General features: G+C 44.1%; 3 protein-coding genes across 3 annotated transcripts in view; 2 read left to right on the top strand and 1 right to left on the bottom strand.

Moving 5' to 3' along the window:
- Positions 1-1,858: 1,858 nt before the first annotated feature.
- LOC135511166 (cysteine-rich protein 3-like) lies at positions 1,859-29,296 on the top strand. Its single transcript, XM_064932762.1, has 7 exons — positions 1,859-1,993; positions 7,289-7,383; positions 19,220-19,277; positions 22,825-22,950; positions 24,127-24,201; positions 24,713-24,807; positions 25,950-29,296. The coding sequence occupies exons 1-7, from the start codon at positions 1,951-1,953 to the stop codon at positions 26,085-26,087; spliced, it is 630 nt and encodes a 209-aa protein (XP_064788834.1). The 5' UTR covers positions 1,859-1,950; the 3' UTR covers positions 26,088-29,296.
- Positions 29,297-29,385: 89 nt separating this feature from the next.
- On the bottom strand, positions 29,386-42,434 carry LOC135511165 (solute carrier family 22 member 7-like). Its single transcript, XM_064932761.1, has 10 exons — positions 42,057-42,434; positions 41,707-41,810; positions 40,514-40,668; positions 40,201-40,369; positions 39,979-40,102; positions 39,554-39,663; positions 39,111-39,325; positions 30,927-31,035; positions 30,432-30,644; positions 29,386-29,507 (listed from the first exon to the last, which is right to left on the bottom strand). The coding sequence occupies exons 1-10, from the start codon at positions 42,432-42,434 to the stop codon at positions 29,420-29,422; spliced, it is 1,665 nt and encodes a 554-aa protein (XP_064788833.1). The 3' UTR covers positions 29,386-29,419.
- A 25,085-nt stretch (positions 42,435-67,519) lies between these two features.
- Positions 67,520-71,930, top strand: part of LOC135511167 (voltage-dependent anion-selective channel protein 2-like) — a 7,447-nt gene continuing 3,036 nt past the window's right edge. The window contains exons 1-5 of the mRNA XM_064932763.1: positions 67,520-67,626; positions 69,547-69,618; positions 69,912-69,961; positions 70,220-70,372; positions 70,573-70,625. Of these exons, the coding sequence (XP_064788835.1) occupies positions 69,552-69,618; positions 69,912-69,961; positions 70,220-70,372; positions 70,573-70,625 (323 nt within the window). The 5' untranslated portion in view covers positions 67,520-67,626; positions 69,547-69,551. The remainder of the gene's footprint in view (positions 67,627-69,546; positions 69,619-69,911; positions 69,962-70,219; positions 70,373-70,572; positions 70,626-71,930) is intronic.

The raw sequence follows: 71,930 nt of genomic DNA on the forward strand, positions 1-71,930 counted from the left end.
AGCAGTGTGCAGGTTTCTTATTTTTTTCTCATCTTGTTCAACTGCTGCCATGCACCTACAAAAAGGGATGGCTCAGATGTGCGAGTGCCCTATGCATTTTGAGAAACAGGGAATAAAAAGCCCATATCTATGTGTTTGCGTGTGCAGTGCATGAAGTTGTATTCGAAATTAGCCGATTTCAGAAGTTTAGCCTACTCGTTTGACACTGTTTATACTGTATCAAAGCCTCTATGTGCGAGTCCGACGAAGGCACGAATAGTCCTACAGCTGGTTACTGAGGCCTATTGGTTGAAACAGAGAGAAACAACCGTGCTACTCAAATGCATTATACAACAAACAAATACATTGGGCTACATCTTCTGCCTTGTCTGTACAGCGAACACCGCTACCACAGATAGATGTGACGGTTCCTTGGGAAATGGTCGGACCACTCAGGATTCAGGAAATCTCTGCCCACACGTTCCTTGGCGCTTATTCCCAAATCTTTTGATTGGCTTTGTTGTAGACTTGGACTTGGAGACAGCAATGTTGTTTCATTACAATGACCTGCATGAATGAATTCTGTGTCCAAAAAAATGCAGACCCTTTGATATTGTAGCATCCCGCACAGACAGCTGTGTGTTATGTGTTAGGCTAGTAGGTGGTTGTGTTGTACTTACCAGTACCCAGTGTTTGCTGGGTCCGACATGCCAATCAACCTGCTATCTGCCAATCACGGGAATGCCTGAAATGTTGGTGGAGTGGCATGGAGGGGGGTTGGGCAGGGGGTTGGAGCATTGGAAGTTAAGACCAGGTTTAGCCTTTGTTCTCTCTCTTACATCTGGGCTTCACAAGAGAAGGTCACGATTGGCTTGTGGGGTATCCTTCATTTATTTGGCGTGGGCTACGGCCAAACAGTAGCCTGTGTAAAGTTGGGTTAATAAACCGTCAATTCGTAAACTCAATCCTCTGTCTGGACAATTGTTCCTTTGTGATCTAGTCAGGTCATTACAATATAATTGTTATATTTTTTATATCAATATGCCTAGATATTTGTTAATGAGAGGATAACGTAAAACCACAGTCTGTAAGATTAAAAGTAATTTCAGCAAATAAATTATATACCCCATTAAAAATTCCATAGGCTTATTATTCTATACCAACGTTAAGCTACCCTTATAAATACAATTTGATGCTCCTATAACTAATTTACGAAGTCTATGATCGTATCAATCCCACACAGCCTGTGTGGTGTGGGGATAGCTTTGTCCACTGAGTGGGGACAGAGAGCCACATACACAGTTCAGAGTGTAGGCTACCTGGAGGAAGATTGGCCTGACAGTAGTATCATCTTGATTTGAGTTCGTTTGCAAGAGCTGTTGATGAGGGTAGGGCCTCTTTACACTGGGAAAAGTGGGCACAGTAAAATGTTTTTGTTTCACCGATCCATGTAGCTTATTCTGGGTTTCTGATTGTTGATGTTAGGGTGTGCCTTTACATTTTCCCTGGTGGAAACATGTTTCTCATGTAGGCCTCCAAAATACATGGACACAACAGCTCTGGTGAGTGCTGCCGCGGGCCCAGGTTCATGTCAGGGTACCACAGGTTTCCTATGACCTGTTCTTAATAGAGTGGGTGTGTAAATTTAATAGGATGGCACGGTAGGCGACACCTCCCATTGCTCTGGGGTGACATTTCCCCTATGAAGGCCGCCAGGTCTTGGATCAGCTTCCTTCCCGGAATCCTAACATCAACAATCAGTGGGGAAAATGCAAAACTGGCCCAAGATCAGCCTCTAGGGTCAACTTCACCCTACTCCACACCTCCCATTCGGAGGCGGAGCCCCGAAGTCTCTTTACTTGAAATTGAACACAGTTGAAGGTACTGCATCATTCTGCCAGCCTCACAGATAGAATTTTAAGGTCTTTCGAGTGGGAGTAGATCGTCAGCTGGACAAAGCTTTTTTGAAGAATGACGTCGAGGTGCCCCAGATGCACAAAAGATGTGTTTTTTGGTAAGGAATAATTTTTGTAAATTTATAGCCCCAGCCAATGAAAAATCATCTGAATATTGAAGATGATCAGAGAATTTGATTGCATATATTTAAGAGTGATGGTAATGATTTACAATAATTAAATGTGAATTTACTGAAAGAAAACATTCAAATGGTTATAATTAGGGATTGGGATAATTTGTGTAGATACGAACATAATATAACTGAATCCAAACCCTATATGTCTTGCAAATGCCTTTGTGAAGAGGAGAAAAATATGTTATGTGAACATTTTGGCATTGAGGCGACCCGGAGCATGTTGGGGGGCTCCCGAGGCATGAATGCCAAGTTGTCCCGGCTGATGACTTTGGGTTGCAGAACTGTCCGAATAGGCTAAACATGTAGACTTTGTTATCATAAGATAATGTATTATCAAAAGACAATAGAAAAACATAATTAAAGTTACCTTTTCAAAACCAGGCTAAGGGGATGCATGCATCCTTTCTTAACCAGATGTCTCTGAAATGTCGACTGATTATTCCAAGACATTCAACGAGGATGAGTTAATACTTTACATGTTTATTTACTTTAACGTATAGGCAAGGTTACACGGGTTATGTAAGTTAAACCACTGGAAGGAGGCTACAGGCTGCAGCTCTTGGTTGTTCCCACTCTTGTCTCTGAGCTGAAATACACTTTTGTCTATTGATTTATTGTCTGTAAGTTGAAACCTTATTTATGCTGAAGTGTGGTAACCCGTTATAGGCAGAGGGAGAGGGGTCAAAATGTCCAATAACATTTCAGGGAGAGGGTAGAGTACAAAGTCTGTGTTGGTTATAGCCTACCCTGTGAAGCAACATAAAGGAAACCCTATGTATAATGTACCAAATAGAGATATACACTACCATGTCAAACATTTTAGAACACCAACTCATTCCAGGGTAGTGAAGACATACAAACTATGAAATAACACATATGGAATCATGTAGTAACCAAAAAAGTGTTGTATTGGAGATTCTTCAAATAGCCACCCTTTGTCTTGATGACAACTTTGCACACTCTTGGCATTCTCTCAACCAGCTTCATGAGATAGTCACCTGGAATGCATTTCAATTAACAGGTGTGCCTTCTTAAAAGTTAATTTGGGGAATTTCTTTCCTTCTTAATGTGTTTGAGCCAATCAGTTGTGTTGATATACAGAAGATAGCCCAATTTGGTAAAAGAACAAGTCCATATTATGGTAAGAACAGCTCAAATAAGCAAATAGAATTGACAGTCCATTATTTAAGACATGAAGGTCAGTCAATATGGAACATTTCAAGAACTTTGAAAGTTTCTTCAAGTATGCAGTTGCAAAAATCATCAAGAGCTATGATGAAACTGCCTCTCATGTAGAAAATAGTAAAAATAAAGAGTAACCCTGAGTAGGTTAATGAATAAGTATGTGTTCGAAAACTTATGACCGGTAGATGCTACCATCGGAATAAATAAACAAATTAATGAATTAATAAATAAATGGATGAATGAATGGAGGGGTTTGTATTTCATAGTATTTTTGTGTAATTATAGGGGATTAGTACAAGCAGGTTGGCTGCTAGGTAAAGGCCTTAACAAAGCCTTCCAAACTGGCAGCGTCTACAGGGCAAAACAGACCTAATGGACATGGCAAAATGTTCAACCATTGAAGAGGCCCATTATCAGCAACCATCACTCCTGTGTTCCAATGGCACGTTGTGTTAGCTAATCCAAGTCTATCATTTTAAAAGGCTAATTGATCATTAGAATACCCTTTTGCAATTATGCTAGCACAGCTGAAAACTGTTGTGTTGATTAAACAAACAATAAAACTGGCCTTCTTTAGAGCATCAGCGTTTGTGGGTTCGATTATAGGCTCAAAATGGCCAGAAACAAAGAACTTTCTTCTGAAACTCATCAGTATATTCTTGTTCTGAGAAATGAAGGCTATTCCATGCGAGAAATTGCCAAGAAACTGAAGATCTCGTACAATGCTGTGTTCTGCTACCTTCACAGAACAGAGCAAACTGTCTCGAAATCAGAATAGAAAGAGGAGTGGGAGGCCCTGGTGCACAACTGAGCAAGAGGACAGGGTACATTAGAGTGTCTAGTTTGAGAAACAGACACCTCATAAGTCCTCAACTGGCAGCTTAAATAAATAGTACCCGCATAACACCAGTCTCAACGTCAACAGTGAAGAGGCGACTCCGGGATGCTGGACTTCTAGGCAGAGTTGCAAAGAAAAAGCCATATCTCAGACTGGTCAATAAAAATAAAAGATTAAGATGGGCAAAATAACACTGGTCTGTGGAAGATTGGACAAAAATGTTGTGGACAGACGAATCTAAGTTTGAGGTGTTCGGATCACAAAGAACATTCGTGAGATGCAGAACAAATGAAAAGATGCTTGATGCCATCTGTCAAGCATGGTGGAGGCAATGTGGTGGTCTAGGGGTGTTTTGGTGGTAGTCAAGTGGGAGATTTGTACAGGTTAAAGGGATCTTGAAGAAGGAAGGCTATCACTATATTTTGCAGACGCCATGCCCTGTGGACAGCTCTTAATTGGAGCCAATTTCCTCCTACAACAGTACAATGGTCCAAAGCACAGCTCCAAACTATGCAATAACTATTTAGGGAAGAAGCAGTCAGCTGGTATTCTGTCTATAATGGAGTGGTCAGCACAGTCACTGGATCTCATCCCTAATGAGCCGTTGTGGGAGCAGCTTGACCATATGGTACGTAAGTGTCACGAGCATGTGTCCTTGGAGCACAGGGTACTTGGGTGACTGTTGGAGCATGACCTGTACGTCAAGGCTGAGAAATGCATGCTCTTCCAGCAGGCCGTCTCCTTCCTAGGGTATCGCATTTCCACATTAGGGGTGGAGATGGAGAGTGACCACATTTCAGCTGTGCATAGTTGGCCGACTTCTACCACGGTAAAGGAAGTGCAGCAGTTTCTAGGGTTTGCCAACTACTACCAGAGGTTTATCCGGGGCTTTGGTCAGGTAGAGGCTCCTATTACCTCACTGGTGAAGGGGGACTGGTGCGTTTGCAGTGATCGGCTGAGGTGGACAGGTCTTTTGGTCACCTGAGGGCTCTGTTTACCTCGGCTCCCGTGCTGGCGCATCCGGATCCCTCTTTGGCATTCATAGTGGAGGTGGACGCGTTCTTTACCCGTTTTGTCTTCACCCTGTCCTACAGACCAGGTTCCCAGAATGCTAAGGCAGACACACTGTCCCGGATGTATGACACAGAGGAGCGGTCAATGGATCACACTCCCATACTCCCGGCCTCTTGCCTGGTGGCACCGGTAATGTGGGAGCTGGACACGGACATCAAGCAGGCAATATGTGCAGAGCCCACTCCCTTCCAGTGTCCAGCTGGAAGTCTGTACGTTCCATCTGCTGTCCACAACCGTTTGATCTATTGGGCCCACACGTCACCCTCCTCTGGTCATCCGGGCATCGGTCGGACAGTGCGCTGTCTTAGTTGGATGAACTGGTGGCCCACCTTGGCTAAGGGCATGAGGGTTTATGTTTCCTCCTGCTCAGTGTGCGCTCAGTGCAAGGCCCCGAGGCACCAGCCCAGAGGGACGTTACAACCCTTACTCGTTCCACAATGGCCGTGGTCACACCTGTCGGTGGACTTCCTGGCGGATCTTCCTCCCTCACAGGGTAACATCACGATCCTGGTCGTTGTGGATTGGTTTTCTAAGTCCTGCCGTCTCCTCCCTTTGCCCGGTCTCCCTACGGCCCTACATACTGCGGAGGCTCTGTTCACACACGTCTTCTGGCACTACGGGGTGCCTGAGGACATAGTATCTGATCGAGGTCCCCAGTTCACGTCAAGGATCTGGAGGGCATTCATGGAACGTCTAAGGGTCTAGATAAGCCTTACCTCAGGTTTTCACCCTGGTCAGAGATGGCCCAAAACTCGCTCCGCCACTCCTCCACTAACCTCTCCCCCTTCCAGTGCATACTGGGGTACCAGCCAGTTCTGGCGCCGTGGCATCAGAGCCAGATGGAGGCTCCTGCAGTGGACGACTGGTTTAGGCGCTCAGAAGAGACATGGGACGAAGCTCATGTGCACCTTCAGTGGGCCGTGAGGCATCAGAAAGCTGGCTCAGACCACCACCGCAGTGGGTCTGGCTCTCGAAACCTGCCCCTCCGCAAGCTGGGTCCGTGGTTTGTGGGGCCATTCCCAAGGAGAAGTCCTGGGGGGGGTGGTGGTACTGTTCCTCTCCTTGTTCGCCGGTCTACTAGCCATCGCCGATCCACTTTTCATTTTCCATTTGTTTTGTCTTTGTTTCTACACACCTGTTTTTAATTCCCCTAATTATTGTTCATGTATTTAACCCTCTGTTACCCCCATGGTGTTGTGCGGGATTGTTTAATGTCATGTTCTGTAATGTTGGTGACTGGTTATTTCGACGGGTGCTGTTTCTTGCCCGTGAGTAAAAGTTGATGTTCGTGTATTTGTGTTTGGGCAAGTGTATTGTTTTACCTTGCACCATTCATTATTCTGAGTGAAGTTACGTTGCTCCCAGTTCTCTGCTCTCCTGCTCCTGACTGCATACACCAGCTACACCCACCATTCTGACTGTAAGAAGTGCCCATCAAGCCAATCCAACTTGTGGGAGGTGCTTCAGGAAGCATGGGGTGAAATCTCTTCAGATTACCTCAACAAATTGACAACTAGAATGCCAAAGGTCTGCAAGGCTGCAAAGGCTGTAATTTATGTAATTGATTCTCCTGCCGGAGCGGCATCTGTTGTGAAAATGGGAAAGGTGCTTTTGACTTTGTAGCTGTGTTATCTAGTGGACATTGGGTCAAATGGTCATTCAAAAATTCTACACCATTTGCTCAATTTCAGTTTGTGTGAGAATACAAGCACGTAGTAGTGTAGGGAATCATTGTACCATCTAAATTGCTGTGAAAGGCTCAAGCTCGAGTCAATCACGGGTCTCCGCCATGTTACAGGGAAATGAGATCCGGGGTAGAGGGAGATTGATTTTGAATGCAGCTCAATGCTGTTGCAATTCACCTTACATACACATAGAGGAAATTCTAGGCGTAGCACCTTTACGACTTGCTGCCACTCCAATCTATCCTCTATACATTTTCAATTGATGGGGCACTATAATCACATTAGAGTAATATTGGTACAGCATTCTCACTCACGAGTGCAACAAATATAGCATATTACAAGGCACGACTCAAAATATGTTAATTACTGGAAACAACAAGGCCTACACCATTGTTTTTACTGTGTTGTAATTTTCTCTCTCTTTCTGTCCTGCAGCTGAGAAAGTGAGCTCGCTGGGGAAGAACTGGCACCGGTTCTGCCTGAAATGCAAACGCTGTAACAAAACCCTGTCGGCTGGCAACCACGCTGAGGTAAAGGGAAGCCCTGTGACCGTAATCAAATCAAATATCCTATCTACAGAGAGGGAGATTTATTTATTTATTTATACTTTATTTAACCAGACAAGTCAGTTAAGAGCAAATTCTTATTTACAATGATGGCCTACCCCGGCCAAACCCTCCCCTAACGCGGACGATACTTGGCCAATTGTGCGCCGCCCTCTGGGACTCCCGATCACGGCCGGTTGTAATACAGCCTTAGACCACTGCGCCACTCGGGACGAGAGAGTGAGAGAGAGAGACAGAGAGAGAGAAAGAGAGGGGTGTGCTATCTTACCCAAGAATAAAGGGAGGGAGGGAGGTAGGGGGCGAGACAAAGAGAGATACAGCGAAGGGATGTGCTCTCCTACTCAAGAGAATGGGAGAGAAGGAAGGCGTTGCATGGGGACGGAGGGAGTAGGGCAGGCCACTAACCCCCATGCAATGTAAAGCTATTTGAGCATAAACTGTATCACAACTAAGGGGTGTTGTCAGTTAAGTGAGTTGCTTTTAGGCCCATATATAAACTCAAATGAAAAGTTGCTGTGGCACATCTACATTAGAAGTCAGATAACAGTGGCTGTGAAATTCAGTGGCCTAGAAATTCCAATCATCTCAAGAATGAAACTGTTGAGCGGCTATGTTTTTGTGGGTCCCTTTGATTGTAGCTGGTCTGTGAACCAAAGCGTGGGTTTAGAATAATCTGACACTCATCCTTTGTCCACTCCGATCCCTCACCAGGCATCGTGACCCAGATCCTTTCTACTGTGTCTGTGTCCCAAATGGTACCCTGTTCCCTACACTGACCAAAGAAATCCTGTTGTTTTTACAATAACTTAGTGTATATAGGGCACTACATAGGGAATATGGTGCCATTTAGAACACAGGCAGTGTCCTGCCACCTTTCATTGTCCCGCTCAAAAGATTTTCGAGCTCACTGAGCTGAATCGTTCAAGTTCAGAATCTAGGGCTTGTATATCTGACTGCACCCCCATCTCTCTCACACACACACACACACACACACACACACACACACACACACACACACACACACACACACACACACACACACACACACACACACACACACACACACACACACACACACACACACACACACACACACACACAGTGTCCTCCCCTGAGCATGGCAGTTGGCCAGCCTAGTAGTGGAATGGAATGTTAGCTCAGGGGACGTCTCTAATTCGAGTGAATGTTTAATGGAACTCTGTCAAGAGGTCTTGTCTCTCGTTTCACCAGGGTGCTTCTTCCTCAAGACAAATATGACACTGAGGATGATGGATGGAAATAACGAAGGGGTGGTGGAATGCAAGTATTAAGACTTTAGTAAGAGTCAGGGCCAGTATTCATAAAGCGTCTTAGAGTAGGAGTGCTGATCTAGGATCAGGATCCCACTGTCCATGTAATCTTTCTAAATTAAGATCTAAAATCAAAACCGAGGCTACATCAGTACTCCTAATCTGAGAATCTTTGTGAATATGATCCCAGATATTTGAAACAAAGTAATTCCATTAGTATCTAGAAAGTGTAGGGTTATGTTATTGCTAGTGTAGTATTAACAGTGTAATCCTCTTGTATGATCTCTCAGGACCCCACATTTCTGCCTAGTCATGCACAGTACATCCTGTTAAATGTAAGAAAGGAGCTTTACTGTACATTCATAGTAACAGCAACTGTTCAAGGATGACTCATCCCCACAGTCAGAAAAATAATAAGCAAATCCCAGAAATATACATATCAAAAGAAGGATAACAGAGATTGAAAAGAAGCTCAAAATGAAGGCCGCACAGGTGGGCCTGGACAATGAAGACTCAGCTTGGTGCACGGATCCCCAGTGAGGGTTTATTGTACTAGAAATAGTAAAAGACAATTAATAAAACAATCAATAAACAATGGATAAAAACTACGCAGTGTCGAGCCAGTGGGGGACCACATATACCCCCTGGCAGGGGGGGTTTGAGTCCCGACTAGGCCTCTATCTGTGGCTGTCAAAAATTACAGAAGGGGATCAGAATTATTCTAGCCAGTGTCTGGAAAGGCTATATAACACATTAATCTAAATGTGCACTCTAAATGATATTTTTCACTTATCACAGACTCCAAGTAACTGAATTATAGTTGGAGGCCCAATATTCTGGTCAGGTATGGTTGGTCTCCTGACTAGTGTTCTCCAAGTCTCACAGAGTAGGATAAATGTCAAAGGGCTATAGTTGTTTTGAAAGCCTGTTTGATACCCTAACCCAGGGGTAAGTCATCGTCCTGGCCCAAACAAGTCTTTGAGTTGATTGATACGAGGGCTACTGAGGCCACATGTGGCAGGAGGCTCCTTATTTGGGGAGGACAGGCTCATAGTAATGGCTGGAATGGAATTAATGGAATGGTATCGAACACATCAAACATATGGCTTTCATGTGTTTGATACCATTCAATTCACTCCATTATTATGAGCTATCCTCCCCTCAGCAGCCTCCTGTGACTGAGGCTACTCATTCAGGTCATTTCAGACCAGTAAGTGACAAAATCAAGCCTTGATTCAGTGTACATTAGTTTGGAGACTGTGGGGTAGTTGGTTCAGTGGACCAGGGAACAGACAGTTGGTTCAGTCGGCCAGGGAACAGACAATTGGTTCAGTGGACCAGGGAACAGACAGTTGGTTCAGTGGACCAGGGAACAGACAGTTGGTTCAGTGGACCAGGGAACAGACAGTTGGTTCAGTGGACCAGGGAACAGACAGTTGGTTCAGTGGACCAGGGAACAGACAGTTGGTTCAGTCGGCCAGGGAACAGACAGTTGGTTCAGTGGGCCAGGGAACAGACAGTTGGTTCAGTGGACCAGGGAACAGACAGTTGGTTCAGTGGGCCAGGGAACAGACAGTTGGTTCAGTGGACCAGGGAACAGGCAGTTGGTTCAGTGGGCCAGGGAACAGACAGTTGGTTCAGTGGGCCAGGGAACAGACAGTTGGTTCAGTCGGCCAGGGAACAGACAGTTGGTTCAGTGGGCCAGGGAACAGACAGTTGGTTCAGTGGGCCAGGGAACAGACAGTTGGTTCAGTGGGCCAGGGAACAGGCAGTTGGTTCAGTGGGCCAGGGAACAGGCAGTTGGTTCAGTGGGCCAGGGAACAGGCAGTTGGTTCAGTGGGCCAGGAACAGGCAGTTGGTTCAGTGGACCAGGGAACAGGCAGTTGGTTCAGTGGGCCAGGGATCAGACAGTTGGTTCAGTGGGCCAGGGAACAGACAGTTGGTTCAGTGGTCCAGGGAACAGACAGATGGTTCAGTGGGCCAGGGAACACACAGTTGGTTCAGTGGGCCAGGGAACAGACAGTTGGTTCAGTGGGCCAGGGAACAGACAGTTGGTTCAGTGGGCCAGGGAACAGGCAGTTGGTTCAGTGGGCCAGGGAACAGGCAGTTGGTTCAGTGGGCCAGGGAACAGGCAGTTGGTTCAGTGGGCCAGGGAACAGGCAGTTAGTTCAGTGGGCCAGGGAACAGGCAGTTGGTTCAGTGGGCCAGGGAACAGGCAGTTGGTTCAGTGGGCCAGGGAACAGGCAGTTGGTTCAGTGGGCCAGGGAACAATTAATTATTTATTTTTATGTTCTGATGGTGTCGTATGTCTTTCTGAAACGCAGACTTTTGCTAGAAATTTTTTCTACAGCTTTTTCATTTAAAAAAAGACTTGCTGATAGAATTCACAAGGAGCAGAATTCATGGCATGCTGTGGTTATACTCTCTAGTCTAGTAATCTTAACCTCCATACTGTCATTGTCCTTTCATCTGAAGACTAGTTGAATTTTAAAATTGCAATATGTAACCTTTTGGGCAACCTGACCAAACTCACATAGAAATATGAGTTATGGATCTGTCATTCTCAAGAAGCAACTCTAAGAAGCGGTATATCTGTTCTATGTGCGCTATTTCTATGCGTCCTCTTCTTAAGATTCATTTTTGCGTCTTTTACTTTCGGTTTTATACACCAGCTTCAAACAGCCAAAAATACAATATTTCTAGTTAAGAAAAAAAAATCACAGCGGTTTAGATGGTACAATGATTATCTACACGATACTTGCTTGTTTTGTCACATAAACTAACATTTGATTTCTGCACAGTGCACCTTTAAGGGTTACTTGTGGTTGGAAGGGTTCACATGCTTGACTTTTGAGAGGTAATTGTTCTTACACAGGTCCTTCTGGACAGTACATGGAATAATGTACAAGCACTGCTAGTTCACTGTCACCAGCCCATATACTGTCTACTTCAGGGGTGTCGGTCTGCCAAAAGGTCCTCAACGTCAACTTTTTCTATGCTCCCTTACTGTCCAGCTTTCATTGTTTTGTGATTACTAGCGTGCTGGACACGGTCAAGAAACTGTATGAATGTGTCAGGATTTGGCCAGGGTTGTTCCGGGTTTTGGTCACTAGATGCCCCCATTGTGCTTTTTGACCTTATGTTTTTTCCCTTGTTCCCCATTATTATTTGCACCTGTGCCTCGTTTTCCCTGATTGTATTTAAACCCTTAGTTTCCCTCAGTTCTGTGCTCTGTGTTTGTATGTTAGCACCCAGCCCTAGTGTTCTGTGTATTCTTGTCGATTCCGGTGGATGCTCTTGTGGAATTCTGTTTTTGAGTATCTCTTGAGGCTTTTTTTGTGCTATTCCTACCACCTTTTGGATTTGCCGTTTTTGTATTGAAGGACTTCTCCTTTTACTTTATTAAATACACCGTCTTAAGTACTGCTGTGTCTGCCTCATCTTCTGGGTTCTGCTGACTATTCGTGGCTCAGTTGGTTAAGTGACTGTTTCTCACTCCGGAGACCCAGGTTCGTAACCGGGTCCTGACAGAAACACAGAGCCAAAAATGAACCCAGAGGCAGCCAGTTCCCAGGACCTTTTTGCCATGCTGTCCCACCACCAGGAGACTGTCCAACGCCACGAAGCCGCCCTGGTTCAGCAAGAGGCCTTAATGGCTAGACATTCTCATCTTCTGTCGGAGATGCTGACTTCCATTAAGCAAATATCTGATCGTCTTACCCCGGCAACAGTTCCGTCCCAGTACCTCAGATTCATGTACCCATGGCAGTTAACCCCCTGGCTGAACCTCGTCTTCCACCTCCCCAACGGTTCTCAGGTGATCCAAGTGCTTGTAAAGGGTTTCTCACCCAATGTTCTCTCTCCTTTGAGCTACAACCTTCGTCGTTTCCCACCGACCGGTCTAAGATCGCTTATATCATCACCCTGCTGTCGGAAAAAGCCCTGGCCTGGGCTACTGCTGTGTGGGATGCCCATAGTTCCTGCTGTGCCAGCTACTCTGCCTTTGCTGAGGAATTCAAACGAGTGTTTCAAGGCCCAAGCAGTGGTTCTGACTCAGCCAAACAGCTCCTGACCCTCCACCAAGGTTGGCGCAGCGTGACGGACTATGCCATCCAGTTCCGCACGGTGGCAGCAGCAAGTGGCTGGAACAACGAGGCGCTCACGGTGTGCTTTCTGAAAGGCCTTTCCGACACTATCCAAGATGAACTGGCCACTCGGGAACCACCGGACAATCTCGAGTCCCTGATCAAGTTGGCCTCACGCATTGACCAGCGTCTGAGAGAGAGAGAACTCAACCGTAGACCTCTAGCCCCTATCAGTCCCAGCTCCGAGTCCCCACCTTTATCCTCGCTGGCTCCATCGGAACCCATGCAGATTGGACGCATCTCCCAGGCTGAGAGAGACCGCCGGATGAGGGAGCGACGCTGTCTATATTGCGGCAAACCGGGCCATTTCCGTTCCACGTGTCCCGGGCTCCAGGGAAACGCTCTGTCCCGTACAGACCGGGGGAACTGTAACGGGAAACATAACCTCCTCCCATCCGTCCAACTCCCGTCTGCTCATTCCAGTCACCCTCTCCTGGGACAACCACAAGCTTCACCTTCAAGCCTTGGTAGACTCTGGAGCCGCAGGTAACTTCATGGATGGTGTCTGGGCGAAGGAGAATGGCGTTCCCTCTGAACCTCTAAGTGAACCCATGAGGGTCACTACATTGGATGGAAGCCCTTTGGGATCTGGACTTGTCACTCATGTCACTACCTCCTTGCGACTTTCAGTTTCACAACACCAGGAATTGATGAACTTTCATTTGATCTCCTGTTCCGAGTTCCCTCTCGTCCTTGGATACCCCTGGCTTCACAGCCATAACCCTCACATCGACTGGTCTGTGGGCACTATCAAGCAGTGGGGTCCTACGTGCCAAGCTACTTGTATTTTCCAGAATTCCCCGAGTTCTACTCCCGAGTCTTTAGAATCCATCGACCTGACCCGAGTTCCCGAGTGTTACCATGACCTCAAACTGGTGTTTAGCAAACAGAGGGCCACCATGCTACCACCCCATAGACCTTACGATTGCCCCATCGACCTGTTTCCGGGCACTTGCCCCCCAGGGGTCGGATCTTTTCCCTATCTCCACCCGAACGAGCTGCTATGGATACCTACATCAAGGACGCTCTGGAAGCAGGCCTCATGCGTCCATCCACCTCCCCGGCGGGAGCAGGGTTTTTCTTTGTGACCAAGAAAGACGGTGGATTACGTCCTTGCATCGACTACCGGGGACTCAATGCCATAACCGTCCGTAACTGTTACCCGCTACCCCTTATGGCCACAGCCTTCGAGCTGCTCCAGGAAGCAGTTGTTTTCACTAAGCTTGACCTGCGGAACGCATACCATCTTGTGCGGATCAGACCTGGTGACGAGTGGAAGACCGCTTTCAACACGCCTACTGGTCACTATGAATACTTGGTGATGCCCTTCGGCCTGACCAACGCCCCAGCGGTGTTCCAAGCGCTCATAAACGATGTGCTTAGGGATATGCTTAACATTTTTGTGTTCGTTTACTTGGATGACATCCTCATCTTTTCGAGCTCCCTTCAAGAACACACTAAGCATGTCAGACAAGTACTCAAACGCCTCCTGGACAGCCATCTGTACGTTAAGCCGGAAAAATGTGAATTCCATTCATCCCGAGTACAATTCCTGGGATTTGTAGTGGAACCCGGTCGAGTCCAAATGGACCCCAGGAAGGTAGGGGCGGTAGCGGATTGGCCCACCCCCAAATCCGTTAAGGAAGTTCAGCGTTTCCTGGGCTTCACAAACTTTTACCGCAAGTTCATCAAGAACTTCAGCTTGGTGGCAGCCCCTCTCTCAGCTTTAACCAAGGGTGGCAATGCAAGGTTTTTGTGGGGAAGAGAAGCTGAGACGGCCTTCCAAGGACTCAAGCAGCGCGTTCTCTCTGCTCCCATCCTGATACTACCGACTACGGATGAACCATTTGTGGTGGAGGTAGACGCATCAGAGGTTGGTGTTGGAGCTGTCCTGTCTCAGAGGGGTGAAGACAAGAAGCTTCATCCGTGCGCTTTCTTCTCACACCGGCTTACCCCGACTGAGAGGAACTACGATGTGGGGGATCGTGAACTCCTAGCGGTTAAGATGGCATTGAAGGAATGGAGACACTGGCTCGAGGGGCTTCTCACCCGTTTCAAGTGCTTACGGACCACAAAAATCTGGAGTATATCCAGCAGGCGAAGCGGTTGAACTCTAGACAAGCTAGATGGTCTCTTTTCTTCAATCGATTCCAGTTTATCCTCACCTATCGGCCCGGGTCGAAGAATCTCAAACCGGATGCCCTGTCCCGAGTCTACGCTCCTGCCATTCGAGATGACACGGACATGCCTGTCCTTCCTGCTGCTAAGATTGTGGCTCCAATCTCGTGGCAAGTTGAGGATACCGTGAGACGTGCTCAAGCTAGCGAACCGGACCCGAAAGGAGGTCCTGCCAATCGGTTGTTTGTCCCCAAGGCAGTGAGGACTCAGGTCCTTCTGTGGGGGCACTCCTCTCGCCTCACCTGTCATCCGGGCGTAGGTCGCACCTTGGAGTTCATCCAGCGTAAGTTCTGGTGGCCTACCATAAGAGAAGACGTTGCCACTTTCGTCAATGCCTGTCCCGTGTGCTGCCAGGGCAAATCTTCTCACCTCCGCCCTCAAGGACTCCTTCACCCTTTACCTGTTCCCCACAGACCCTGGTCCCATATCTCATTGGACTTTATTACTGGACTTCCTCCATCCCATGGCAATACTACTATCCTAGTCATAATCGACAGGTTTTCAAAGGCGGCCAGGTTCGTCCCTCTGACTAAGTTACCTTCTGCCAAGGAAACGGCTGAGTTGGTAATTAATCATGTGTTCCGAGTCTTCGGCATTCCTCAAGATGTGGTTTCTGACAGAGGTCCCCAGTTCGCCTCAAGGTTTTGGAAGGCCTTCTGCCAACTCATGGGGGCTTCTGCCAGTCTATCTTCAGGGTACCATCCGGAGTCCAACGGCCAAACAGAGAGGATGAATCAAGAGCTGGAAACCACCCTCCGATGTATGACTCGTGACAACCCGTCCACATGGTCATCCTTTATTGTTTGGGCCGAATACGCGCACAACACCTTGCGCTCCTCCTCCACTGGTATGTCCCCGCACGAGTGTCAGTTTGGCTATGCTCCTCCATTGTTCCCGGACCAGGAGGCAGAAGTCAGAGTGCCTTCAGCCTTGAAGTTCGTCAGACGCTGTCGGCTTATGTGGAGGAAGACCCGTCTTAATCTTATGCGTTCCTCACAGAGGTACCAACAACAAGCCAACAGACGTCGCCGTCCCGGGCCTACCCTGCGCCCCGGCCAGAGAGTCTGGCTCTCCACAAGAGACTTACCTCTACGGGTGGAGTCTCGCAAGCTGTCCCAAAAATACATCGGTCCCTTCAAGGTTGCCAGGAGAGTTAACCCAGTTTCTTATCGCCTACACTTACCCAGATCCCTTAAGATTAATCCCACATTTCACATTTCATTGTTAAAACCTGTTGTTTTTTCTCCCCTTGTCCCGGCAGACAGACCTCCCCCTCCGCCTCGTGTCATTGGAGGCCAGCCGGCTTATACCGTCCATCGGATACTGGATTCCCGCCGGGTGCAGCGGTCCTGGCAGTATCTGGTGGACTGGGAAGGCTACGGTCCCGAGGAGCGCTCCTGGGTTCCTGCCAAAGACATCCTGGACCCTGACCTCATTCGTCAGTTCAGGGCCTCCACCCTGAGAGAGCTGGTAGGAACGTCAGGAGCCGTTCCTAGGGGGGATTCTGTCAGGATTTGGCCAGGGTTGTTCCGGGTTTTGGTCACTAGATGCCCCCATTGTGCTTTTTGACCTTATGTTTTTTCCCTTGTTCCCCATTATTATTTGCACCTGTGCCTCGTTTTTCCCCTGATTGTATTTAAACCCTTAGTTTCCCTCAGTTCTGTGCTCTGTGTTTGTATGTTAGCACCCAGCCCTAGTGTTCTGTGTATTCTTGTCGATTCCGGTGGAATTCTGTTTTTGTTTTTGAGTATCTCTTGAGGCTTTTTTTGTGCTATTCCTACCACCTTTTGGATTTGCCGTTTTTGTATTGAAGGACTTCTCCTTTTACTTTATTAAATACACTGTCTTAAGTACTGCTGTGTCTGCCTCATCTTCTGGGTTCTGCTGACTATTCGTGGCTCAGTTGGTTAAGTGACTGTTTCTCACTCCGGAGACCCAGGTTCGTAACCGGGTCCTGACAGAATGTAGGCCCATTGTCATTTATACACAGTTTCCATTTGATTTTAGTCATTTTAAAGTATAACAAATTCTCCCCTTCTCTCTCTCAGGGGTCAAATACATTTTTTCATCAGGGAGGGACAGAGGGGACAATGGCATTTGCATTCCTGAAAGGGTTTCTCATTCGGGGAACTCTCAGTACTTCTGTCTGTTGGGACCATTGAAAATCCAGACATGCCAAAAGACATGGGTACCTGATGTTGGTCATCTTTAAAGTTAAGTAGATGTTAAAAGACTAAGTATACATTTATAATGACCTTGTCAGGGAGGCTGTAGCCTACAATGCTAACACATTCATCACATTGAAAAATGCCTGCTCCATGACATAACGCCCTCAGTGACAGTGTGGCAATGTACGGGCCAAAGTGTGACTTCACAACAGACTGTCAGGTCTGTAACGGATACTTGTGGTATCAGAGGTTGAATCCCATTTGGAACGCACGTTCACTCTCCAGAAAAAAACATGATTTCAAATGATCAGACACGGGACAACCTGAGTCACAGGCTGTCCTAGACACCATGTTCCAGACCTCAGTGTCCGTATATAGAGAGCCTGAAATAGCTATCCCGGAAGTGATGATTTAACTTTGAAGTTATCAGTGCGTATATGTGACACATTCAGTGATTCACTATGAAAAGCATGTGCGTATTTAGGAATAATACACTTTTTTTTTGCATTCTAAATTTCACGCTACGGTTAGTTTTCGTTGTATTAATGGGGCAAGCAGGACGCTAACAAATCTATGCTTGGAAAACAATAGTATAGCAAGGCCTTATCATTACAACAATTATTATGAGAAAATACATGTACAAATAATATGTATATATTTTTGTCACACAGCAAAATATTTTGTTGCATATGCGACCAAATAGATTGCAGTTTAGAGCCCTGTATCCACATCAATGCAATTGAACCGCAAACAATTGCACACTAAATGCCATTTCTTAGTATGTACCTACACGGTGTTACCATTGTTTCTGACAATGTAATAACCTTATGTCATACTGGGATGATCTGAAGCTATTTACGCAGCAAAAGGGTATTTCATTAGAGACGTCAGTGTTTTTGGAGAATCTTCTTTGGAGTTGTTGATCTTGTGGCGTAAGGGAGTTTGTCAAGTAATGAAATATTTTTCTGCTTGAGGAAACACATATATCTCACACACACATCTCGCACGTACGCACACAGATCATTCCTGTGTGTTCAGAGTGAGCTGTGTCCGACAGTGTGTGTGCATTCATATAGGTACTGTTTGAGCTGTGTCACACACAATAACCCAGTGTTGGTCCGAAAAGAGGTGTGTCACATTCATTGCGTGTTTCTAAGGTTGAGTCATAAAAGGCTCCCTATTCACTAAATAGTGCACTTCTTTTGACCCCATGGGCCCTGGTCAAAAGTAATGCAATAGGGTGCCTTTTGGGACTTACTCTCTATGGTTGGTATCATATGCAGCCATTTAGATTGAAGAGCTTGATGAGCCTGGTGAGGTCACAGCATCCTAAATCTCTGCTATCCTCCTCTCAGAATGGTGTTAGTTGTCTAAATATTGCTTTATTCCCAGTTCATGCCCCGAAATGTGAGGGAGCTAGCTAGAGCATATGGAAGCAGTTTGTTCAAATTAAAGTCTGAATTGGGGAGGTGTTTGACAGGAATTTGAGTTGGAAGGATCTCTCTGCTCTGCTCGGCCCAGTCCATTTTAGGACTGACAGAGAGAGTTCCTCCATAATTAACTTGAAGGGGTCAAGAGGAGAAGGCATTTGTATATATTTGAAAGACAATTGCTGCCCAATGGGCCCAGGTCAAATGCAGTGCACAATAAACAGAATAGGATGCGATTTGTGACAATTCCAGTGACCGGTCACATTCCTGAAATATAACCTCTGTCTGATTGGTTTCAACCCAATGCTTTACAATGACGCTGACTGGCTGTAAAGTTCAGTGAATTGTGAACCGTTTCAGTCGTTTCAACTTCAGTAAACAGTTTATTTCTGAAATAAGTAGAACTGTTTCAGTAAATAGTAACAGCTTCAGTAAACAGTTTATTTATGTAATAAGTAGAACTGTTTCAGTAAATAGTTACAGCTGAAGTTGAACTTAAATTGTATATTTGTTTTTATTAATTAACCATATTCAGCTATTTCTTGTGATTTTAGATGATTTGTTAATATTAGACATTCTCTGTCTTTCAGCATGATGGACTGCCCTACTGTCACAAACCATGCTACGGAACTCTCTTTGGACCCAAAGGTAAGAGATTACTGTTAAAAAGCCTCATCACAAATATATGACGAGGAAGAATGGCTAATAGCATACATATAGGATAATCTTTGTTGTCTCTGAGGGGGAAATTGTCTTAGATTCACAGTGCTGTTGAATAAAAAATTAACCCTATACCCGTTACACACACACTGTCACGCCCTGACCTGAGATATCTGTTTTCTTTATATTTTGGTTAGGTCAGGGTGTGACTAGGGTGGGTACGCTAGTTTTTGTATTGTCTAGGGTTTTTGTATTGTCTAGGGTTTTTGTTGGTCTAGGTGATTTGTATGTTTATGGTGGCCTGATATGGTTCCCAATCGTTGTTTCTGATTGGGGATCATATTTAGGTAGCCATTTCCCTTTGGTGTTTGTGGGATCTTGTCTATGTGTAGTTGCCTGTCAGCACTCGTTTGTATAGTGTCACGTTTCATTTTGTTATTTTGTTAGTTTGTTCAGTGTCATTCTTTAAATAAGAATGTACGCATACCATGCTGCGCCTTGGTCCGATCCTTATAACGAACGTGACAGAAGATCCCACCACAAATGGACCAAGCAGCGTGTTCAGGAGGAATGGACCTGGGAGGAGATTTTGGATGGAGCAGGACACTGGACGCAGGCGGGGGAGTATCGCCGCCCGAGGGAAGAAATTGAGGCAGCGAAAGCGGAACAGCGACGTTACGAGGATTTTTACCAACGAGGTAGGCCACAGAAACCCCAATCATTTTGGGGGAGGGGGCACACGGAGTGGTCGGCGAAGTTGAGGGGTGAGTCAGAGACTGTCGATGAGTTATTGGACAAATTGGAGGAGAGTGAACGGAGGGGAGAGTTAGAAACCTTTGAGGAGCTGTTGGACAAATTGGAGGAGAGTGAAGACAGAGAGCTGTTGGTTTGGAGTAGTATGCAAGGCATTCACCCTGAGGAGCGTTTTAGCTGTCCGATGCCACCTGAGTCAGTTCCCTGCCCTCGCCCTGATATGCATGTCATCAGCCCGGTGCCACCAGTACCGGTCCCACGCATCAGGCCTCCAGTGCGCCTTCACAGTCCAGAGCTTCCGGCGACGGGCCACAGTCCGGAGCCTCCAGCGACGGGCCACAGTCCGGAGCCTCCGGCGACGGAACCCAGTCCGGGGCCTCCGGCGACGGAACCCAGGCCGGGGCCTCCAGCGATGATCCGCAGTCCAGAGCCTCCGGCGATGATCCACGGTCCAGTTCTACAAAAGCGGAGAGATCAATGTAAAGGGGGGGCGTACAGAACCAGAGCCGCCACCGAACCCTGGGGGAGGGGGGGGGGGGGGTACTGTCACGCCCTGACCCTAAGATCTCTGTTTTCTTATATTTTGGTTAGGTCAGGGTGTGGCTAGGGTGGGTATGCCATTTTTAGTATTGTCTAGGGGTTCTGTATCGTCTAGGGTTTTTGTAGGTCTCGGTGATGTATATGTTTATGGTGGCCTGATATCAAATCAAATCAAATCAAATTTTATTTGTCACATACACATGGTTAGCAGATGTTAATGCGAGTGTAGCGAAATGATTGTGCTTCTAGTTCCGACAATGCAGTAATAACCAACAAGTAATCTAACTAACAATTCCTAATCTACTGTCTTATACACAGTGTAAGGGGATAAAGAATATGTACATAAGGATATATGAATGAGTGATGGTACAGAGCAGCATAGGCAAGATACAGTAGATGGTATCGAGTACAGTATATACATGTGAGATGAGTATGTAAACAAAGTGGCATAGTTAAAGTGGCTAGTGATACATGTATTACATAAGGATGCAGTCGATGATATAGAGTACAGTATATAGGTATGCATATGAGATGAATAATGTAGGGTAAGTAACATTAAAGAAGGTAGCATTGTTTAAAGTGGCTAGTGATATATTTACAACATTTCCCATCAATTCCCATTATTAAAGTGGCTGGAGTTGAGTCAGTGTCAGTGTGTAGGCAGCAGCCACTCAATGTTAGTGGTGGCTGTTTAACAGTCTGATGGCCTTGAGATAGAAGCTGTTTTTCAGTCTCTCGGTCCCAGCTTTGATGCACCTGTACTGACCTCGCCTTCTGGATGATAGCGGGGTGAACAGGCAGTGGCTCGGGTGGTAGCTGTCCTTGATGATCTTTATGGCCTTCCTGTAACATCTGGTGGTGTAGGTGTCCTGGAGGGCAGGTAGTTTGCCCCCGATGATGCGTTGTGCAGACCTCACTACCCTCTGGAGAGCCTTACGGTTGAGGGCGGAGCAGTTGCCGTACCAGGCGGTGATACAGCCCACCAGGATGCTCTCGATTGTGCCTCTGTAGAAGTTTGTGAGTGCTTTTGGTGACAAGCCGAATTTCTTCAGCCTCCTGAGGTTGAAGAGGCGCTGCTGCGCCTTCTTCACGATGCTGTCTGTGTGAGTGGACCAATTCAGTTTGTCTGTGATGTGTATGCCGAGGAACTTAAAACTTGCTACTCTCTCCACTACTGTTCCATCGATGTGGATAGGGGGGTGTTCCCTCTGCTGTTTCCTGAAGTCCACAATCATCTCCTTAGTTTTGTTGACGTTGAGTGTGAGGTTATTTTCCTGACACCACACTCCGAGGGCCCTCACCTCCTCCCTGTAGGCCGTCTCGTCGTTGTTGGTAATCAAGCCTACCACTGTTGTGTCGTCCGCAAACTTGATGATTGATATGATATGGTTCCCAATCAGAGGCAGCTGTTTATCATTGTCTCTGATTGGGGATCATATTTAGGTAGCCATTTCCCTTTGGTGTTTGTGGGATCTTGTCTATGTGTAGTTGCCTGTCAGCACCGTTTGTATAGCTTCATGTTTCGTTTAGTTATTTTGTTAGTTTGTTCAGTGTTCATTCTTTTAATAAATAAGAATGTACGTATACCACGCTGCACCTTGGTCCGATCCTTATAACGAATGTGACACACACACACACACACACTTAAACACCACCACACTTCATACAGTATTACAAATGCACTCCTTTCCCCACTCACACAAATAAAAGTAGTTGAATGATTAAGAAAACAGTGTTTAAAACATTAGACCATTTTATCACACAGATACTATGGTATATGGTTTTTCAAGGCATTTCCAATGCATCAAAGTTTGAAATATCCAATAAATGTCGTTCCACTTCATGATTGTGTCCCACTTGTTGTTGATTCTTCACAAAAAAATACAGTTTTATATCTTTATGTTTGAAGCCTGAAATGTGGCAAAAGGTCGCAAAGTTCAAGGGGGCCGAATACTTTCGCAAGGCACTGTACATACAGAAACAAGGAATTTGTCTGGAATGTGTGTGTCTCTGGTGGTTTGGGTTGGATGGGGGCGGGGTTTGGTTCTGGATGTTTGGATAAAGGAACCTCAGACCCAACTGAAAAACAACAGGCATTTCCCCTTGGCCTCTTCCTCCTCTGTTTTCAGTCTATCATCCAAGATGGGAGTTATGCAGTAGGACCTCTACTGGGGCTAAAAACGTTTCCTTTTTTAAATAAATCACACTGACAACCAAATTCCTCTCCTCTCTTCTCCTCCAGGTGTGAACATCGGAGGGGCAGGCTCCTACATCTACGAAACTCCTCAACCCACCTTCGACTGCCCCTCCGAGGGATCCCCCACCACACCATGGACCACCATGCAGATCACCTGGAACCAGCCTAAAGGCAAGGGACAGTAGATCCCAGATCTATTTGTCATGCTAAACAATGTCCACAGGAGCTGAGCAAGACAGCACAAACTGATTTGGGACCAGGCTAAAGCGAGGGGAGTAGTAGTATTATTAATTAAGGGAGCTTAGAGTAGCATATTGTCTTGATGAAAAACAAATACCCTCCTTAGCTCTCGCAACCTCGCGCACACACACACTGTTGGTTAAGGGCTTGTAAGTAAGCATTTCACGGTAAGGTCTACACATGTTGTATTCGGCGCATGTACCAATAAAGTTTGATTTGATTTGAACCCGTCCTTTTTATCAGGGCTGCTCAAATAAACTGGCCTTGCCAAGTGCTCCAAGTATGACCGTTAAGGGTTAAATATAGCAACATAAAGGGAATAGAGAGAGGGTTACTCACCATCAAATGGTTGTAACGACTGTCTTGTTTCACACACAAACATGCACACACTTGTAATGACCCTCTGTTTGTCACTGGGGTGGAATGAGGAATTTTCATTGGCCAGCTTTGATTGGCTCACTTCCTGAAATATTTTGCCTTAATGAGGCTTTTCCTACAGACGAGCCAATTGTGTTAGTGACACTTCATATGTGACAGGGGACGTAATTTTCCAAGTAAAATTGACACGTTACTTTGAGTTATATAAAAGGATGGCTTGTATCTAAGATACATTTCTAAGATATAAACCCTCTAAATCAGGACCAATGGTTTTGAAGTGATTTGCATCACAAGAGTTGTCTATCTCTGACTATGTCTTCAAAGAACCATCTCTGATTACAAGATTCAAGATAGACCAACAGATCTTTTTAAAAGATCTTCTCCACAATTTGTGATTAGCATTTCCTTTGAAGATTACAATTATTTTGACGGAAGGGGTGGGAGAGTTGCCGATTGCTCATTATTACGATTATAATGATTTATAATCTGTTGAAGCTTTGCCTTTTGATAAAAAACCTTTTTGCTACAGTATGTATCACAATGCGTTACTATTCAATCTGCAAACTGCATGGTTAACTTAGAATAGCTGTTCATATATTTGCTGTCTGGTTGGAGGAATACAATCTGCATGTGTCTGTGGGGTTAACTTCTGAGTTTAAGTGAGGTTAATTTATGAATTTATGTGGGGTGAACTTATGAATAACCTCCAGTCACTGTTGTTTTTCCCAGTTCTTCCCCCTCCAACCAGGACATTTGCTGGAGAGACCTCACTCTGTCCTGGCTGTGAGAAAGTGGTCTATTTTGGTATGTTTTGGTCAGACTTATTTTCAACATTTGCTTTCTTATGTTTATTTTCTATGTTGTCAACTACAATGGACTTGTACTGGTAGTTTAGCAGATGTTTATATTTTCAAAGCAACATAGGGTACAGTGAGTGCATATGTTTTTGTTGGGAATTGAACCCACGACCTTTATCCTTCATTTAACTCGGCAAGTCAGTTAAGAACAAATTCTTGTTTACAATGACAGCCTACACTGGCCAAACCCGGATGACGCTGGGTCAATTTTGCCCTATGAGACTCCCAATGATGGTCGGTTGTGATACAGCCTGGATTTGAACCAGGGTGTCTGTAGTGACGCCTAAAGCACTGAGATGCAGTGCCTTCGACCGCTGCACCACTCGGGAGACCTTAGAATTGCAATCACCACATTTTTACAAACTGAGCCACACAGAACCATGTGCACTGTTTATTAATGATCTTGACATGCCAGCTGAATGAGGTGGTAGGAGTGACGTGTTTGTCTGTGTGTGCAGCAGAGAAGGTGATGTCTCTGGGTAGGAACTGGCACAGACCGTGCCTGCGCTGTGAGAGGTGTAAGAAGACACTGACCTCTGGTGGACATGCTGAGGTATTATATCCACCTTATTACTGTAGTGGTTCCCAAACCGAGGGGCATGCAAAATGTGTACAATTGCAAGAAATTAGCTTTAAAAAGGTAGGTTGACGTTTATTGTCATGAATCTTGCCCTGGTGGCAGAACTGACTGATTTCTGCAAGATGGTGCAAAGTCAAAATTGTCTTTATCCCAAAAAATTAATGAAAACAAAAACTTTCTTTTTGGTCTTAATTTAAGGTTGGGGTTAGGCATTAGGGTTAGCAGTGTGGTTAAGTTTAGGAATACTAGATTTTGGCAAGGAGACCCTTTATCTACTTTTCCAGAGTCAGGGGAACTTGTGGATACCATTTTAATGTCTCTATGTCCAGTATGAAGGAAGTAAGAGGTAATTTTGTGTGCCAATGCTAACTAGCATTAGCACAATGTCTGGAAGTCTATGGGTATCTACTAGCATGCTAGCCTGGAAGTCTATGGGTATCTACTAGTATGTTAGCAGATACCCATAGACTTCCAGTCATTGCGCTAATGCTAGTTAGCAATTGCCCTAGCTCTCCTTCGCAACTTCCTTTAAATTGCACGCTGAGACATAAAAATGATATTCACAAGTTCATCTGACTCCCGGAAGGTAGATAAAGGGCCTCCATGCCAAAATCCCGTAGTATCCTTTTAAGGTAAGGATTAAAATCAGATTTTGAGACTTTGTGGCTGTCCCAGCTAGTGATCACTGCAGAGCTGTGAGAAGGGGGGCTTAGTGTAAAGGTTTGGAAACCACTGCTGTCGATGACAGAAGTCAGGGGTGCTTTTAGGACTCGCATCAGTATTTTTGTAATGAAATGTGCAAGTAAGGTGATTTTATTAATTTTATTATTAAAGTCTCTTGCATCTTCAGGATGCAAACATGGATTTATAACACAATCTGAAGAGGCAATGATGTTGGTAAATTAAATCAGACTGAATCAAACCAATAGAAGTGCATTCATCCCCTCAGGGAGGGGCAATTAAGAAGAGCTAAATGCCCCTTCATGTATGTCTTATTCTGACATCTGTAGTCTAGGGTCATGAGACAGGCTCATGATAAAGAATGGATGTTGAATAATAATATCTATCAGCTTCAAAACTATAATATGACATTGCTGATGTTTCCCTTGCTGCAGCATGAAGGGATACCTTACTGCCACGTCCCTTGCTACGGCATCCTGTATGGACCAAAAGGAGTGAACATTGGCAACGTGGGCTGTTACATCTACGAGAAAGAAGGCATGGCGCAAACTGAAATACCCAGCCAGTCCTAACCACACACTGAAAGTGAGATGAATGTAAATAGCCAATAGAAAACTCTGGTCCTCGGTTTGGGGTTTCAGTTTGATTTGGGTAATTTCAGTGACTGAATTGATTGAAATGACTGAATTGAGTGACTGAAGTTGTGATTGAACCAACCACGCGATCACAGGTCAACATGAGGTCATGTTTCTTTATTTGTTTTCATGATCACAGAAATGATATCACATGGAAGGGACATGTACAAAAAACGTTCTGCATTTTATTTTAATGTATTAACGTAATAATGTTTAGGAATATTTAAATCACGTTTGCAACCTAAAGTTATAAAGCATTATACCGGCACACTTGAAGTGTTTTTACACACACACACACACACACACACACATATATATATATATATATATATATGCATATACAGTACCAGTCAGAAGTTTGGATACACCTACTCATTCAACAAAAATTTCTTAATTTAACATTTTCTACATTGTAGTGGAGACATCAAAACGATGAAATGACACATATGGAATCATGTAGTAACCAAAAAAGTGTTAATCAAATCAAAATATATTTTAGATTCTTCAAAGTAGCCACCCTTTGCCTTGATGACAGCTTTTCACACTCTTGGCATTCTCTCAACCAGCTTCACCTGGAATGCTTTTCCAACAGTCTTGAAAGAGTTCCCACATATGCTGAGCACTTGTTGGCTGCTTTTCCTTCACTCTGCAGTCCAACTCATCCCAAACCATCTCAATTGGGTTGAGCTCGGGTGATTGTGGAGGCCTGGTTACCTGATGCAGCATCTGATTTGGGCTCATCAAACCAAAAGGACAGATTTCCACCGGTGCAATGTCCATTGCTCGTGTTTCTTGGCCCAAGCAAGTCTCTTCTTATAATTGGTGTCCTTTAGTAGTGGTTTCTTTGCAGCAATATTACAATGAAGGCCTGATTCACGCAGTCTGTTGAGATGTGTCTGTTACTTGAACTCAGTGAAGAATTTATTTGGGCTGAAATTTCTGAGGCTGTTAACTCTAATGAACTTATCCTTTGCAGCAGAGGTAACTCTGGGTCTTCCTTTCCTGTGGAGGTCCTCATGAGATCCAGGTTCATCATAGCGCTTGGTTTTTGTGACTGCACTTAAAAAAACTTTCAAAGTTCTTGAAATGTTCCGTATTAACTGACCTTCATGTCTTAAAGTAATGATGGACTGTTGTTTCTCTTTGCTTATTTGAGCTGTTCTTGCCATAATATTTGTATTTATTTATCTAGGCAAGTCAGTTAAGAACAAAATCTTATTTTCAATGATGGCCTAGAACAGTGGGTTAACTGCCTGTTCAGGGGCAGAACAACAGATTTGTACCTTGTCAGATTGGGGATTTGAACTTGCAACCTTTGGTTACTAGTCCAACGCACTAAACCACTAGGCTACCCTGCCACCGCCACCAATAATAAGAAGAGACTTGGTCTTTTGCCAAATTGGGCTATCTTCTGTATACCAACCCTACCTTGTCACAACATAGCTGATTGGCTCAAACACATTAAAACCTCTTGAAACTCTGGTGGCGCAATTTCATTTTTGGATGAAAAACGTTCCCGTTTTAAACAAGATATTTTGTCACAAAAAGATGCGACTATGCATATAATTGATAGCTTTGGAAAGAAAACGCTCTGAATTTTCCAGAACTGCAAAGATATTGTCTGTGAGTGCCCTAGAACAGGAGCTACAGGCAAAACCAAGATGAAACGGCAACCAGGAAATGAGCAGGATTTTTAAGGCTCTGTTTTCCATTGTCTCCTTATATGGCTGTGAATGCGACAGGAATGAGCCTGCCCTATCTATCGTTTCCCCAAGGTGTCTGCAGCATTGTGACGTATTTATAGGCATATCATTGGAAGATTGACCATAAGAGACTACATTTTCCAGGTGTCCGCCCGGTGTCCTCCGTCGAAATTGGTGCGTCATTTTCAGCTGCTGGTATTTTTCCATGGGATTCTGAGGGGAAAGCAGGCTTCCACGAACGGCATATCAATGAAGAGATATGTGACAAAACACCTTGAGGAATGATTCTAAACAACGTTTGCCATGTTTCGGTCGATATTATGGAGTTAATTCGGAAAAAGTTTGACGTTTTGGTGAAAAGCCAAATGTGATGTACAAAACGGAGCGATTTCTTCTACACAAAGATTCTTTCAGGAAAAACTGAACATTTGCTATGTAACTGAGAGTCTCCTCATTGAAAACATCCGAAGTTCTTCAAAGGTAAATTATTTAATTTATTTGGTTATCTGGTTTTTGTGAAAATGTTGTGTGCTAAATGCTACGCAAAATGCTAAGCTAGCTTGCAATACTCTTACACAAATGCTTGATTTGCTATGGTTCAAAAGCATATTTTGAAAATCTGAGATGACAGTATTGTTAAGAAAAGGCTAAGCTTGAGAGCAGGCATATTATTTTCATTTCATTTGCGATTTTCAGAAATCGTTAACGTTGCGTTATGCTAATGAGCCTGAGGCTGTATTCTCGATCCCGGACCGGGATGGGTAGTATCAAGAGGTTTTAAGAAGGAAAGAAATTCCTCAATTAACTTTTAACAAGGCACACCTGTTAACTGAAATGCATTCCAGGTGACTACCTCATGAAGCTGGTTGAGAGAATATCTAGAGTGTGCAAAGCTGTAATCAAGGCAAAGGGTGGCTACTTTGAAGAATCTCAAGTATTAAATATATATTGATTTGTTTAACACTTTTGTAGTTAATACATGATTCCATATGCATTATTTAATAGTTGTGATGTCTTAACTACTATTCTACAATGTAGAAAATAGTATAAATAAAGAAAAACCGTTGAATGAGTAGGTGTGTCCAAACTTTTGACTGGTACTGTATAAAATGTGTATACAACAATAGGCTCATATTCAATATTAAAGATTGATTGCATGCATTTGCCAATAGTTATGGTGAAGAATAATGCACAAAGAGTTATGATACATTATCAAAGATAAGTCTTTTCTAAATAAGATAATGTAATGTTGGATTAAAGTGTAAATTATAATTTGTATGTGACGAATAACACTTGAATTATGCTTCACACTTCAGGCTCTCTTTCTCTTTTCTTGTATTTCGTTTATCTTTTTTTATAAGATCAGTGAGAGGTTTGAAGGTTGTTTTTGATGTGTAACAAACACACTGAGTGTACAAAACATTAAAGAACACCTTTCTAATATTGAGTTACACCCATTTTGCCCTCAGAACAGCCTGAATTCGTCAGGCATAGACTCTACAAGTTGTCAAAAGCATTCCACAGGGTGTACATTTGGGCATATCAAAAATATATACAGGAAGAATTTTAGTATCCATTTTCCACCTCGTCATTGTCCTTTGATTTGAGAGGGATGTCTGTTGTTTCCACAACTTGGGATCCAGCCAAACCTTTCCTAGAATGGTACATTAAAAGAAAAAGATATACAAAATCATTGATAAAACATTTACTATGACATTCATAATTATCAATAATCATGTTTAGAAAGAAATTAATTCACCATTTTGACTGAAATCTATACTAAGCAACGGGTCCTGTGTGGCTCAGTCGGTAGAGCATGGAGCTTGCAACGCCAAGCGTCGTGGGTTCGATTCCCGCTGGGGCCACCCATATGTAAAAAGTAGTGGCCCCAGCCGACTTGTAAGTCGCTTTGAACAAAAGCGTCTGCTAAATGGGATATATATATTATTATTTATTGTTACCCTGAAATGATATGGAGATCAAGTCCCTTGTTCTCGGCCTAAGGCTGGGATTCAATCCAAGGTAGGCTATAACGCAACGCATAACAACAGCCTTTTAAAGGGAATTTACGCTTCCGCCGACATGCGAAGTGTTTCCCATTAATGTGATCTCCCCAAATGTTGGGGAAAATGCCTTTAAAGGCGCAATGCACTGTGTGCAACCCAGCCAAATTCACTTAAAAATGTATGTTAAAAACCTGTCATTCTCATTGAAAGCAAGTCTGATAAGTGGTAGATCCATTCTATGTGCCCAATTGTTTATGCTTCCTTTCCTTAGTTTAGTTTTTGCGTCCTTTTACTTTAGATTTTGTACACCAGCTTTAAAAAGTAGAAAATATATTTTGGGTTATTGAAAATACATTATATTTCACAGCGGTTTAGATGGTACAATGAATCTCTACATTGCTTGTTATGTCACATAAACTGAAATTATAGGACAGTTTAGAATTTTAGCAACCACGCAATGGTGGAACGATTTCTGCATATTGGGCACATTGTCAGCGATCAAGTGCGCTGCTCTATAATGCGCTCTATTGCATCCAACCTTAAGTGTCTGTATCACAGTGGCTATATCATACCCTGTCTGCCCATCCTCGACGTCCTGGATGGTCTCTGGTAGACAGCGGCCTCGTGTCTCCGGCAGCATCCTGGCCACCAGGCTAGCCAGCAGGGCTATGGAGCAGAGGAGGACCTGTGGAAGGTCCCTCCACACCTCGTCCAGCAGCAGGATCAGAGGGGCCAGAGACACTCCCAGACGACCCATGGATGAGTTGTAGCCCATGCCGTTCTGCCTGAGAGACAGAGAGAAAGACACAGAACACATGTTTTGACATGTCTTTAGTTACACTTTAAATCAGAATCCCAATCTCCTGATGTTGATCTCTTTCTGTATTTTTTCCATTCTTAATGACATTTCCACAGGAAAGTTGAAAGTAAAGGGGCCTAGATAGGAAAGTGACCAAGGTGGGAACCCCCATCGCCAGGGGCATGTGGTTCTGAGTCAGTGCAACCACTACACTAAATCCCCATCAAATATTCCTTTGTTAAAGAGAGAGTAGAGAGGAATCATTTACCTGACCACAGTAGGGAACAGCTCAGAGCTGTACAACACAACGGTTGTGAAGGATGTTGCCGAGCAACCCTTCCCCAGCACCGCCACCACCGTCCTTAAAACAGACATGTCTGAAAGAGAGGATGGGAACAACATGACCTTTAACTCAAAGTTACGCACCTCATTTAAATCTTGAGGATGAGTCCATGAATAACAAACAGACTGGAACAGATCCCAGCAGTACTAGATGTGATGACACTTGTAGTGACACTCTACTCCTGTAGAGTTGTAATCTAGTGCCAGGGTATGTTCCACCCCAGCTACACACCTGATTCAACTAAGCATGGTCTTCAATTGAGCTATTAGTTGAATCATGTAGTATGTTAGTATGTTAGTGCTGCACTGAAACGAAAGCCTGCACACTGCTGCAAACCCCAGTTTTTTATATGATAACTCCTATATTTAAGCAATAAGGCCCGAGAGGGTTGGGTATATGGCCAACATACCACGGCTAAGGTCTGTTCTGAAACACGATGCAACGCAGAGATCCTGGATACAATTGTCCATATACCACAAACAGAGGTGCTTTATTGCTATTATAAACTGGTTACCAACATAATTAGAGCAGTAAAAATAAATGGTTTTGTCATACCCACGGTATACAGTCTGATATACCATGGCTGTCAGCCAATCAGCATTCAGAGCTCAAACCACCCAGTTTATAAAAGATTATTTATTTCATTTATTTTATTTTTTACAGTACCTTGCGAAAGTATTCGCCCCCCTTGAACTTTGCGACCTTTTGCCACATTTCAGGCTTCAAACAAAGATATAAAACTGTATTTTTTTGTGAAGAATCAACAACAAGTGGGACACAATCATGAAGTGGAACGACATTTATTGGATATTTCAAACTTTTTTAACAAATCAAAAACTGGAAAATTGGGCGTGCAAAATTATTCAGCCCCCTTAAGTTAATACTTTGTAGCGCCACCTTTTGCTGCCATTACAGCTGTAAGTCGCTTGGGGTATGTCTCTATCAGTTTTGCACATCGAGAGACTGAATTTTTTTCCCATTCCTCCTTGCAAAACAGCTCGAGCTCAGTGAGGTTGGATGGAGAGCATTTGTGAACAGCAGTTTCCAGTTCTTTCCACAGATTCTCGATTGGATTCAGGTCTGGACTTTGACTTGGCCATTCTAACACCTGGATATGTTTATTTTTGAACCATTCCATTGTAGATTTTGCTTTATGTTTTGGATCATTGTCTTGTTGGAAGACAAATCTCCGTCCCAGTCTCAGGTCTTTTGCAGACTCCATCAGGTTTTCTTCCAGAATGGTCCTGTATTTGGCTACATCCATCTTCCCATCAATTTTAACCATCTTCCCTGTCCCTGCTGACGAAAAGCAGGCCCAAACCATGATGCTGCCACCACCATGTTTGACAGTGGGTATGGTGTGTTCAGGGTAATGAGCTGTGTTGCTTTTACGCCAAACATAACATTTTGCATTGTTGCCAAAAAGTTCAATTTTGGTTTCATCTGACCAGAGCACCTTCTTCCACATGTTTGGTGTGTCTCCCAGGTGGCTTGTGGCAAACTTTAAACAACAATTTTTATGGATATCTTTAAGAAATGGCTTTCTTCTTGCCACTCTTCCATAAAGGCCAGATTTGTGCAATATACGACTGATTGTTGTCCTATGGACAGAGTCTCCCACCTCAGCTGTAGATCTCTGCAGTTCATCCAGAGGGATCATGGGCCTCTTGGCTGCATCTCTGATCAATCTTCTCCTTGTATGAGCTGAAAGTTTAGAGGGACGGCCAGGTCTTGGTAGATTTGCAGTGGTCTGATACTCCTTCCATTTCAATATTATCGCTTGCACAGTGCTCCTTGGGATGTTTAAAGCTTGGGAAATCTTTTTGTATCCAAATCCGGCTTTAAACTTCTTCACAACAGTATCTCGGACCTGCCTGGTGTGTTCCTTGTTCTTCATGATGCGCTCTGCGCTTTTAACGGACCTCTGAGACTATCACAGTGCAGGTGCATTTATACGGAGACTTGATTACACACAGGTGGATTGTATTTATCATCATTAGTCATTTAGGTCAACATTGGATCATTCAGAGATCCTCACTGAACTTCTGGAGAGAGTTTGCTGCACTGAAAGTAAAGGGGCTGAATAATTTTGCACGCCCAATTTTTCCGTTTTTGATTTGTTAAAAAAGTTTGAAATATCCAATAAATGTCGTTCCACTTCATGATTGTGTCCCACTTGTTGTTGATTCTTCACAGAAAAATACAGTTTTATATCTTTATGTTTGAAGCCTGAAATGTGACAAAAGGTCGCAAAGTTCAAGGGGGCCGAATCCTTTCGCAAGGCACTGTATTTCAACTTTATTTAACCAGGTAGGCAAGTTGAGAACAAGTTCTCATTTAATGGTGGGTAGTATATGGGGCTTTGGTGACAAAACGGATTGCACTGTGATAGACTGCATCCAATTTGTTGAGTATGGTATTGGAGGCTATTTTGTAAATGACATCGCCAAAGTCGAGGATTGGTAGGATTGTCACGCCCTGGTCGAAGTATATTGTGTTTGTCTTCATTTATTTGGTCAGGCCAGGGTGTGACATGGGTTTTTTGTATGTGGTGTGTTTGTATTGGGATTGTAGCTTAGTGGGGTGTGCTAGTTAAGTCTCTGGCTGTCTGAAGTGGTTCTCAATCAGAGGCAGGTGTTTATCGTTGTCTTTGATTGGGAACCATATTTAGGCAGCCATATTCATTGAGTGTTTCGTGGGTGATTGTCCTTATGTCCTTGTTCTGTGTTAGCCTATACTTGTGTAAACTGTTTCAGTTTTCGTTACGTTCATTACGTTTATTGTTTTGTAGTGTTTGTGTTTAGTGTGTTTGTCATTAAACATGAATCGTAATCGTCACGCCGCATTTTTGGTCCGACTCTCCTTCCCACAACGAAAGCCGTAACAGAATCACCCACCACAACAGGACCAAGCGGCGTGTCAACAGGCAGGAGCCGCAGGAGAAGCAACAGCGGCAGCAACAAAATGAGGAATGGACATGGGAGGATGTTTTGGATGGCAAGGGTCGCTACACATGGGAGGAAATACTGGCTGGAAGAGATCGCCTCCCATGGGAACAGATGGAGGCACTTAGGAGAGCAGAGGCAGCAGGAGAGAGTAGCCGGCGTTAGGAGGGAACACGGTTGGCAAGGAAGCCCGGGAGTCAGCCCCCAAAATTTCTTGGGGGAGGCTCACAGGGAGTATGGCGACGCTGGGTAAGAGACCTACGCCAACTTCCTGAGGTTACTGGGGCGCTAGAGAGACCGGGCAGGCACCGTGTTATGCTGTGGTACGCACGGTGTCTCCAGTGCGGGTGCATAGCCCGGTGCGGTATACTCCAGCTCCGCGTATCGGCCGGGCTAGATTGAGCGTCGAGCCAAATGCCATGAAGCCGGCTCTACGCATCTGGTCCCCAGTGTGTCTCCTTGGGCCGGCTTACATGGCACCAGCCTTGCGCACGGTGTCCCCGGTTCGCCTACATAGCCCAGTGCAGGCTATTCCACCTCGCCGCACTGGCAGAGCGACGGGAGTATTCAACCAGGTAAGGTTGGGCAGGCTCGGTGCTCAAGAGCTCCAGTGCGCCTGCACGGTCCGGTCTACCCTGTACCACCTCCACATACCAGCCCTCCGGTGGCAGCTCCCCGCACCAGGCTTCCTGTGCGTGTCCTCGGCCCAGTACCACCAATGCCAGCACCACGCATCAGGCCTACAGTGCGCCTCGCCTCTCCAGTGCTGCCCGAGCCTTCCTCCTCTACAGTGCTGCTGGAGTCTCCTGCCTGTTCAGCGCAGCCAGAGCTGCCAGCCTGCAAGGAGCAGCCAGAGCTGCCAGAGCTGCCGGTCTGCATGGAGCAGCCAGAGCTGTCGGTCTGCATGGAGCAGCCAGAGCTGTCGGTCTGCAAGGAGCTGCCAGTCTGCAAGGAGCTGCCAGTCTGCAAGGAGCTGCCAGTCTGCATGGAGCCGCCAGAGCTGCCAGTCTGCATGGAGCCACCAGAGCTGCCAGTCTGCATGGAGCCGCCAGAGCTGCCAGTCTGCATGGAGCCGCCAGAGCTGCCAGTCTGCATGGAGCCGCCAGAGCTGCCAGTCTGCAAGGAGCTGCCAGTCTGCAAGGAGCTGCCAGTCTGCAAGGAGCTGCCAGTCTGCAAGGAGCTGCCAGTCTGCAAGGAGCCGCCAGAGCTGCCAGTCTGCATGGAGCCGCCAGAGCTGCCAGTTTGCATGGAGCCGCCAGAGCTGCCAGTCTGCATGGAGCCGCCAGAGCTGCCAGTCTGCTAGGAGCTGCCAGTCTGCAAGGAGCTGCCAGTCTGCATGGAGCCGCCAGAGCCGCCAGTCTGCATGGAGCAGCCAGAGTCGCCAGTCAGCATGGAGCAGCCAGAGTCGCCAGTCAGCATGGGGCAGCCAGAGCCGCCAGTCAGCATGGAGCAGCCAGAGCCGCCAGTCAGCCAGACTCTTCCAGATCTGCCAGTCAGCCAGATTCTTCCAGATCCGCCAGTCAGCCAGACTCTTCCAGATCCACCAGTCAGCCAGACTCTTCCAGATCCGCCAGTCAGCCAGACTCTTCCAGATCCGCCAGTCAGCCAGGATCTTCCAGATCCGCCAGTCAGCCAGGATCCGCCAGCCAGCCAGACTCTTCCAGATCTGCCAGTCAGCCAGACTCTTCCAGATCCGCCAGTCAGCCAGGATCCGCCAGCCAGCCAGACTCTTCCAGATCTGCCAGTCAGCCAGACTCTTCCAGATCCGCCAGTCAGCCAGGATCCGCCAGCCAGCCAGACTCTTCCAGATCCGCCAGTCAGACAGACTCTTCCAGATCCGCCAGACTCTTCCAGATCCGCCAGTCAGCCAGACTCTTCCAGATCCGCCAGTCAGCCAGGATCCGCCAGCCAGCCAGACTCTTCCAGATCCGCCAGCCAGCCAGACTCTTCCAGATCCGCCAGTCAGCCAGACTCTTCCAGATCCGCCAGTCAGCCAGACTCTTCCAGATCCGCCAGTCAGCCAGACTCTTCCAGATCCGCCAGTCAGCCAGACTCTTCCAGATCCGCCAGTCAGCCAGACTCTTCCAGATCCGCCAGTCAGCCAGGATCTGCCAGAACCGCCAGATCCAACCACCTGCCTGAGCTGCCCCTCAGTCCCGAGCTGCCCCTCAGTCCAGTGGGGTTCTGGGTGAGGACTACTAGGTCATGGTCGGCGGCGAGGGTGGACTATCCAAGGAAAAGAGGAGGAGTGACTAAGACTTTGATAGAGTGGGGTCCACGTCCCGCGCCGGAGCCGCCACCATGGACAGACGCCCACCCGGAACCTCCCCTATGCACCTTGAGTGTTTCGTGGGTGGGGGGGGTGGGGGGGTTCTGTCACGCCCTGGTCAAAGTATATTGTGCTTGTCTTCATTTATTTGGTCAGGCCAGGGTGTGACATGGTTTTTTTGTATGTGGTGTGTTTGTATTGGGATTGTAGCTTAGTGGGGTGTGCTAGTTAAGTCTGTGTCTGTCTGAAGATGTTCTCAGAGGCAGGTGTTTATCGTTCTCTCTGATTGTGGAGCCATATTTAGGCAGCGATATTCATTGAGTGTTTCGTGGGTGATTGTCCTTATGTCCTTGTTCTGTGTTAGTTTACACAAGTATAGGCTGTTTCAGTTTTCGTTACGTTCATTACGTTTATTGTTTTGTAGTGTTTGTGTTTAGTGTGTTTGTCATTAAACATGAATCGTAATCTACACGCCGCATTTTGGTCCGACTCTCCTTCCCACAACGAAAGCCGTAACAAGGATGGTCAGTTTTACAAGGGTATGTTTGGCAGCATGAGTGACGGATGCTTTGTTGCAAAATAGGAAGCCAATTCTAGATTTAACTTTGGATTGGAGATGTTTGATATGGGTCTGGAAGGAGAGTTTACAGTCTAACCAGACACCTAAGTATTTGTAGTTGTCCACGTATTCTAAGTCAGAGCCATCCAGAGTAGTGATGTTGGACAGGCGGGCAGGTGCAGGTAGCGATCGGTTGAAGAGCATGCATTTAGTTTTACTTGTATTTAAGAGCAATTGGAGGCCACGGAAGGAGAGTTGTATGGCATTGAAGCTTGCCTGGAGGGTTGTTAACACAGTGTCCAAAGAAGGGCCAAAAGTATACAGAATGGTGTCATCTGCGTAGAGGTGGATCAGAGACTCACTAGCAGCAAGAGCGACCTCATTGATGTATACAGAGAAGAGAGTCGGTCCAAGAATTGAACCCTGTGGCACCCCCATAGAGACTGCCAGTGGTCCGGACAGCAGACCCTCCGATTTGACACACTGAACTCTATCAGAGAAGTAGTTGGTGAACCAGGCGAGGCAGTCATTTGAGAAACCAAAGCTGTCGAGTCTGCCGATGAGGATGTGTTGATTGACAGAGTCAAAAGCCTTGGCCAGATCAATGAACACGGCTGCACAGTAATGTTTCTTATCGATGGCGGTTAAGATATCGTTTAGGACCTTGAGCGTGGCTGAGGTGCACCCATGACCAGCTCTGAAACCAGATTGCATAGCAGAGAAGGTATGGTGAGATTCGAAATGGTCGGTAATCTGTTTGTTAACTTGGCTTTCGAAGACCTTAGAAAGGCATGGTAGGATAGATAGGTCTGTAGCAGTTTGGGTCAAGAGTGTTCCCCCCTTTGAAGAGGGGGATGACCGCAGCTGCTTTCCAATCTTTGGGAATCTCAGATGACACGAAAGAGAGGTTGAACAGGCTTGTAATAGGGGTGGCAACAATTTCGGCAGATAATTTTAGAAAGAAAGGGTCCAGATTGTCTAACCTGGCTGATTTGTAGGAGTCCAGATTTTGCAGCTCTTTCAGAACATCAGCTGAACGGATTTGGGAGACGGAGAAATGGGGAAGGCTTGGGCGAGTTGCTGTGGGGGGTGCAGTGCTGTTGACCGGGTTAGGAGTAGCCAGGTGGAAAGCATGGCCAGCCGTAGAAAAATGTCTATTGAAATTCTCAATTATGGTGGATTTATCAGTGGTGACAGTGTTTCCTATCTTCAGTGCAGTGGGCAGCTGGGAGGAGGTGTTCTTATTCTCCATGGACTTTAGTGTCCCAGAACCTTTTTGAGTTAGTGTTGCAGGAAGCAAATTTCTGCTTGAAAAAGCTAGCCTTGCCTTTTCTAACTGCCTGCGTATAATGGTTTCTAGCTTCCCTGAACAGCTGCATATCACGGGGGCTGTTCGATGATAATGCAGAACGCCATAGGATGTTTTTGTGTTGGTTAAGGTCAGTCAGGTCTGGGGAGAACCAAGGGCTATATCTGTTCCTGGTTCTAAATTTCTTGAATATGGCATGTTTATTTAAGATGGTTAGGAATGCATTTAAAAAAAATATCCAGGCATCCTCTACTGACGGGATGAGATCAATATCCTTCCAGGATACCCCGGCCAGGTCGATTAGAAAGGCCTGCTCGCTGAAGTGTTTCAGGGAGCGTATTACAGTGATGAGTGGAGGTCGTGACCGCTGACCCATTACGGATGCAGGCAATGAGGCAGTGATCGCTGAGATCTTGGTTGAAGACAGCAGAGGTGTATTTAGAGGGCAAGTTGATTAGGATGATATCTATGAGGGTGCCCGTGTTTAAGGCTTTGGGGAGGTACCTGGTAGGTTCATTGATAATTTGTGTGAGATTGAGGGCATCAAGTTTAGATTGTAGGATGGCTGGGGTGTTAAGCATGTTCCAGTTTAGGTCGCCTAGCAGCACGAGCTCTGAAGATAGATGGGGGGCAATCAGTTCACATATGGTGTCCAGATCACAGCTGGGGGCAGAGGGTGGTCTATAGCAGGCGGCAACGGTGAGAGACTTGTTTTTAGATAGGTGGATTTTTAAAACATTTACATTTTACATTTAAGTCATTTAGCAGACGCTCTTATCCAGAGCGACTTACAAATTGGTGAATTCACCTTCTGACATCCAGTGGAACAGCCACTTTACAATAGTGCATCTAAATCATTTAAGGGGGGGGGTGAGAAGGATTACTTATCCTAAAAGTAGAAGTTCAAATTGTTTGGGTACAGACCTGGATAGTAGGACAGAACTTTGCAGGCTATCTTTGCAGTAGATAATACTGCCTTCTGGACCGGAGTTGCTCACCTTTCTAATCAACAAAAAAAAGCACTCACCTCGGGGTATGAAGATGTTGATAGCGAGACAGATTCCAGCTCCTAGTAAAGATCCCACTTCTGTGTTTCTCCTGCCCACCTTATCCAGAAGGTAGTACGCTGATAGTTTGGCTGGCAGCTCTATGGCACCGTACACAAACTGGGTCAGATAGATATTGAGTCCAAATCCAGTGATGTTGAAGCTAATGCCATAAAATGTTGATGCCACACCATACCTTCGGTAGGAGAAATCAGGTTGGCATTGTTGGTGTTGTTAAACTGTGTAGACTGATGTCATGTGTCGTGACAGTTTGAATTGAGCTAAAAGTTGACATTATGATATTTTCTTGAATTCATCAATAAATTCTTACATTACTCTTACATTGTTATGTATAACCAGACTTGATGAACATGCATCTACTAAAGCGACTTGTAACAGACATCATGAGAGGGGGGATACTCACCACACTATGCCTGTTAGTAGAGCCAGCCTCCTCATCTTTGGTGTCCTGACCAAGTCCAGGTAGGAGTGACTTCTGTCTTTTCTCTCTGTCACAATGATACTGGACAGAGTCTGTTGGGAAGAAAAATAGAGGCGGATCAGTTGCTGAATCCCAAATCAACCCCTAATCCTTAGACTCAACCACCTAGGCACTCGTGTACATCTGAACCTATTGGATAAGTATAAGCAATATGGCAAAAATCACACCCAGCCTTTCAGAGGGAAAGTAACCTGGTCCCAGATCGGTTTGTGCTGTCTTGCCAACTCTGACCATAGGAGTTAGCAAGACAGCACAAACAGATATGGGACTAGGCTAGAAGGAAAGGTGAAGGAATTACGATATTGCTTAAACTTCCTGGTCCTGGTCCGATCCTGATATTCGCTTACCTCTGGTGTAATTTTGGATCCAAACTCCTCCTTCTGGTTCATCTGGGCACATTGTTGCAAATAAAAGTTAGCTTTCTCAAACTTCCCATTGGCTATGAGCCACCTGGCTGACTCAGGAATCCACCTATTGGAGGAGGTAAAGATGTCATTCACAATTACATAGCAACGGTTAACTGTCCATTCCTTTTTTTGTCAGTCCATCAGTCAGACCCTCCCTCTAACCTCCAGGTGAGTATGGCTAGAGCAAGAGGTGAGGTGACCGCTATGGTCAGCTGTCTCCAGTCGGTCACACAGTAGGCTATGGCTGGAATCATGCAGTTACCAAACGTCCAGGACAGGCTGTCAATCACTCCCACCAGCTTTCTGTGCTCAATGTCCACCCACTCCACACCTGAAGAGATGGGACAACACCACAATCCCAGATGAGGAGAGGGTAGTGTCTGGGGTGCAACGTGGGTTATCTGTATTTGTCTAGTGGGTGGGCTTCATATTTGAGTGTGTGTGTGTGTGAGCCTGTGTGCATGTGTATAATCACTGAGTACTGATGAGACGATAACGATGCCGGTGATACCGAACCCAGTGAAGAACCTGAGCACAGCGAACATGATGAAAGAAGTGGAGAAAGCACTGGCAAAACCAAACAGCATGCCAGAGATATAGGACACCAGGAGCATGGGCTTCCTACCAAACCTAGAGAAAAAAAGACATGTAAAGAGAAGGTGAACAGAAACATCTACATACAGATGTAGGATCTTAATTTGATCACCATGTCGCAGAAGACCTTGAAATGCAGGAAATGTAAAACGTGTAGTATATTTGAGGTATAAAAAGGCTTCTGATATTTGTAATTTCCACTTTCAGACTTGATTTTCCCTGACAAAAAAAAAATGATCAACCCCTACAAAAATGTCCATTAATTCAAATCCACATACAGTGCCTTGCGAAAGTATTCAGCCCCCTTGAACTTTGCGACCTTTTGCCACATTTCAGACTTGAAACATAACAATTTTTCAGTTTCTGATTTGTTAAAGTTGGAAATATCCAATAAATGTCGTTCCACTTCATGATTGTGTCCCACTTGTTGATTCTTCACAAAAAAATACAGTTTTATATCTTTATGTTTGAAGCCTGAAATGTGGCAAAAGGTCGCAAAGTTCAAGGGGGCCGAATACTTTTGCAAGGCACTGTAATAATTCACATTTCCTGTTGCTGCAGGATTATTTTCTATAACAAACTGGCTCAAATTAAGATCCTACATCTGTACATTCAGTAGCCTTATCCAAGCCAGAATGGCCCATATTGCAGGAGCCTCTCCTGTTTCAGTAGCATCAGGCAGTTCCCCTTTTTCAATTAGAAAGATAAGAATCTTATTATGTAGAGAGAATACAAAAACAAAATTCCTCTTGATTGGATATATTTAAAAATATTTAAGTCCAAATGCAGCAGTTTTTATATCAATATCAAACCATTATTGGGTAACAATTAAGTACCTCAATGCAACAGTATTCGATTCAAATGGTCAAAAAGAAACAAGGCTATGGGCCAAAACATACTAACACCTGCAAAATCACGATTTGTCCAACTGATCAATGACAATCGTAGCATCCCATAGTCTGTTGACAGACACTACCATAGCAGTTCTGATACATGCATCTATACATAAGAGATTAGGTTAAAGGTGACTGTAAAATATACTGTCTGTGAATGAATACATGACTGTTAACTTACCTGTCACTCAGGCTTCCAAATGTCATAGCTCCGAACATCACTCCTATGAAGAAGATGGTTGTTGTCGCCTTATTTTGCCCTTTCTGGTCACACACCAAGTCCCACTGATGAGAGAGGTGGAATTAAGAATAAACCCCTTCATTGTATAAATGAGAATGGCCTCTACTTTCCTTTTGTGAAAGACTTTCATTGAGTAGCTAGCAATGCAACAATATTCAAACATTCTTTGAAAGTACGAATAACACTTAAATTATATGCAACATCTGTAGTGGTCAAATAATGACATTCAATGAGTACAACATGACCTTTCGACTTCTATAGTCTTGTGACAAAGAGACAGTAAGACTTACCTCTGTAGCCAGAGTGGATTTGAAGGTGCTGTTGTCATATGCCCATCCATTCTGACAGGGGACTGTAGCTAGATCACTGTTATTGGAGTTGGACAGGATGTGGAACTGGGGCTCTGGGAACATCTTACAGGAGCTTGGAGTCCCATCTTCCTGCACTGGAACGCTGACAGTCAGTCTCTGCTCCTGGGTCAGATTCCCAAAGAGGCTGCCATCATCCAGAGCGCTGAGGTCACAGTGGTGAGAGGGCACGGCTGCTATGAAGTTGTTCAGCAGGAAGTGACACGGTAGGGTGAATCGACCAATAAAGCTGATGATAATGATCATAATCTGGAACCGTCCAAATCCATTGACAACCGAGAGTAGGTGTTCGAACTTCATCTTCCACTTGGTCCACACAGACTTCTATGTCCACAGACTTCTTGTCCACAGACTCGTAATATCAACAGCAATTCCTCTCTCATTCACCAACGTTGAATCCCAAAAAATGTCCTAATCTTTCACCAAGTCTAAAGGTTTTCTGTTGGTCCCTTATTCTCATTGTTAGGTAAACCATGTGAAATTGATCAATCTTTGACAGTACAAAACCACTTAAAGCTCTTTTGTTTGTGGAAGAATGCCTTCATCTACATTAATTGGTGACACATTGACAGAAAGGAGTTTCTTGAGCAACTGAAGAAAATTTCACAATTTCAAACTTTCTAGAAGTTCAAAATGAGAATAGGACGTGATGTTTGTGCTCTTGCCAACTCCATCACTCATTGTCAAGCCAAACATCCATTGTCATGGTACAATGTGTGGGTGACAAGGACTTGATAGCATGATGGTACCAACAGGCTGGCACTCAGGCTAGTTCCCACACAAGTTTGTAGAAAAAAAAAGAAAAAAAAGCGAAAATAGAAGGCCAGATATCTTGAAACGAGACGAAGGCTAGATATACTGAAAAGAGACGAAGGCTAAACGAAACGAAGGCTAGATATACTGAAACGAGACGAAGGCTAAACGAGACGAAGGCTAGACATACTGAAACGAGACGAAGGCTAGACATACTGAAACGAGACAAAGGCTAGATATACTGAAACAAGATGAAGGCTAGATATACTGAAACGAGACGAAGGCTAAACGAGACGAAGGCTAGACATACTGAAACGAGACGAAGGCTAGATATACTGAACCGAGACGAAGGCTAGATATAGTGAAACGAGACAAAGGCTAGATATAGTGAAACGAGACAAAGGCTAAACGAGACGAAGGCTAGATATACTGAAACGAGACGAAGGCTAAACGAGACAAAGGCTAGATATACTGAAACGAGACGAAGGCTAAACTAAACGAAGGCTAGATATTCTGAAACGAGACGAAGGCTAGATATCCTGAAACGAGACGAAGGCTAAACGAAACGAAGGCTAGATATACTGAAATGCTTCTGTGTTTTACATAATATGTTCTATTGAACATGCCACCACAACAAAAGGTATTTCTCTGATGGAAAACACAAGTTCCAACTCGTGACAGCGGTTTAAGCTGAATAGAACAAAAGTACAAGCTGAATAGAACAAGCTGAATAGAACAAAGAACAAGCTGAATAGAACAAGCTGAATAGAACAAAGAACAAGCTGAATAGAACAAGCTGAATAGAACAAAGAACAAGCTGAATAGAACAAGCTGAATAGAAAAAGGTGAATAGAACAAAAGAACTAAGCTGAATAGAACAATAGAACATGCTGAATAGAACAGGCTGAATAGAACAAAGAACAAGCTGAATAGAACAAGCTGAACAGAACAAAGAACAAGCTGAATAGAACAAGCTGAATAGAACAAAAGTACAAGCTGAATAGAACAAAAGTACAAGCTGAATAGAACAAGCTGAATAGAACAATAGAACAAGCTGAACAGAACAAGCTGAATAGACCAAAAGTACAAGCTGAATAGAACAATAGAACAAGCTGAACAGAACAAGCTGAATAGACCAAAAGTACAAGCTAAATAGAACAAGCTGAATAGAAAAAGGTGAATAGAGCAAAAGAACAAGCTGAATAGAACAATAGAACAAGCTGAATAGAACAGGCTGAATAGAACAAGCTGAATAGAACAAAATAACAAGCTGAATAGAACAAGCTGAATAGAACAAGCTGAATAGAACAAGCTGAATAGAACAAAGAACAAGCTGAATAGAACAAGCTGAACAGAACAAAATACCAAGCTGAATAGAACAAGCTGAACAGAACAAAATACCAAGCTGAACAGAACAAGCTGAATAGAACAAAAGAACAAGCTGAATTAGAACAAGCTGAATAGAAAAGAACAAGCTGAATAGAACAAGCTGAATAGAAAAGAACAAGCTGAATAGAACAAGCTGAATAGAAAAGAACAAGCTGAATAGAACAAGCTGAATAGAAAAGAACAAGCTGAATAGAACAAGCTGAATAGAAAAGAACAAGCTGAATAGAACAAGCTGAATAGAACAAGCTGAATAGAATAAGCTGAATAGAACAAGCTGAATAGAACAAGCTGAATAGAACAAAAGAACAAGCTGAATAGAACAAGCTGAATAGAACAAGCTGAATAGAACAAGCTGAACAGAACAAGCTGAATAGAAAAGAACAAGCTGAATAGAACAAGCTGAATAGAACAAGCTGAATAGAACAAAAGAACAAGCTGAATAGAACAAAAGAACAAGCTGAATAGAACAAGCTGAATAGAACAAAAGAACAAGCTGAATAGAACAAGCTGAATAGAACAAGCTGAATAGAACAAAAGAACAAGCTGAATAGAACAAGCTGAATAGAACAAGCTGAATAGAACAAGCTGAATAGAACAAGCTGAATAGAAAAGAACAAGCTGAATAGAACAAGCTGAATAGAACAAGCTGAATAGAACAAAAGAACAAGCTGAATAGAACAAAAGAACAAGCTGAATAGAACAAAAGAACAAGCTGAATAGAACAAGCTGAATAGAACAAGCTGAATAGAACAAGCTGAATAGAACAAAGAACAAGCTGAATAGAACAAGCTGAATAGAACAATAGAACAAGCTGAATAGAACAATAGAACAAGCTGAATAGAACAATAGAACAAGCTGAATAGAACAAGCTGAATAGAACAAAAGAACAAGCTGAATAGAACAGGCTAAATAGAACAAGCTGAACAGAACAAAGAACAAGCTGAATAGAACAATAGAACAAGCTGAATAGAACAAGCTGAATAGAACAAAAGAACAAGCTGAACAGAACAAGCTGAACAGAACAAGCTGAATAGAACAAGCTGAACAGAACAAAGAACAAGCTGAATAGAACAAGCTGAATAGAACAAGCTGAATAGAACAAAGAACAAGCTGAATATAACAAGTTGAATAGAACAATAGAACAAGCTGAATAGAACAAGCTGAATAGAACAGGCTAAATAGAACAAGCTGAACATATCAATAGAACAAGCTGAACAGAAGAAGCTGAATAGAACAAAGAACAAGCTGAATAGAACAATAGAACAAGCTGAATAGAACAAGCTGAATAGAACAAAAGAACAAGCTGAATAGAACAAGCTGAACAGAACAAGCTGAACAGAACAAGCTGAACAGAACAAAGAACAAGCTGAATAGAACAAGCTGAATAGAACAAGCTGAATAGAACAAAGAACAAGCTGAATAGAACAAGCTGAATAGAACAAAAGAACAAGCTGAATAGTACAGGCTGAATAGAACAAGCTGAATAGAACAAAAGAACAAGCTGAATAGAACAAAAGAACAAGCTGAATAGAACAAGCTGAATAGAACAAGCTGAATAGAACAAAAGAACAAGCTGAATAGAACAAGCTGAATAGAACAAGCTGAATAGAACAAGCTGAATAGAACAATAGAACAAGCTGAATAGAACAAGCTGAATAGAACAAAAGAACAAGCTGAATAGAACAGGCTAAATAGAACAAGCTGAACAGAACAAAGAACAAGCTGAACAGATCAATAGAACAAGCTGAACAGAACAAAAGAACAAGCTGAATAGAACAATAGAACAAGCTGAATAGAACAAAAGAACAAGCTGAATAGAACAAGCTGAATAGAACAAGCTGAATAGAACAAGCTGAATAGAACAAGCTGAATAGAACAAGCTGAATAGAACAAAGAACAAGCTGAATAGAACAAGCTGAATAGAACAAAAGAACAAGCTGAATAGTACAGGCTGAATAGAACAAGCTGAATAGAACAAAAGAACAAGCTGAATAGAACAAAAGAACAAGCTGAACAGAACAAAAGAACAAGCTGAACAGAACAAAAGAACAAGCTGAACAGAACAAGCTGAACAAGCTGAACAGAACAAGCTGAATAGAACAAAAGAACAAGCTGAATAGAACAAGCTGAATAGAACAAGCTGAATAGAACAAAAGAACAAGCTGAATAGAACAAGCTGAATAGAACAAGCTGAATAGAACAAAAGAACAAGCTGAATAGAACAAGCTGAATAGAACAAGCTGAATAGAACAAAAGAACAAGCTGAATAGAACAAGCTGAATAGAACAAGCTGAATAGAACAAAAGAACAAGCTGAATAGAACAAGCTGAATAGAACAAGCTGAATAGAACAAAAGAACAAGCTGAATAGAACAAGCTGAATAGAACAAAAGAACAAGCTGAATAGAACAAGCTGAATAGAACAAGCTGAATAGAACAAGCTGAATAGAACAAGCTGAATAGAACAAAAGAACAAGCTGAATAGAACAAGCTGAATACAACAAGCTGAATAGAACAAGCTGAATAGAACAAAAGAACAAGCTGAATAGAACAAGCTGAATAGAACAAGCTGAATAGAACAATAGAACAAGCTGAATAGAACAAGCTGAATAGAACAAAAGAACAAGCTGAATTGAACAAGCTGAATAGAACAAAAGAACAAGCTGAATAGAACAAAAGAACAAGCTGAATAGAAGAACAAGCTGAATAGAACAAGCTGAATAGAAGAACAAGCTGAATAGAACAAGCTGAATAGAAGAACAAGCTGAATAGAAGAACAAGCTGAATAGAACAAGCTGAATAGAACAAAATAACAAGCTGAACAGAACAAGCTGAATAGAACAAGCTGAATAGAACAAGCTGAACAGAACAAAAGAACAAGCTGAATAGAACAAGCTGAATAGAACAAAAGAACAAGCTGAATAGAACAAGCTGAATAGAACAAGCTGAATAGAACAAAATAACAAGCTGAACAGAACAAGCTGAATAGAACAAGCTGAACAGAACAAGCTGAATAGAACAAAATAGCAAGCTGAACAGAACAAGCTGAATAGAACAAAAGAACAAGCTGAACAGAACAAGCTGAATAGAAGAAAATAACAAGCTGAACAGAACAAGCTGAATAGAACAAAATAACAAGCAGAATAGAACAAGCTGAATAGAACAAAAGAACAAGCTGAATAGAACAAGCTGAATAGAACAATAGAACAAGCTGAATAGAACAAGCTGAATAGAACAATAGAACAAGCTGAATAGAACAAGCTGAATAGAACAAAAGAACAAGCTGAATAGAACAAGCTGAATAGAACAAAAGAACAAGCTGAATAGAACAAGCTGAATAGAAGAAAATAACAAGCTGAACAGAACAAGCTGAATAGAACAAGCTGAACAGAACAAGCTGAATAGAACAAAATAACAAGCTGAACAGAACAAGCTGAATAGAACAAAAGAACAAGCTGAACAGAACAAGCTGAATAGAAGAAAATAACAAGCTGAACAGAACAAGCTGAATAGAACAAAATAACAAGCAGAATAGAACAAGCTGAATAGAACAATAGAACAAGCTGAATAGATCAAGCTGAATAGAACAAGCTGAATAGAACAAGCTGAATAGAACAAGCTGAATAGAACAAGCTGAATAGAACAAAAGAACAAGCTGAATAGAACAAGCTGAATAGAACAAGCTGAATAGAACAAAAGAACAAGCTGAATAGAACAAGCTGAATAGAACAAAAGAACAAGCTGAATAGAACAATCTGAATAGAACAAAATAACAAGCTGAATAGAACAAGCTGAATAGAACAAGCTGAATAGAACAAGCTGAACAGAACAAGCTGAATAGAACAAAAGAACAAGCTGAATAGAACAAGCTGAATAGAACAAAAGAACAAGCTGAATAGAACAAGCTGAATAGAAGAACAAGCTGAATAGAACAATCTGAATAGAACAAGCTGAATAGAAAAATATAACAAGCTGAACAGAACAAGCTGAATAGAACAAAATAACAAGCTGAACAGAACAAGCTGAATAGAACAAAAGAACAAGCTGAATAGAACAAGCTGAATAGAACAAGCTGAATAGAACAAGCTGAATAGAACAAGCTGAATAGAACAAAAGAACAAGCTGAATAGAACAAGCTGAATAGAACAAAAGAACAAGCTGAATAGAACAAGCTGAATAGAACAAGCTGAATAGAACAAAAGAACAAGCTGAATAGAACAAGCTGAATAGAAGAACAAGCTGAATAGAACAATCTGAATAGAACAAGCTGAATAGAAAAAAATAACAAGCTGAACAGAACAAGCTGAATAGAACAAAATAACAAGCTGAACAGAACAAGCTGAATAGAACAAAAGAACAAGCTGAATAGAACAAGCTGAATAGAACAAAAGAACAAGCTGAATAGAACAAGCTGAATAGAACAAAAGAACAAGCTGAACAGAACAAGCTGAATAGAACAAAAGAACAAGCTGAATAGAACAAGCTGAATAGAACAAGCTGAATAGAACAAAATAACAAGCTGAACAGAACAAGCTGAATAGAACAAAATAACAAGCTGAATAGAACAAGCTGAATAGAACAAGCTGAATAGAACAAAAGAACAAGCTGAATAGAACAAGCTGAATAGAACAAAAGAACAAGCTGAACAGAACAAGCTGAATAGAACAAAATAACAAGCTGAATAGAACAAGCTGAATAGAACAAGCTGAATAGAACAAAAGAACAAGCTGAATAGAACAAGCTGAATAGAACAAGCTGAATAGAACAAGCTGAATAGAACAAAAGAACAAGCTGAATAGAACAAAAGAACAAGCTGAATAGAACAAGCTGAATAGAACAAAAGAACAAGCTGAATAGAACAAGCTGAATAGAACAAGCTGAATAGAACAAGCTGAATAGAACAAGCTGAATAGAACAAAGAACAAGCTGAATAGAACAAGCTGAACAGAACAACAGAACAGAACAAGCTGAATAGAACAAAGAGCAAGCTGAATAGAACAAAGAGCAAGCTGAATAGAACAAAGAGCAAGCTGAATAGAACAAAGAGCAAGCTGAATAGAACAAAGAGCAAGCTGAATAGAACAAAAGAGCAAGCTGAATAGAACAAAAGAGCAAGCTGAATAGAACAAAGAGCAAGCTGAATAGAACAAAGAGCAAGCTGAATAGAACAAAGAGCAAGCTGAATAGAACAAAAGAGCAAGCTGAATAGAACAAAAGAGCAAGCTGAATAGAACAAAAGAACAAGCTGAATAGAACAAAAGTACAAGCTGAATAGAACAAAAGAACAAGCTGAATAGAACAAAGAACAAGATGATTATTCCAAGAAACTTCAGCATTAATTAACATAACAGATCCCTGAGTCATGCAATATATCACTAAATCAGTCAACCTTTTCACATGAATAATGTATGAAATCCCAGTGTATTGGAACTGACTTTAAAAAAAAAATCCTGTATATAGTAAGCTTACTTACTTTATTGTATTATTTCTTGTGTTTTTTCTAGTAATACATTGTTATTGATTATTGCATTGTTGGGTTTTGAGTTAGCAAGAAAGGCATTTCACTGTACTTGTGCATGTGACATTAAAACTTGAAACTATTTCATATAACCAAGATCAATTCCCTTGCGGTTTAATGCCCGTTTTTCGAGGGATACTATAATAATACATAAAGTATTATACGATATATAACACTATAGAAAACAAAGTACAATCAGTCACTAACTCAGTGAGTACAATAGAGATTATGCTTATTCCAGAGAATGTCCCTCCAGTGAAGAATCTCATGGTACAAAACATGATATAGGAGGTAGAGAAGGCATTGTTTAAGGCAATCACCATATTTGACAGGTACGCTTGCCACCATCAGCGTTTCCCACTGGCCAAATCGGATTAGAGAACAATAAGGCATTTTAAAGGCTCATACTGTAACGATGTTCGTCTGAGGAAGAAGTAGACCAAAGCACAGCGTTGTACGTGTTCATATTTGCTTTAATTAACTGAACACTAAATACAAAAGAACAAGCGAATAAATTAAACCCGAAACAGTCCCGTATGGTGCAAACACTGAAACGGAAAACTACTACCCACAACCCAGTGGGAAAAGAGGCTCCCTCAGTATGGTTCTCAATCAGAGACAATGATTGACAGCTGCCTCTGATTGGGAACCATACCAGGCCAAACACCTACAAATATAACACAGAACCAAAACATAGAATGCCCACCCCAACTCACGCCCTGACCAAACTAAAATAGAGACATAAAAAAGGAACTAAGGTCACTCCTAAACCTAAACCCATAGGGGAGGGTCTGGGTGGGATCTGGCATGGGACGTAGACCCCACTCAACCATAGTCTTGGCCCACTTAGGTGGCGCCTTTGGAGCGGCGACCCACACCACCGACCCTGGACTGGGGACCCTGGCAGCACCGGAGAGGCCGGAGACCCTGGCAGTGCCGGACAGGCCGGAGGCCCTGGCAGCACCGGAGAGGCCGGAGACCCTGGCAGTGCCGGACAGACGGGCGGCCCTGGCAGCTCCGGACAGACGGGCGGCCCTGGCAGCTCCGGACAGACGGGCGGCCCTGGCAGCTCCGGACAGACGGGCGGCCCTGGCAGCTCCGGACAGACGGGCGGCCCTGGCAGCTCCGGACAGACGGGCGGCCCTGGCAGCTCCGGACAGACGGGCGGCTCTGGCAGCTCCGGACAGACGGGAGAACCTGGAGGGAGGAGACGGAGAGATAGCCTGGTGCATGGGGCTGCCACAGGACCCACCAGGCTGGGGAGACCTACAGGAGGCCTGGTGTGTGGAGGAGGCACCGGATGGACCGGGCTGTGGGGGAGCACTGGAGTTCTGGTGCGCAGCCTTGGCACCACTCCTCCAGGCTGTTTGACCACTTGAGCCCGGACCATCCAGAGTGCATGCACAGGTTGAACTGAGCTGTGGGGGAGCACTGGAGATCTGGTGCATATCACACGCACCTCTCCCTTAGGCTCAACGCACACATTCGCCCGGCACGGGCGGAGCGCAGGCATAGGGCGAACTGCACACTCCCAGCGCCCCGGAGACACAGCACGCAGAGCCGGCGCAGGATACCCTGGGCCAAAACGGCGTACCGGAGACCAAACACACTGAGCTGGCACAACACGCCCTGGCTGGATGCCCACTTTCACATGGCACTTGTGGGAGGGTGGCCTATAGCGCTCCAGGCTATGAGCGCGCACTGGCGACACCATGCGCTTCTCCGCATAACACGGTGCCTGACCAGTACTACGCTTCTTCCGGTAAGCACGGGGAGTTGGCTCAGGTCTATTGTCTGACTCCACCAATCTCCCCATGTGCCCCCCAAAAACGTTTTTGGGGCTGCCTCTCGTGCCTGTTGCGCTGCCTTACCTCATATCGCCACCACTCAGCTTTAGCTGCCTCCAGTTCTCCTTTGGGGTGGCGATATTCCCCAGCCTGTGCCCAGGGTCCCTTGCCGTCCAATATCTCCTCCCATGTCCATTTCTCCAGATATTGCTGCCTCTCGTTACCATGCTGCTTGGTCCATTCTTGGTGGGTAGTTCTGTAACAATGTTTGTCTGAGGAAGAAGGAGTAGACCAAAGCACAGCGTGGTACGTGTTCATATTTGCTTTAATTAACTGAACACTAAATACAAAAGAATGAGAATAAATTAAAACCGAAACAGTCCCCGTATGGTACAAACACTGAAACGGAAAACTACCCACAACCCATAGTGGGAAAACAGGCTGCCTAAGTATGGTTCTCAATCAGAGACAACGATTGACAGCTGCCTCTGATTGGGAACCATACCAGTCTAAACACCATATAACACACAGAACCAAAACATAGAATGCCCACCCCAACTCACTGGAGACCAGGGGCGCTGAGCCGGCACCATCCTTCCTGGCTGGATGTCCATTCTAGCCCAGCCAATGCAAGGAGCTGGAATAGAGCACACCGGGCTATAATAGCGCACTGGAGACACCGTGCGCTCCACCGCATTACACGGTGCCTGACCAGTAACCCGCTCCCCACGAGGAGTTGGCTCCGGTCTCCAACCTGACTCAGCCAATCTCCTCGTGTGCCCCCAATTTTTTTTTCTTGGGGCTGCCTCTCGGGCTACCGTGCTAGCCGTGTCCCCTTGTATCATCACCGTTCCTCCTGCGCTGTTTCCACCTGCTTCCATGGCAGAGTCTTGTCCCCTGCCATTAACTCCTCCCAGGTCCAAGAAGTCCTCCACTCATCTTTCTCCCGGGCCCAGGATGTCCACTCCTCTTGAGCACGCTGCTTGGTCCTTTTATGGTGGATTCTTCAGTCACGTTCGTTGTATGGAGGAGACCAAGGCGCAGAGTTGTAAGCGTACATACTTGTTTTATTAAAGAAAGAACACTGAACAAACTAACAAAATAACAACACCACCGTGACGCTATATTAAACAAGTGCTGACAGGCAACTACACATAGACAAGAACCCACAAATACCCTAGACAAAATGGCTACCTAAATATGGTCCCCAATCAGCGACAACGATAAACAGCTGCCTCTGATTGGGAACCAATTCAGGCCACCATAGACATACAAATACCTAGACTTACAAACAACTCTAGATATACAAAAAACCTAGACATTTACATTACATTACATTTAAGTCATTTAGCAGACGCTCTTATCCAGAGCGACTTACAAATTGGTGAATTCACCTTCTGACAATAGTGCATCTAAATCATTAAGGGGGGGGGGGTGGTGAGAAGGATTACTTATCCTATCCTAGGTATTCCTTGAAGAGGTGGGGTTTCAGGTGTCTCCGGAAGGTGGTGATTGACTCCGCTGTCCTGGCGTCGTGAGGGAGTTTGTTCCACCATTGGGGGGCCAGAGCAGCGAACAGTTTTGACTGGGCTGAGCGGGAACTGTACTTCCTCAATGGTAGGGAGGCGAGCAGGCCAGAGGTGGATGAACGCAGTGCCCTTGCTTGGGTGTAGGGCCTGATCAGAGCCTGGAGGTACTGCGGTGCCGTTCCCCTCACAGCTCCGTAGGCAAGCACCATGGTCTTGTAGCGGATGCGAGCTTCAACTGGAAGCCAGTGGAGAGAGCGGAGGAGCGGGGTGACGTGAGAGAACTTGGGAAGGTTGAACACCAGACGGGCTGCGGCGTTCTGGATGAGTTGTAGGGGTTTAATGGCACAGGCAGGGAGCCCAGCCAACAGCGAGTTGCAGTAATCCAGACGGGAGATGACAAGTGCCTGGATTAGGACCTGCACCGCTTCCTGTGTGAGGCAGGGTCGTACTCTGCGGATGTTGTAGAGCATGAACCTACAGGAACGGGCCACCGCCATGATGTTGGTTGAGAACGACAGGGTGTTGTCCAGGATCACGCCAAGGTTCTTAGCGCTCTGGGAGGAGGACACAATGGAGTTGTCAACCGTGATGGCGAGATCATGGAACGGGCAGTCCTTCCCCGGGAGGAAGAGCAGCTCCGTCTTGCCGAGGTTCAGCTTGAGGTGGTGATCCGTCATCCACACTGATATGTCTGCCAGACATGCAGAGATGCGATTCGCCACCTGGTCATCAGAAGGGGGAAAGGAGAAGATTAATTGTGTGTCATCTGCATAGCAATGATAGGAGAGACCATGTGAGGTTATGACAGAGCCAAGTGACTTGGTGTATAGCGAGAATAGGAGAGGGCCTAGAACAGAGCCCTGGGGGACACCAGTGGTGAGAGCGCGTGGCGAGGAGACAGATTCTCGCCACGCCACCTGGTAGGAGCGACCTGTCAGGTAGGACGCAATCCAAGCGTGGGCCGCGCCGGAGATGCCCAACTCGGAGAGGGTGGAGAGGAGGATCTGATGGTTCACAGTATCGAAGGCAGCCGATAGGTCTAGAAGGATGAGAGCAGAGGCGAGAGAGTTAGCTTTAGCAGTGCGGAGCGCCTCCGTGATACAGAGAAGAGCAGTCTCAGTTGAATGACTAGTCTTGAAACCTGACTGATTTGGATCAAGAAGGTCATTCTGAGAGAGATAGCGGGAGAGCTGGCCAAGGACGGCACGTTCAAGAGTTTTGGAGAGAAAAGAAAGAAGGGATACTGGTCTGTAGTTGTTGACATCGGAGGGATCGAGTGTAGGTTTTTTCAGAAGGGGTGCAACTCTCGCTCTCTTGAAGACGGAAGGGACGTAGCCAGCGGTCAGGGATGAGTTGATGAGCGAGGTGAGGTAAGGGAGAAGGTCTCCGGAAATGGTCTGGAGAAGAGAGGAGGGGATAGGGTCAAGCGGGCAGGTTGTTGGGCGGCCGGCCGTCACAAGAAGCGAGATTTCATCTGGAGAGAGAGGGGAGAAAGAGGTCAGAGCACAGGGTAGGGCAGTGTGAGCAGAACCAGCGGTGTCGTTTGACTTAGCAAACGAGGATCGGATGTCGTCGACCTTCTTTTCAAAATGGTTGACGAAGTCATCTGCAGAGAGGGAGGATGGGGGGAGGGGGAGGAGGATTCAGGAGGGAGGAGAAGGTGGCAAAGAGCTTCCTAGGGTTAGAGGCAGATGCTTGGAATTTAGAGTGGTAGAAAGTGGCTTTAGCAGCAGAGACAGAGGAGGAAAATGTAGAGAGGAGGGAGTGAAAGGATGCCAGGTCCGCAGGGAGGCGAGTTTTCCTCCATTTCCGCTCGGCTGCCCGGAGCTCTGTTCTGTGAGCTCGCAATGAGTCATCGAGCCACGGAGCGGGAGGGGAGGACCGAGCCGGCCTGGAGGATAGGGGACATAGAGAGTCAAAGGATGCAGAAAGGGAAGAGAGGAGGGTTGAGGAGGCAGAATCAGGAGAAAGGTTGGAGAAGGTATGAGCAGAGGGAAGAGATGATAGGATGGAAGAGGAGAGAGTAGCGGGGGAGAGAGAGCGAAGGTTGGGACGGCGCGATACCATCCGAGTAGGGGCAGTGTGGGAAGTGTTGGATGAGAGCGAGAGGGAAAAGGATACGAGGTAGTGGTCGGAGACTTGGAGGGGAGTTGCAATGAGGTTAGTGGAAGAACAGCATCTAGTAAAGATGAGGTCGAGCGTATTGCCTGCCTTGTGAGTAGGGGGGAAGGTGAGAGGGTGAGGTCAAAAGAGGAGAGGAGTGGAAAGAAGGAGGCAGAGAGGAATGAGTCAAAGGTAGACGTGGGAGGTTAAAGTCACCCAGGACTGTGAGAGGTGAGCCGTCCTCAGGAAAGGAGCTTATCAAGGCATCAAGCTCATTGATGAACTCTCCGAGGGAACCTGGAGGGCGATAAATGATAAGGATGTTAAGCTTGAAAGGGCTGGTAACTGTGACAGCATGGAATTCAAAGGAGGCGATAGATAGATGGGTAAGGGGAGAGAGAGAATGACCACTTGGGAGAGATGAGGATCCCGGTGCCACCACCCCGCTGACCAGAAGCTCTCGGGGTGTGCGAGAACACGTGGGCGGACGAAGAGAGAGCAGTAGGAGTAGCAGTGTTATCTGTGGTGATCCATGTTTCCGTCAGTGCCAGGAAGTCGAGGGACTGGAGGGAGGCATAGGCTGAGATGAACTCTGCCTTGTTGGCCGCAGATCGGCAGTTCCAGAGGCTACCGGAGACCAGGAACTCCACGTGGGTCATGCGCGCTGGGACCACCAGATTAGGGTGGCCGCGGCCACGCGGTGTGGAGCGTTTGTATGGTCTGTGCAGAGAGGAGAGAACAGGGATAGATAGACACATAGTTGACAGGGTACAGAAGAGGCTACGCTAATGCAAAGCAGATTGGAATGACAAGTGGACTACACGTCTCGAATGTTCAGAAAGTTAAGCTTACGTAGCAAGAATCTTATTGACTAAAATGATTGAAATGATACAGTACTGCTGGAGTAGGCTAGCTGGTAGTGGCTGCGATGTTGACACTACACTAATCAAGTCGTTCCGTCGAGTGTAATAGTTTCTACAGTGCTGCTATTCGGGGCTAGCTGGCTAGCTAGCAGGTTGATTGCGTTACGTTACCTTAAAAGAACGACAATAGCTGGCTAGCTAACCTAGAAAATCGCTCTAGGCTACACAATTGTCTTAGATACAAAGACGGCTATGTAGCTAGCTAGCTACGATCAAACAAAACAAACCGTTGTACTGTAATAGTTACTACAGTGCTGCTATTCGGGGGCTAGCTGGCTAGCTACGTTAAAAGAACGACAATAGCTGGCCAGCTAACCTAGAAAATCGCTCTAGGCTACACAATTGTCTTAGATACAAAGACGGCTATGTAGCTAGCTAGCTACGATCAAACAAAACAAACCGTTGTACTGTAATAGTTACTACAGTGCTGCTATTCGGGGCTAGCTGGCTAGCTACGTTAAAAGAACGACAATAGCTGGCCAGCTAACCTAGAAAATCGCTCTAGACTACACAATTGTCTTAGATACAAAGACGGCTATGTAGCTGGCTAGCTACGATCAAACAAATCAAACCGTTGTACTGTAATGAAGTGAAATGAAAATGTGATACTACCTGTGGAGCGACGCGGAATGTTGACCGGGTAGTTGGAGTTCAATTCGGTAGAGGTTGGCTAGCTGTTGGCTAGCTAGCTAGCAGCATTTCCTACGTTAAGGACGACAAATAGCTGGCTAGCTAACCTCGGTAAATTAAGATAATCACTCTAAGTCTACACACTCTAAACTGCACAATTATCTTGGATACGAAGACAGCGAAGACAACTATGTAGCTAGCTGACACTACGCTAATCGAGTCGTTCAGTTGAGTGTAATAGTTTCTACAGTGCTGGTGGACAGTAGATGTTAGCTAGCTGCTTAGCTAGCTGCTGGGCAGATACGTTAGGACGACGAAATACGATAATTATGCAATTATCGTTGATACAAAGACGGCTATGTAGCTAGCTAAGAAGAAATTGCTAAGATTAGACAAATCAAACCGTTGTACTATAACGAAATGTAATGAAAAGTTATACTACCTGCGGACCGAAGTGTAGATGCGACCGCTCGCTCGACAATACAATAACTAACATACCCACCCTAGTCACACCCTGACCTAACCAAAATAAACAAAACAAAAATAACTAAGGTCAGGGCGTGACAGTCTTATTTATTTGGGCTGCAATCTGAGGTGCAGTTAAGTCTAATGAACTCTGGGTCTTCCTTTCCTGTGGCGGTCCTCACCGGAGCCAGTTTCATCATAGCACTTGATGGTGTTGAAGAAACTTTCAAAGTTCATGAAATTTTCCAGATCGACTGATCTTCATGTCTTACACGGACTGTCGTTTCACTTATTTGAGCTGTTCTTGCCATAATATGGACTTGGTCTTTGACCAAATAGGGCTATCTTCTGTATACCACACTTGTCACAACACAACTTATTGGCTCAAACGCAGTAAGAAGGAAAGAAATTCCACAAATGAACTTTTAACAAGGCATACCTGTTAATTGAAATGCATTCCAGGTGACTACCTCATGAAGCTGGTTGAGAGAATGCCAAGAGTGTGCAAAGCTGTCTTCAAGGCAAAGGGTGGCTACATGTAACACTTTTTTGTTTTGGTTACTATATGATTCCATATGTGTTATGTCATAGTTTTGATGTCTTCACTATTATTCTACAATGTAGAAAATAGTAAAAATAAAGAAAAACCCTGGAATGAGTAGTTGTCCAAACTTTTGACTGGTACTGTATATATAATATATATAAACAAATTATTTAACTAACCATTGTAAACCACTTATAAACCACGGAATCACTATAATCAGTATACCATAACGTAAAGTTGCAATATTTCTATACACAATGCAGCTAAGTGAAAGACAACATGCTATTAAACATACTTTTAGAAATGATCAGAGTATTTAATTTCTGCATGAAAATTAAAATCTGTACATTGAACAGATACTCTTATCCAGAGCGACTTACAGTCAAAAGTATACATTTTCATACTGGTCCCTCGTTAGAATTGTACCCAGAACCCTGGCATTAAAAGCACCATGCTCTATCAACTGAGCCACACAGGACCTGAACACCAATGGTTTAAAGCTTGCAGCTATTTTCTACAGGAAACTTGTGTTGTATCAGTAGTGTTAGTATATGTGAGTTTGTGTGAAGTAGTAAGGGTTCTGTATAGTGCATACCGGTCACTGAAGAAACCAAATAAAGGAGCCCTACACATTACTCCAATGAAGAAACTGGTGGCAGTCGCTTTGTTCATCTCTTTTCTATCGCAAACAAGGTCCCACTTTAAAGAGATCATAACAATAACACTGGTGTCACTGGTCTCTTGGGAACAGAACAGCTACAACGTGATCAAAATGTTCCATCTTTAAAGCAAAAGAGACGTAAGTGAGCCTTATCTCTGTAGCCAGAGTGGACATGAAGGTAAGGTTGTCATATGCCCATCCATTCTGACAGGGGACTGTACTGTAGCTAGGTCACTGTCATTGGAGTTGGACAGGTGGTGGAATAGTGCCTCTGGGAACATCTTACAGGATCTTGGAGTCCCATCTTCCTGTACTGGTATACTGACAGTCAGTCTCTGCTCCCGAGTCAGATTCCCAACTACACTGCTAGCATGATGTGGCAGGGTAGCCTAGTGGTTAGAGCGTTGGACTAGTGTCACGAACCGACTCAAAGCCCGTAACAAAAGGGAGACAACGTGGAGATAAGGAGTAACAAAATATATATTTATTTAAATAAAGTATCTAAGTATAATATTCAATGGTGTGTGTGTGTAATCAGTAGTGTGAGTGTTTTGCATGAATGAATGTGATAATGCAGGGTGTTGAAAGATGCCAAAGCAAACAATCAAAAAAAAAAACACCAAGAAACACAACAAAATCTATAAAGGTGTCTGCATGGAGAGAGTCTCTTCCATGAATGTGGAAGAGGTCTATTTATCCTGGGACACACCTGGCCCAGGTGTTTCCCATGTAGCTGACGACCCTCCCAACTCCGCCCACCGGCATCCTAATAAGGAAACAAGAACAAAGAGAGAATACGGCAGACAGAGTGGGAGGGTCGTCACACTAGTAACCGGAAGGTTGCAAGTTCAAACCCCAAAGCTGACAAGGTACAAATCTGTCGTTCTGCCCCTGAACAGGCAGTTAACCCACTGTTCCTAGGCAGTCATTGAAAATAAGAATTTGTTCTTAACTGACTTGCCTAGTTAAATAAAGGTTAAAAAAATACATTAAAAAAATATATTAAAAAATCCAGAGCGCTGAGGACAAAGTGGTGAGAGGTCAGTTGTTCAGTAAGAAGTGACATGGCAGGTTCAAAACTCTCTAAATAAGGTAACAACAACCACCGCTAATGCTGTCTGCATAGACAATCCTCTAGCCCTCTGCCCTTCTTACAGTTAATCATTCATTATGTGTGTTGTACAAAAGTTGGAGAGTCAGATAGGACACATGTACCAGCATCGTGTTAACCATTAGTCATTGATCATACGCAAAGATACAGTACAAGCTGATAAAGCAAAAGCTTGGTCCCAGTAAATGAGATGCTATATTAAATGTGATGTTATTCATAAGTTAATTTTATTGTAGTTTAGGCAAGTGTCACAGGTGTGACAAATGCCTTTAATTACTCTGCATGCTTTTGTCCTAATTGAGTGTTCCTAATTGATTGATTCATGGAGCAATGTGATTGCTTGTTTATAACCATTGTTACTGTTATTTGTTGTGTGGCTGCTCACAGGAACTTAATGCAGTCTGGAGGCATGGTGGATGTCCAGGTTTTGCTAGTGCATGTAGGGTGTCGTTTGTTGAGCGCATGGATAATGGAGGTTGTTTAAGATGAAATTGAAGTCTTTAGAGGATGGTCGCCTCTCTCCTGTGGTCTAAACCAAAGTGTAGTAGGATCTATGCTACTGAACTGTCTAGTCACAGCCCCTTCAAGGTGTGACATTTTGGTGTTGTCGGCAGGATTTGGGCAGTGATTGGATAACACGGAATGGCTTCAAGTAGTGTTAATGATTTGCATGTCCCTTCACTACCCTTTTCATTCTGTTGTGAGTTGACATATTCCTCCAGGTTTCTGATGTGGTTACAGGTCTGGAGAACTGGCTGCTCCCTCCCCCCTTGTGCATACTTTTTTGAGGTGGACTCTTAAAATACTCAGGTGCTATATGGGTGGATGCTGTGCTGGTGTGTGCAAACCATGCTATTTAGTAGCTGGGGATGGTGACACCAGAGGAGACTGCCCGGTTGAAAGCCTTCTCGTATCTGGCGGGACAACTGACGAGGTGTCCCACTCCTAGTAGGCGGTTGGGATTCAGGAAGCATGGCCAAGATAGGACACCTTGCAGCTAAATGGACCTGCTGGTGCCAATCAAGCCTGGTCTGGAGAAGAGCCTATGGGTGTGGTCTACAGATGTGGGCGAGCAACATAGTATGGAGGCCTCCATGGGCCCTAACCTTGAGGAGTAGATTCAGTACACAGGTGAGGGAGTGAAGCACAACCGGTCAAACTATTGAGCATTCAATATGGAACTTAGGGACAACTAAATGATTGGAGGAAGTTGTTGTGCTAAGGGTGACAGAACTTGAGCCATTTTTTTGGTGTGAACATTTATTTGCATGTTTTTGAATTACTAGCATTGCCTTTTCTATTTACTCAAATGTGTGAACATCTTTTGTCTTAGTGGGCAAGAATGTCACAGGAATGACACGCCGTTAATTTGCATGCTATTGCCCTAATGAGTGTTCCTAACTGATAGATTCACGGAGCAATGTGATTGGCTCTGTTTATAACCCTTATTGCCTCTGAGATGTGGCTTCCCAGGGGATGGTGCATGTGTCTGAGGTGATGTCTGATGCCTTGTTTTGTTTACAAAAAGAAGTATTGCCTTGATGAAATAATGATTTAAGTTAAAGATGTTAATGCTGTTCCTGCACTAATAATTTGTATGTTATCCTGCTAGTTGTGCTAAAGTAAATATAGAAACTGAACTTGGAAGATAACAACATGAACTGAATTGTGACATGCCTCTTCTCATTTCATGTTCTTCCACTCAACCACAAACTGAAAGAACCTGCAGCCAATAGTGTTATTCAGTGCTCCCTATGCTCTTGGTGTAAACCTAGGGTGGTGTAGTTGGATCGATGGTCCTGAACTGTCTAGTCACAGCCACTCTCGGTCGGGGTGTGAGGCAGGAACTATAGAATTAGGGGTGCTGAACTGAAATTGGTAACCCTTAATTTGGATAGTCCCAAATAAGTTTGTAGATGCTCAGATCAATTAACTGAACATTTCTACGATCCACTAACCCTAAACTTCACCCTCTGCCATATAGGCCTACTCTGATGTGTTTATGGGCCTGTTTGAGGTGTTTTGCTTTAGTCCTCAAGTCATGGTTATATATTGCGATTGGGCTAGTACGTTTATTTTGCAAGTTTATTCTATTCCCAACTATTTTCTGTCAACTGTAAATGCAACTTCTGGATCTTGTCTTTATCACCTGCCCTGTAAAATAAATCTCACCTGTTTTAGCACCTTAACTTCCGACTCCATCTCAACTGTTTCTGCCCCACACCAACTAAATAGGCTGCTGAATTCCTATTTCATTAGATTTTATTTGCAACATACAAATTAGTTAATGTATTGTAGTGCCTGTTACTAGTCAATGGAATGTAATGGCTGTTTCTGCTAGTGAGAGGTAGTCAGGCTAATACCAAACTCTTCAGTCTTCCTGATGTCAGTCTTGGCTCCTTGATGTAGGCATATGGCGGTAATGTTGGGGGGGGGCTGTGCTTTTTTTACTGATTGGTTCTGATCCAGCTCTTGTAGGTGAACGGGAGAAGGCTCGCATATCAGAGGAGCCGAATGTATTTATTTAAATTAAGATATCAAAATATTTAAATTAATAGAATTAACTAATTCAAAGAACAAAAAAACTGTGCACACAACTGTGAAGCTAGCTACAGCGGAGCTTCGAGAAACTAGCGGGCCTGCTAGTGATAGTGGTGGAGCCAGTACCTCCACACATGGAGATGTATCCATTCAGTCAAGTAGGCCTACTCCGTGCCCTTGCTGTCTCTGCCTGGCCGGTTCCCCTCTCTCCACTGGGATTCTCTGCCTCTAACCCTATTACAGGGGCTGAGTCGCTGGTTTACTGGTGCTCTTCCATGCCTGGGTTGGCGCCTCCCCCCTTGAGTTGTGTCGTGGCAGAGATCTTTGTAGGCTATACTCGGCCTTGTCTCAGGATGGTAAGTTGGTGGTTGAAGATATCCCTCTAGTGGTGTGGGGGCTGTGCTTTGGCAAAGTGGGTGGGGTTATATCCGGGCCTGTCCGGGGGTATCATCGGATGGGGCCACAGTGTCTCCTGACCCCTCCTGTCTCAGCCTCCAGTATTTCTGCTGCAGTAGTTTGTGTCGGGGGGTTAGGGTCAGTTTGTTATATCTGGGGTATTTCTCCTGTCTTTTCCGGTGTCCTGTGTGAATGTAAGTATGCTCTCTCTAATTCTCTTCTTTCTTTCTTTCTCTCTCTCGGAGGACCTGAGCCCTAAGACCATGCCTCAGGACTACCTGGCATGATGACTCCTTGCTGTCCCCAGTCCACCTGGCTGTGCTGCTGCTCCAGCCTGCGGCTATGTAACCCTGACCTGTTCACCGGACGTGCTACCTGTCCCAGACCTGCTGTTTTCAACTCTCTTAGAGCCAGCAGGAGCTGTAGAAATACTCTCAATGATCAGCTATGAAAAGCCAACTGACATTTACTCCTGAGGTGCTGACCTGTTGCACCCTCGACAACTACTGTGATTATTATTATTTGACCATGCTCGTCATTTATGAACATTTGAACATCTTGGCCATGTTCCGTTATAATCTCCACCCAGCACAGCCAGAAGAGGACTGACCACCCTTCATAGCCTGGTTCCTCTCTGGGTTTCTTCCTAGGTTTTGGGCTTTCTAGGGAGTTTTTCCTAGCCACCGTGCTTCTACCCCTACATTGCTTGCTATTTGGGGTTTTAGGCTGGGTTTCTGTACAGCACTTTGAGATTTCAGCTGATCTAAGAAGGGCTATATAAATTGATTTGGTGTGGTTCTCCGCGACCCACAGCAACGCAGTCTTCTATGGACCAATTTATGCCAAAGTCTGTCTGTAGAAAAACAAGGTCAAATTGATATTGCATTGGCTAAAATGATTGCCACCGATTTCCAGCCATTTTCGATTGTGGAGGACAGAGGTTTTAGAAATTATAGCGATAGTGTAAATCCAATGTACACATTTCCAAGCAGGAAAACCCTTTTAAAAGAACTTATTCCACAACTGTACGAGAGCACACAGGCTTCAGTGCGGGAAAGCGTCCAAAAAGCTACTGCAGTTTGCCTTACCACTGACTGCTGGACATCAAGGGTAACCACTTCTTACAAGTCGGTTACATGTCACTTCATTGAAGATATTTTGATGTCTAGCTGTCTTCTGGACTACTTTTAGTTCAGCGACAGACACACCTCAGAGAACTTGGCATAGGAACTGTTGAAATTGGCCAGAGAATGGCAAGTACAGTGCCTTGCGAAAGTATTTGACCCCCTTGAACTTTGCGACCTGTTGCCACATTTCAGGCTTCAAACATAAAGATATAAAACTGTATTTTTTTGTGAAGAATCAACAACAAGTGGGACACAATCATGAAGTGGAACGACATTTATTGGATATTTCAAACTTTTTTAACAAATCAAAAACTGAAAAATTGGACGAGCAAAATGATTCAGCCCCTTTACTTTTAGTGCAGCAAACTCTCTCCAGAAGTTCAGTGAGGATCTCTGAATGATCCAATGTTGACCTAAATGACTAATGATGATAAATACAATCCACCTGTGTGTAATCAAGTCTCAGTATAAATGCACCTGCACTGTGATAGTCTCAGAGGTCCGTTAAAAGTGCAGAGAGCATCATGAAGAACAAGGAACACACCAGGCAGGTCCGAGATACTGTTGTGAAGAAGTTTAAAGCCGGATTTCGATACAAAAAGATTTCCCAAGCTTTAAACATCCCAAGGAGCACTGTGCAAGCGATAATATTGAAATGGAAGAAGTATCAGACCACTGAAAATCTACCAAGACCTAGCCGTCCCTCTAAACTTTCAGCTCATACAAGGAGAAGACTGATCAGAGATGCAGCCAAGAGGCCCATGATCACTCTGGATGAACTGCAGAGATCTACAGCTGAGGTGGGAGACTATGTCCATAGGACAACAATCAGTCGTATATTGCACAAATCTGGCCTTTATGGAAGAGTGGCAAGAAGAAAGCCATTTCTTAAAGATATCCATAAAAAGTGTCGTTTAAAGTTTGCCACAAGCCACCTGGGAGAAACACCAAACATGTGGAAGAAGGTGCTCTGGTCAGATGAAACCAAAATTGAACTTTTTGGCAACAATGCAAAACGTTATGTTTGGCGTAAAAGCAACACAGTTCATCACCCTGAACACACCATCTCCACTGTCAAACATTGTGGTGGCAGCATCATGGTTTGGGCCTGCTTTTTTTCAGCAGGGACAGGGAAGGTGGTTAAAATTGATGGGAAGATGGATGGAGCCAAATACAAGACCATTCTGGAAGAAAACCTGATGGAGTCTGCAAAAGACCTGAGACTGGGACGGAGATTTGTCTTCCAACAAGACAATGATCCAAAACATAAAGCAAAATCTACAATGGAATGGTTCAAAAATAAACATATCCAGGTGTTAGAATGGCCAAGTCAAAGTCCAGACCTGAATCCAATCGAGAATCTGTGGAAAGAACTGAAAACTGCTGTTCACAAATGCTCTCCATCCAACCTCACTGAGCTCGAGCTGTTTTGCAAGGAGGAATGGGGAAAAAATTCAGTCTCTCGATGTGCAAAACTGATAGAGACATACCCCAAGCGACTTACAGCTGTAATCGCAGCAAAAGGTGGCGCTACAAAGTATTAACTTAAGGGGGCTGAATAATTTTGCACGCCCAATTTTTCAGTTTTTGATTTGTTAAAGTTTGAAATATCCAATAAATTTCGTTCCACTTTCGTTCCACCACTTGTTGTTGATTCTTCACAAAAAAATACAGTTATATATATTTATGTTTGAAGCCTGAAATGTGGCAAAAGGTCACAAAGTTCAAGGGGGCCGAATACTTTCGCAAGGCACTGTATATGGAAAAGTGGTCTGTTGTGTTAGCGACAATGCAGCAAACATAATCAAAGCCATGAAAATGTTAAAATGGACCCATCATCCATGTCTTGCCCACACAATCAACCTGATTGTAAGCGATGGTCTGAAGGTGATTAAGCCCACTGTGGACAAAGTGAAAGCAGCTGTGGAAAACTTCCACAGGAGCACAGTAGGTGCTGAAAAATGAAAATGTACACAATGCCAGATGGGGATGCCTGAGCTGAGGCCTAAACAAGACTGCACTACAAGGTGGAATTCAACATTGTATATGTTGAAGTGTTTCTTGAGTCAAATGATGCCATAATCTCTACCCTGGCCATTGTCAATGCCCCTGTTGATGCTCTGACCCAAGAGGAATGGGAGGTGGTGGAGGAGGTGTACAGAGTCCTGGAACCCTTTGAGCAGGTCACTGTGGAGATCATTGGAGAGAGGTACAGTAAGCAGTTATTACTACATCATTTAATCCAGTATTGTATATGAGCAGTAGATGAAAATGTAGTATCAGTAGAAAAGAACATTAACCTGAACTAATAAGTTACTGTTCTCTCTCTTCAGCTATGTGACAGCCTCAAATGATACTCCTGTGTAAGGGTCTGCAGCGAATCACAGCCAGCCACCAGAGAGAAGCAAATGTAACCACAGGACATGTGACTGAGTTGATGGACACCCTATGTTCATCAATCGAATATAATCCCGTGATATCAGAAACCGCTGCACTTGACCCCAGGTTTAAGAAGTTAGCCTTTTGTGATGCCAGAGCGATTGAGGCTCTTCAAAGAATAACCTCAGCAGCAGGGAGGAACAGCCCCAGCAGTCAGCTGGCTCAGGCACCAAGGCAACAGGAAGAAGAGGGAGCAGAAGCACCAGCAGTAGTGCCACAAACTTCTGCTGTTTGAATGCTGAACAACTGAGCACGAAGGAATCCCTCAGCAGATGTCATAATGGAGGTCGAATCCTATTTGGAGGAGCCCCTCGGCTTACTAAAGTCATGACAGGGAGACTCTGCATAGCGGCCACATCCGTTCCCTCGGAGAGGGTCTTCGCGAAAACGGGACAAATAATTACAGAGAGAAGAAACCGCATCAGTGAGGCAGCTTGCATTTCTGAATGCAAATCTCTCATAAAAGCAAAATATGGTCAGTTTTGCTGTGTGCTGCTGGTTATAACATGGCGATAAACTGGTCCCACTTTTATCTCTCTCTTTAAGTGGGATGCTGCAGTTTTGTATATTGTTATTTATTTTTATCTGATATGGTGCAATATTCTATTATGATCAGATTGTATTAGTTTTGAATGGTTAGATTTATATGCACTTTGTTGATATACATTAAAGTTATACTTTAAATGCAAACATTAAATAGCATTATTTTTCATAACAAACCAATGTATTTATAAATACATTGTGGTTAAGGTAGAGTATGATTTAATTGAATTAGAATTGTTTTTTCACTAATCATAGTCAAACTATCCTAAACTGTTTGACTTGAAAAAGAACCGTTTGGGAGCTAAACGAACCGGCTCTTTTTGGTGAGCTGAGCCGCCTCACTGAAAAGAGCCGGAATACCCATCACGTACTGTAGGTTATAACCGCACTGTATCAGCTAGCTATTTGCAAGAGCGCACGTGCCAATACCACAGTGGGTACATTCGCTACATAACACTTTGTTTGTGACAAAACCATCAGAGTTGAAAAAGCAATGGAACACATTTAACTTGTATTTTTTATTCAGTACATGGGAATTTAACCCCAAGTTATTTGTATGTGCACTGTCATCAAGCACATACTTTTATCGACAATAAGTACACTTGATGAAAACACATCTCTGGTGAGAAAATGCGCATATTTTAAAACAAGTATGATCCTCTCCGCAGTTAAGAACTACTTCTATTCTTCAAATTTGAGTCGTATTCCACGGGATCAAACATAGTTGTCCATGAGAAGTTACACACGGAAATTGATGAATTTATGATAAATACATATTTCTATGCATAAGGGGAAAAAAAGTGCGTAAGAATGTTTTTTGTATTGTCAGAAAAAAATCTAGTCACAGCCAAAAGCCTTTTAAACTTTTGATTTTGTAATTATTTTGTAATGAATCTGCAAGTATTTTTTTAGACAGGCAAACATGTGACAGGTAGAGGGGTCTTTCGGTTGATAGGCTGGATTTCATTACATTGCAGTCTCCTTCAAGTCGCCCTCCAACCGGTGAAGTTTATTGCAAGCCTCATCTTTTACTGGTAAGTAAGCAACTAAACTGGATTTTATTTTAAAGGAACTAAACGACATTTGCCGCGGTTTATGACCACGCTTGCCCGAGGACTGACTGACACACCATCGCTAAATGTGCCTAGCATTAGCTATCTAACTAATGAGCTTTGCTGCTGGACCTGTATGTAACCTTATACGAGAAAGGACAACTCATGTCCGCTGCACATGTGTGTTAAATGGCGTTCACCGGATTACTTTGAGCTGCTCTAGGATAATGACCTAGCTAGTAACATTAATGGAGTCTCTGAATTGCACAATACCCAGTAGTTGATTTAATGGGACGGACAGGGTAGGAGCCAGTAATTGGCTGGAGAGTGGACATGTGTATCAAAACGTCATGCCAATAAAGCGAATTGGAATTAAACTGAGTGAAGCGCTCCCCAGACCTAGCCCTACATTCCTCTGCCTGGCATTAACTGAGTGAGTCACTGAGGTGTGGCCCAGCGTCAGTTCAGAAAAATTAGCTATCCAGAACCAGACAGGCCACTTATCATACACACTCGGATTATCACCGTCTGCAAGGGAATCCTGGCTCTGGGCTGATAGAGCTGGCTGTTCTAGACAGGCAACCACACTCTTTATTGTATATTGCAGGGCTATCCAACCCTGTTCCCGGAGAGCTACCATTCAGTAGGTTTTCGTTCCAACCATAATCTAGAGCACGTAACTACAGTAATTAGCTGGTTGATAAACTGCATCACGTTAGTTACAACTGGGGTTGGAGAGCCCTGGTAAAGTAGTTGGAAAACAGTTTTTTTTGCCTAGTGGATGGATGACTAGCTGTGTTGGATGAGTACTTATGTTCATAGACAGGGACTACTAGCCTTTTGGGGCCTCTAAGCGGGCAAAACATTTTAGTGACTCTTGACAGTGGAGAAGAATGTAAAAAATAAATAGTGAGTTTCCCGCAATACACATTTTGCCTTGACTTATGCCATTTTAATGATATCAGAGTGAGCATGACTAACAAATCAATGGTGGTCCGTCCCCTGGGCGCCTTCCCCTGCTTTGGGTAACTGGTCAGTATTAGGCCATGATGGCTGGCTAGACTAATTTACCAATCTAAAAATGATGACATGCCTAGTTGAGTGACTGACATGACGAGAAATTGCTGATGCACAAGCAAATGTTGAACTTTAACCCATGTGTATTTTACTATTCAAGCTTTAAACAGTAAATTGAGACCCTGACAGAGTACCTAAAATACAAATTAAATGTTTGTTTTTTTGTCGTTGGGGACCTGCTAGTGACCTGGGACCCTTATGTTGCGTATTATTCCTATCCCTGTTCATAGATTCAAAAGAAATTGGTTTCCAAATGTAACAGTACTCTTCTTGCGTTGTGTACAATCAGTCATCGACACGGAACTCCAACATGTAGCACCAGTCCTGTAGATTTATTCTGTTAGGAACGGCACAAAATTGCACGTCATGCAATGCACATCTCACCATCCAACTCTGCACTCACGCACGCTGGTTTGGTGCTTGTTCACTGGGCTAGTTACCAAAATAATACAATTACAATATACAATATAATATCTTTAACAATGTACCTGTTAGGAACGGCACAAAATTGCATGTCATGCAATGCACGTCTCACCATCCAACTCTGCACTCACGCACTATAAAATATATGAACCCCCCCCCACCAGACACAGTAAGTTGCTAGCTAGTACTGGCGGGAATTCTTTACAACAAAATGCACAACAAATATTCTCCAAAAACCGCTGCATCTTATATGTGATGTTCGAATAACATTTACAAACAATTTGATATAAATTGTACATGGGGAATCACCAATATAACCCTGTTACACAAAGCAGGCAATTTGTAAATCAAAATGAACTCTGACTGTTGTGTAATGTATACATTATTTTCTCCCTGCTACAGGTGTAATGGCTGTGCCTCCATCATATGGTGACCTCGGCAAGTCCGCCAAGGACATCTTCAGCAAAGGCTATGGTACTGTACATTTCACTCAAACAAATATACTGTAGTGGTCATTGTGTTTGTAATGAAACATTTGTTTCAGAACAGGAAGAAACAATGGGGTGAGTTTATTTGAGGGATTCTAAACCAATAGGCAGGATGGTGTTCTATCTATAGATAAAATATATCTCTCTCGACTCTGCATGTCATCCTGTAAGATGTTAGTGTATGAAGTGTTACATTGTGCTAACTGATTTTATTTAATGACTATTTCCCATTTGTGAAATATGCATCAGTGGTTGACTGACTTTGCTTTCTCCCTGAAGGGTTCGGCCTGGTGAAGCTTGATGTGAAGACTAAGTCCAGCAGCGGAGTGGTAAGTTGATTTATTTTCTTTCTAATTATGTGTACTTTCAAAATGAATGTAGAACTCTCTATTCTACTACTGTGTATGTGGTCTTTATGATTGCAGTAATTGCGTAGTACTTTGAATTTACAACCCTGAGAGCTCTACTGGAGCAGTATAGTTCAATACTCTCCTTCACAATAAAAACCCAAGTGAATTAAGATATTTTTACAACATCTGTATTTATTCATATCCTGATGTGAACCTTTTTTTACAAATGTTCTGCAGGAGTTCAAAACAGCTGGCTCCACCAACACAGACACCAGCAAGGTGGTGGGCAGCCTGGAAACCAAATACAAGAGGTCAGAGTACGGCCTGACCTTCACAGAGAAGTGGAACACTGACAACACCCTGGGAACAGAGATCACCGTTGAAGACCAGGTTCGGATTCAACAAAGCTTTATTGAAAATGCTTTTTGTAACACAATCGGTGTTGTGTTTGGAGTTTCTCACAATAGCCTTGACACATAATTGAAAAGAAAGCGGATTCAAACAAGTAATGAATGTTCAATATGTAGTGATCACATGAAATGCCGGAAGATCAAACTTGTGTTACCAGTCTGGTTCTCTGTTTTCTTTAGATTGTCAAGGGTCTGAAGCTGACATTTGACACAACCTTCTCACCAAACACTGGGTAAGATTACAAATGTACAATTTCAATGCAGAGGACCAGTTCTAAAAATGTATGCGTTCACTACTGTCAGTCGCTCTGGATAAAAGCATCTACTAAACGACTAAAATGTGGTTCTTGTACTTAAAATGGTGTTTCATGTGTTTGGACATATGGGTACTGATGGTATTAACATATCGCTAGCCAAGAAGAGTCAGTCCAGCACATAGTGTCCTTACATGAAGGTAACATGATCTGGGGTGTGCAGTCCTCACAGGCTTGTGGGTGGATCTGAATTTGACTGACCCCGTCACCTATCTTCAGCCTGAAATGGCACTCATCTGTGTAGAATTTATTATCACATCCATGGCATGTGTTTTCTTGCTTGTATATTTGAATGGAGATGTTTATTCTCCTACTTGAGCTCCAGATTTTGACAATTAATCAAACTATTTTTGGGGTGGCTAAAACCATGATTCGGTCAAGCAGTAGCCTAAAGTGCATTACTAGATTGTAATGTATTATATAAATTGTAAAGTCTTGTCTTTTTCGTCAGTTGGATGAGCTGTCGCTAATGGGGATCCTAATAAAATCCAAATATCCGGATTCCTCCATGAAAGTCTGTGCCCAGCCCCTGTGGCTGTTTCACTCGGCATGCTCTGAGTAGGTTAGAGGGAGGGGGAAAATAGCAACTGCTGTGACTGTTGGAGAGAAGGGCCTCAGCTTTCTGTAGGTATTAGATTGTATTTCTCAACTCTCAATACTGATTGTTTAAGCAGAGTTTTCAACCAAAATAACTGGTGTATTGCTGACGTATACAGAGCACTGGTAGTGCACATCGGCCATTTGCAGTCATTGCATAGGCCTATATAGACGTCATTGGGTAGTATGCAACAGTTTTTTTGTTTTGTTATTACATTTAATTTACTGTTCGATTAATTAATTACAAGGCCAACTAGCAGCCTATTATATTAAGCGATCTAGCTAATGAGTTTTGAGTTTCCACTTCCCAAATGAACCAGCCTATGAGCTATTTGTACATAAAAAGATGCTAGCAAATGTAATGTCTATTGAATAAAATAAATCTGCAATTCTGGGCCCTAATTTTGCGAGTAACGTTATAGCAATAATGACCCATTTGTCAACCCATAATGCACATAAAACTATCTTGATCGTGTGTTCCTGCTTGGACATGTTTGATGAAACAATGTATTTCTTGAATTATACCATCTCAGGAGCACTGTGAAATACTTTATAAGATAGCTTTGTGTGTGACCAAAACCTGTGCAGTAGTTCCTCCCCAGCCAGCCCACATAGTATCGGCTTTCC

The sequence above is a fragment of the Oncorhynchus masou genome, chromosome 23 (genome assembly GCF_036934945.1).
Source record: "Oncorhynchus masou masou isolate Uvic2021 chromosome 23, UVic_Omas_1.1, whole genome shotgun sequence".
In the NCBI taxonomy this organism is placed as follows: Eukaryota; Metazoa; Chordata; class Actinopteri; order Salmoniformes; family Salmonidae; genus Oncorhynchus; species Oncorhynchus masou.

Excerpts from the sequence above, each read along its gene's own strand:
- LOC135511166 (XM_064932762.1), top strand. The coding sequence starts at position 1,951 with ATGACGTCGAGGTGCCCCAGATGCACAAAAGATGTGTTTTTTG. Across the intron at positions 19,278-22,824 it reads AACTCTCTTTGGACCCAAAG|GTGTGAACATCGGAGGGGCA; the intron begins GTAAGAGATTAC and ends CTTCTCCTCCAG. Across the intron at positions 24,808-25,949 it reads CCTCTGGTGGACATGCTGAG|CATGAAGGGATACCTTACTG; the intron begins GTATTATATCCA and ends CCCTTGCTGCAG.
- LOC135511165 (XM_064932761.1), bottom strand. The coding sequence starts at position 42,434 with ATGAAGTTCGAACACCTACTCTCGGTTGTCAATGGATTTGGACGGTTC. Across the intron at positions 40,103-40,200 it reads CTAGCCATACTCACCTGGAG|GTGGATTCCTGAGTCAGCCA; the intron begins GTTAGAGGGAGG and ends CTCCTCCAATAG. Across the intron at positions 29,508-30,431 it reads GTCGAGGATGGGCAGACAGG|GAAAGGTTTGGCTGGATCCC; the intron begins GTATGATATAGC and ends GTACCATTCTAG.